This window comes from Rattus norvegicus, chromosome 7 (assembly GCF_036323735.1).
Source record: "Rattus norvegicus strain BN/NHsdMcwi chromosome 7, GRCr8, whole genome shotgun sequence".
NCBI lineage: Eukaryota > Metazoa > Chordata > Mammalia > Rodentia > Muridae > Rattus > Rattus norvegicus.
This window is the reverse complement of record NC_086025.1, coordinates 84455670-84527758: the sequence shown is the minus strand read 5'-3', so window position 1 is coordinate 84527758 and position 72089 is coordinate 84455670. Positions and strand designations below refer to the sequence as shown.

At 38.1% G+C, this 72089-nt stretch overlaps 1 long non-coding RNA gene across 5 annotated transcripts; it reads left to right on the top strand.

The window, feature by feature from the left end:
* Positions 1-33161: 33161 nt before the first annotated feature.
* Positions 33162-61026, top strand: LOC102548754 (uncharacterized). Of its 5 annotated transcripts, none has more exons than XR_005487110.2 (6): positions 33162-33263; positions 35892-36135; positions 47147-47316; positions 55845-55922; positions 57908-58109; positions 60744-61026. It is a non-coding gene; the product is annotated as an uncharacterized LOC102548754 (long non-coding RNA). The 5 variants fall into 5 exon arrangements; XR_005487108.2 differs by having other exon boundaries at positions 33175-33263; positions 57908-57996; XR_010053394.1 differs by lacking the exon at positions 47147-47316 and having other exon boundaries at positions 33162-33223; positions 57908-57996.
* Positions 61027-72089: the final 11063 nt, after the last annotated feature.

Below are 72089 nucleotides of genomic sequence, written 5' to 3'. Positions count from 1 at the left end.
ACTCTGATTTGTATAAAAATGAATAAAGAAAGACATGAGTGCAAGACATATTCAATGCCTGTGTAGGTTAACTTCAGAGACATAGGTTGAGTATTTTTGTGTATCTTTTTTTTTTTTTTTTCGGAGCTGGGGACCGAACCCAGGGCCTTGTGCTTGCTAGGCAAGCGCTCTACCACTGAGCTAAGTCCCCAGCCCATAGGTTGAGTATTTTTAAGGACCACTTTTCTTAGGGCATATATTCTAATTCTAACAAGGCCATGACAAAATGGTGACTATAAAACGACAATAATTCTAGCCATCTTCTATTTTGACTTATTTAAACTTCAAAACTGAAGTAAATCAATTAAAAACTTCAATTAGGAATTTAGTTATTACTTTTGGGAAAAAATTCTCCATAAAGGTTTGAAAAAACAGAATATTAGGGAAACACATGTACCTAAGGGTGAAAAGAATTTTCTGTCCCTTACAAAACTACATTTAATATATCATAAATTTCGCCAGGGCATTCAAGCTTTCAGGGATGACTGGAAAATACATGAGTAGGTTGTTTTGCTCTAGTTTTGCTCAGTGGGTGGGACATCGATGCTTACTAAAATTAAGAGATGATATGACATGGGTTCAGACAGGGAAAAATGCTTTAGGAGTTTGTGACAGAAATGACTTTCTAGAAGTCAAGCCAATACCTGTGAGGGTTCTACTGGTTATTTTTCCAGGCCTTTACTGTCACGTGGTAAAATATAGGGATAATACTGACAGCTCTGTCCTAAGTGCTATTTAGGTGGTTGCTTGAGTCTCATGACAGTTCAAAGAGCTTTGTTAGCTCCAGTTTATCAAAGTAGAGAAGTGTAAGGTTGAGGCATCTGTTCAAAGTAAATTCATCAGGGATACAGCACTTAGTGGTTGCCACTAAATTAGGCAAGAATACATTTACTTATTTAACAGTTCTTTAGTTGCTATGTAGTTTGCATTTTTTTTTTAAATTTTTGTATCTGGTATTATCCTCAGTGCTGGGAACCGTCTGGTATGAACAACTGAGATGTGGATTCTGCTGTCATGAGTCTGGAATCTACTTCTAGATATTAGAGCTAGTGCCATTGGGGTCTAATGGAGTAGCCATCTGCACGCTGCTTAGAATGCAACCTGACAGGTCACATGCACTGGTGTGACTTCTGTTTATGTCATTAAGTCCTATCAAATGATGGAAAACCACTGTTGATCTCAGAACTTAAAAATTCTCCCATGTAGCTCAAGAATTTTAAGGCAGAACATCCACATGAGAGCCGAGACTGTGATATAACGATCTATGTTTTTTTAGATCTTGGGAGACAAGACTGAAAAGTGGCTTTCAGAGGTATTATGTATTGTCAAGGCCAACTTTGAGATTAGATTGTGGTAGGTTTGAATTCTAATATTGCCTTTGGGCAAATTGCTTTAACTTTCAGAAAATAATAGGCACCATCTCAAAATTGTGGGGAAAGTTAAATAAGATGTTAGATGTATAGGACACACATGCTACCACACCAGTGAAGACAGCAGTGGTTTCTTACTGGGGATGATGATTATGACACGAACAATCAAGGATTATGGTTTATACTGAGTTAGCATACACATTCTTTCTTCCCCTCCTCTTCCCCTCCTCTTCCCCTCCTCTTCCCCTCTAAAAGCCAGTTGCCTGATATTGAACATTTCCATACTCTACAACTTTCTTTCAGTTAAAAAATTAAGGAACATTTACTATATTTTCATTTTTGTGTATGTGTATATGCCCCATGTGGATTGAGTACTGGCAGAATCTAGAAGAAGGTATCAGATCCCCTGGAGTTTGAGTTACAGACAGTTGAGAGCTGCTAAACACAGGTGCTCCTCTGAAAGAGGAGCAAGAATTCTTAACCACACACACTTTCTATGCCCCTCAAGTCTATTTTAAGACTCAGCAGATGTCCTATTTGATAAAGTGTTTATATCACATGAACCCACATTAGTTATACGTGGGCATGAAAGATAACCTGTAATTCCAGGGTTAAGAAGGCAGAGACAGAGCTTCCATGGAGATAGGATTAACTTTAGGGATAGAGGCTCCTAAGAGCAAAGTGGCTAGGTAGCTTGACTAGTTCTCTAAGCAAGCTCAAGGTTCAGCGTAGACATCCTATGTTGAAAAATCAGATGGCGAGCAATTAAGGCTTCCTAGTTTCAACTTTAAGCCTCTACATGCATGCACTTGAACTCACACACATAAGAACATGCATAGACAGAAAGATTATAAGGGATAGAAGATCAAGGAGTTTCCAATGAAATGGCATCTCATAGTAATATCAGAAGCCACACCCACAGAGTCTCATCAACTTGCAAACATACACATGTTAAAATATTTTATTTGTAGTGTACAAATAAGCATGTATTTATGATGTGTGGTGTGATATTTCTCCAGCTGTACTTTTTGTGTAATAACTGATTCAGAATATTATTCCTGTTGTCTTTGTACAAAGGCAATACAAAGGAGCAAGGCAACACACAGTTCTATTCAGCTATGATGTCTATGAACTACATCAATGACTAGCATGGCACAATAACCATAAAGGTACAGTACTAGCACACACACGTTGGCAGCAACCAACAGGCTTCTTATTGGACTTAAGACAAGAGGAAAACCATTCCTGGTACCTGGAACTTAGCTAACTCTTCAGGGCTGATAAAGACATGGTGGTTGGACGAGTACCTACAGTCACTGATTTACTAAACCAGCCATATTCCCTAACAAAAATCTGTAAATATTTGTTTCTATACCTGCAGATAAGTGTAGTCTTCATGACTCACCAAGGAAAATTTTTTGCAACGGAGATCATTACAGAAAGCCACAACCAATCAAAATGAAGAGTTATGGAATTCAGTCACAATGGATACCTCTGCAATACAGCCATGCACTGAAGGCTCAGGGAAGAAGTAGAAGAAGATGCAGAAAGACTGAAAAGGCTAAAAGATCACTGAATTTTCTGTGAGATTGTGCCTCCTAGTAATATCAGAATCCATATCCACAGATTATCAACAATATGACCACTGTCACAGGAACTCAAAAATGACGACAACAGTAGACATGCCATAGGTGACAGGGAAAGCCCACAAGGTCTCAGCCATACACAAAGAATTATAGGCAGCAGAGGAAAGGTAAGAGCATGAGATATTACGTTCCCCAGAGCAGACTACACTAACTGGTAGTTCAATTTTAAGGGTCAGCCCTGAAAACGTACGAATAACATTATGTGGACAGAACATCTTATACGTTGACATATACATGTATATACACATTAATATATTCATATAATATAATTGGTGAAAAAAGTAACCATGTGTTTGAAGATCATGAAGAGGAATATGGGAGGGGTCAGCGAGAGGCAAGGGAAGGAGAAATGTTGTAATTGTATTCTGATCTCAAAAATAAAATAAAAACACTTTTAAAAAAGCAGTATTATTTATATTCCTTGAGTGCATTGTGACCTAATCATGTTACATGTCCAAATAGTGAACTAAATGTTCTTAAGATTATAAATACCCCACAGGATTGAAATATTCCAGTGACCTGGGAATAGGTTAGAAGCAGCTGAAAGCAACAGTTTGAAAAACTCTGCTCTTCCAGGCTGTTTATTCTTCAGTCATTTCTCTGATCTAAATTAGTCTCTGCTTTATTTAAAAGGAAAGTGTTTTATTCCTGTTGCACCTAGATGCTTCGATTACTATCAGCTCACACACTAAGCTGAATTTAGCTGGTGACGTTTCATTCTTACAATTATTTGTTTGGATACCTGTTTGGGCATTTTCCCCAAACTTGACCAATATCAGTCAGCTCCTTCTTCTGTCCTGACATGTATTTGACTTTTTTCTTTACCTTCATTCCTTCCTTTGTTCCTCCCTCCATTCGTCATTCCTTCCTTCCTTTTTTCTTCCTCCTCCTCCTCCTCATTATTATTATTATTATTGTTGTTGTTGTTATATTTGTTGCAGGTTTTTACACTGAGTCCTTGCTTGAGATTATCCATTTCTCCAAAGATTAATGGTCTTGTTCAGTGGAGAAGGTTGTCTATAAACCAAGATCCGTATGACGGGTGTAATCTATACTTGTGGAATTCTGTTATTTCATGGCCTTCTTCAAGGATACAGCTAGAGATAAATTTATTATAATGTATACATACACTAGCATGCATTTAAAAAGTACATATAAGTTATGAACATTTTTCTCTGTGTACTTATTTAAAAACAGGGAGGCAAAATTTGTGATAAGAAGGAAGTAAGCAAGGAAAGAGTAAGGAAAGAAAACATTAAATTATGTTTAAGAAATGAACATAATAGGGACTGAAAAGATGCCTCAGATCTTCTAGATGACCAGAGTTTGAATCTTAAGCTGGGTGGCTCCAAACCACTTATAACTAGAGCTTCATGTCCTCTTACGGCCTCTAAAGATACCTACAGTGCTATGGTTTATATTCACACAAACACACCATGCACATAAAAGTTAAAGCTGATTGAACTTTTTAGCATAAAGTAAAACCAATAGGTATATTTGGTTCATATACTTGTGTTTGAATCTCAGTTGCCAAGGAAAAGCCTCAATAACAGAACAAAAAGGAAGTAATTAGCACAAAAAGTTGAGAATTTCCTGTTGGGAGTTTGCTAAAGGAGTGACACAAAGATCTTCATTACGTTGTAGAGTGAACACAGGTCTTTGAGCAAAGCCTAAAGTGGACTTTGTGCTTCAAAGATCCAGAATTATCATTAAGGCAGAGTTAGGAAATCAGAATTTTACCTTTAATATTAATTTTGTACATTTTTAAAGTAGTTAATTGGCCTAAACTTTTATACTATTGAATTCCATTGACTTTCATATAGTATTATAGGAAATATGCGTATATATATATATTATATATATATATATATAGTCAATTCTGTACAGGGTTTTTATCAGGTCACCCAAGTCTGATACCTGGCAGGTGATAAAGGGTTACAAGATACATTTTTAGGGTATAGAGATAAGATCATTTTAGAGGAAGCCATATGGACTGACAGGAAAAGGCCCCATAAAAATATTAATAATAACACAACAACTGTGTTTTGTGTATACATGTGTTCTAGAAAGATGCATGCAAATGTAAACAAAACACATTAATTTATTTTCTCTAAAGCATAAACAAACATTGCGTTGTTTGGCAGAATCTGCAAAATGCATATTGCTTCCTTTGGCTTTTTTCTTTGCTACAATAGAAGAATGTTTTGTGTTAAATCCATTGTTACTAGGAAATTAATCCCCAAATATGCCTGTGTGGTTTAAGAATCTGAATTTCATATGAAAAACTGCAACATTGGTGGAATACATCAGCTCTTAGAAATTAAAAAAAAAATTAAAGGACAAACGTTTCCCAAGTAATGTAATAGATGGCCTAGAAATTGCTGGAAGGGTCAGATACCTTTGCTTATTGGTCACAAAAGGATTACAGGAACATGAGTGTACAGGAAAGTTGTGAAGAGTCACACACTGGAGGGCTTTGCTATGGTTGATCTCTCACAGAGCTGTAAGAGGAAGAAAAATCGAGGCTCTCCAGTGATCTGCTGATATCTGGATAGACAAATCCTCCAAGACATTTCTTCCTTCATAGTGTAACTGGAGTAGCAGATAAAAAAAGCATTGTGTGTGACATAGTTGTTTTTTGAAAGCTCTAAACTCAGAGTCATTATGAAGTAAGATTGCTAACTTGGTCACCCTGCTGAAGATCACCGGAACTAGAGGACTACAGCAGTGTTGGAGAGGCATGGTTCTCAATGACAACAAAAATGAACATGGCATTCTCAGAACAAAGTTCTGGGCTTCCTTGGTCCTTCCAATGACTAGACCATGACCCTTTCCACATTAACTTTGGAGAGCTAGAAAAGTCCTCTTATAGCTCAAAGGGAGAGACTGTCCAGGGTTGATATGAAAGCATGAATAAATATGTGTCTGTGAGAAGGGAAAAGTCACAGCTATGGTCATATAATTCTCAACTATTACCTTAGGGAAGGTTTGGTGAAATGCTTACCTTCACTATGGAGTAGCAATACATTTGGCCTGATCTTAAAACCTGACAAGATTTACTTACTTCTAGGAACATCTTTGTGTCTTCCCAATGTTGAAGAGTGTGAGTTCTACTCCTTGTTGCTTCCCTATTTCTAGGAAAAGGCTCCTGCCATGTAGTTAGAGTGCAACAATGCACATGTAGTGTCCTAAGTGTGCTGTGAAAGCTCCTTGAGTGTTTGTTGCTGATGTGGGCATCACTTCCTTTTCCTCTGTGGCAAGGGTGGAGTGGATAACAAGTGTGGAAACTCTCCTGTCTGTGTGCTTTGTTTCACCTCTCAGATTTTCTCCTGCCCTCTCTAGAAAGAGCAGTAGGCAAGACAATCATCTCTTGTGCTACCATTACCCTCTTTATATATGGGCGCAGAGGCCCTTACATGGTGACCGAGGCTGCTGAAATCTGACTGAGGTAATGTAGCCAGGTAAAGTTCTTGTTGTTTACAGCCCTGCACTTCGCATCCCTAAATTGCAGAGATGAGAAATAGGAGATTTAAGAACACAGGGTCAGAAGGTGATGAACCTTAGAAATAATGCTGAGTTGAATTACAGGGCCCGAACCATTGGAAATTCTGCAACTAAATAAATAATCTGTTTTGAACCAAAAACTCTAGAGAGAAGTTTCTGAGGTTATGGTTACAGATATTTTTCAGACAAGAAACTCATTTCAGATATTGATGATCTGGAAAATAGGAAGGATGGCTCAAAACTGAAAATAAGCTGATACCCTGAGAAGAGGGACAGATATTTTTTGATTGGCCAGCCAGCTGTGATGACCTTGCTCTGTCTGCCTTTGAGCAGAAACAGTCATAGGAATGAATGAAACTCTAAAGAAATGCTGCCACGCTGAGATATATATTAACAGTGCCTTAATAGGGAGACAGAATTGCCATCATGTCACCAAAATATCCAACTGTAGGCACCAGATTTGTGTTGTTCAAGTATTTCCACACATGTCTTGGTATTGGCCCTGATTGGTATTTTATTTAGAATTAAAAAAATATTAATCATATGAGGCCTTCTTTCGGAGAGTCCTCTGTCATACCAGATTTAATTCTTCTCGCACTTCTTTTGTATGAGCATCTTACAAATGATGATTCTTAGTTCTCATGGCAATCTTAAAAATTAGTAATAGAACCTTTGACACTTCAGGCTGAACAAGCTTGGAAATCAAGTAGAAATAGTTTGTTACCTTGGAGGGAAGCCTTACTATTATTAATTCTATAAGGAAATGTTTAGGCGGAAAATAAAAGTAGAAACAAAATCTAGAAAATTGGGACAAGGAAAGTGGCAGAGCCTGAGGGTGCTTATCAAGCCTGGTCTGGAGTCGCGTAAAGGCAGAAAGGGAGGACCAACTTCATAAAGTTGTCCTCTGTCTTCTATGTGTCCTCTGACCACCATACAGATACCATGTAACCGATAACTCCACCCCACATTTCACTCACATAATACTAAATAAAATAACATAAAAGTCTCCCAAAGTTAAATCTAGACAGTCAGGGACTGAGGACATGGCTCTGTGGCTAAGAGCACTTGCTGTCCTTCCCCAGTTTAATTCCCAGCACCCACATCAGGAAACTTATTGCTGCTTTTACCTCAGCTCCAGGAGAGTCAATTATCTTCTGGCTTCTGTGAGCATTCAAACACATCTCTCTCTCTCTCTCTCTCTCTCTCTCTCTCTCTCTCTCTCTCTCTCTCTCACACACACACACACACACACACACAAATAAAAGTAACTTTTTAATCTAGAAATTCATTAAGATTGTATGGTTAAAATAAAACAAGCAAGCAATAAAAGCACCCTGATTATTATCTTTGAACTTTAGGAAGAATGAGCTTGAAACATCTTTAAAGAACAATAGGAGTCCCCTTCTGTTCTTGATGAAGTCATTGCCCAATCTCCATTTTATATTAGCTTTGTTGATCCTGTTCATTTATTTACATGTCTTTGACTAAAAAGCAAGAGCAGTCTCATAATTCAATATATTCTGTTGTGTGGCCACGTCTGATGCCAGAGGGTTAAAACCTGGACTTAACTTCTTGGAGAAGGAGAAATTGAATGCACTGGGCTGGCTTCCAGGGAGGGCTTTTTCCACTTTCTGAGGCCATGTGGGCCTTGTCCATCTTCTGGATTTTGGGTCCAAAGAAGTAAACATGGTTTGGAATAATTCATATGGAGCATGTTTGGTAAGTGACTGAAATGTACTCCAGATTCAAGAGACTTCTAAAGAACAGAACAGCAAGTCACTGCTGGCACCATCCCACAGCGAGGGGCAGACAGGGAGAAAATCTCCACTGTCATCCCCTCCTCTGAGCTGTGCCTTGGTGTGCTGGGGTCAATTAAGATTTCTGAATGTTGCCTAAAATGTTTAACTTCAAGGCCCAGATGTGGTTTTCTCTAATTCATCAATTTTAATGCTGGTACATGAAAATGTATATATTTACAGAGGATATGATGTTTCAATATGTGCGTATCACAAGCTGTTTAAACAGGGTTAAATGTATCTATTCAAACTTTATCATTTTATGGTTTTAAAAAAATTAAAAATTCTTTATTCTACCTTTAAGACATATATAGCAATATATGTCCAAGGTCTATTACACACATAGGATTTTGTCAGTGTAGTGTATCTATGCTTGATACTTGTCATGTGAAGTGGTTACATTTGGAAAACAGGCAAATACTCTCAATAAGTCTGAGGAATGCTTTTTATATGTTTTTCATCATTTGTTATCATGCGTGACTTTACTTACATGTCTTTAGAATAAAAATGTCACCCTTTTACCTGACCCCTTCGTGTAGTTGTATTTAGGGTGCTATAGGACTTCATTGCCTATATCTGATTAAAGCGATCTGCTTGTTCAGCAGACATACAATTTCTCTAGTGCCATTTTCTGAAAGCTACTTTCTCTGACACACTACTCACAGTCTCCTACAACTGGAATGTTACTTGGCTATAAAGTGAATGAAAGCTAGTTATGACATTATGGACAGAAATGGAACATCTGTGACAACATGGACAGAAATGGAGGCTATGATGTCTAAGCCAGAAGCAGAAAGGCAACTTTCACATGATTTCATTGATGTTTAATTTTAAAACTGTTGAACACATAAAAGGTATTAACAAATTGGTACGTCTCAAAGGTGGAGGTTTTGGGTGAATGAGAATGAGGAAGAAGACTGGTCAATGGGTACTAAGTTACTTTTGTATAAGACTGAGAAGGTCTGGAAGCACACCATAGCATCAGTAATAGTGTAAGTCCTTGGAGCCTTCTCTTGAGCTGCATCCCAATTTGGGCAGGTCACTGAACCTTTTGTCCCACAGTGTCTTTTCTAGTTTTGTCCCTGCAGTTCTTTTAGACAGGAATAATTCTGGATCAGAGTTTTTGACTGTGAATGGCAACCCAATCCCTTCTCTTGATGTCCTGTCTTTCTACTGGAGATGGACTCTACAAGATCCCTCTCCCTATGGTTGGACATTTCATCTAAGGTACTTTGAGTCCTGATCATCTCTCACCTCCCAAGTCTCTGGTACATTCTAGCATGGCTGTCCTCTGAGATGACCAACAAGCAGCTGAAAGAGTCAGATGCAGATACTTATATCCGACCAATGGACAGAAGCCAGGGATCCCTATGGTTGACTTAGGAAAAGGGTAGAAGAAGCTGATGAGGAGGGCAACCCCATAGGAAGACAAGCAATCTCAAATAACCCTGACCCCAAGATCTCTCAGACACTGGGCTACCAACAAGGCAGTATACACCAGCTGATACGAGGCACCAACACATCTACAGCAGAGGTCTTGGCCTCAATGAGAGAAGATGAACCTAACCCACAAGAGACTTGAGGCCTCAGGGAGTGGAGATCTGATGGGATGGAGGTGGGGGTGGGGACATCCTCTTGGATTCGGGGTGAGGAGGTGCGAGGTGTGGAACAGTCAGGAGATTGATGGAGGGGGATAAAGCTGGAATGTAAAAAAAAGATGAAAGAATAATAATAAAATAAGAAAAAAGACTGAGAAGTCCTAATGTAATATTTTGCATGGACAGCTATAGATGCCCGCTAAATATTATACACCTAAAAAAGCTGGAAGAAAGGATATTACATTTTTCACTATAAAAGACTGATAAATGCTTCAAGAGATATACTTGATAATTTTGAAAATTACATAATATTCACATGAATGCAAATGTCACAAGGATCACCCATTAACATGAACAATTGTGTTTTATGTTAGTTTCTAAAGGAGAAGCAATGATGCCTTTAATAATTAGCTCACTCATAATTCCATCCAGCTTCAGAAACTCTGCCCAACACTTCTACTCCATGTTTGACCCTGACTCTGAATCCCAAACCCAGACATACTTGGGATCTCAAGTGAATTAGTAAGAACACGCTAACTTAGCTCAAATAATTCTTAGGTAATGGTAACCTTGTTTCTAAAACATTCTGTAAAACTTGTATGAACTAAAAATTTAATTACCTACCAGTTTTTCTTTGCTTCCATTAAAACCTCGGATGTTTGCTTTGTTCATTATGAAATCTAAACTTACTTACCAGTATTTAGAAATCCCAACTCTAAACACAAAAGAATAATGAGGTATGCAGGTGATTGCATCATAAAAATTTTTGATTCAAACTCATCTATGTGAGTGGATAAGTTCTTACATGGAGAAAAGTTTCTGTAGAGTTTTACAGAGTAACATGTTAGACTCTAATCACCCAAGCCTTCTGGCAACTGAGGAAAAAGCATTACTTTAGCAAATACTTTAAACAGAATATGAGGTTTAACTTTAAGACAGCAGTTTTAAGTATGTTCCTTAAATTTTCATTTTCATTCCTATTCTACCTTGTTTTAGGCACCAGAATATCTTGTTTTGCTCTGAAACAAAATAGATGGCACGATGTCTTTCCCTCAGGCAGTGGCCTTGCCAAAACACCCACACTAAAGCTGCCTGTGGGTCTCAGAGCCTTTTGAAGATCTTGAAGTCAGCTCTGCCACATTGAGTAACATGCAGTATGTCCTTAAAGATCTATCAGCTCATCTCTCCTCTGACTTCAGAGGTGAAAGCAGACACAATCTGTACCAGGGATACCAGAAGGCATTTCTTCCCAGCCCTGGTCAGTAAGGAGCCCATGAACCCTACATTCAAAACCCGCCAAGAGTGATACAGGTAGAACACAAGTCTATATATTTTGATGTCGTTATGTTTGTGTTACAAAGTAGAGAACTTCCCACAAGAAACGGGGCTCAGTGTTGTGAGTTGAGTGTTGGGAATTGCAGCCCTGGTATGTCTTATCATGAAGGATGAATCTCTTTAGTGTTCAGTTCTCCCATGTGTAAAGCAAACATAGTTCTAAGTCCAGTCAAATGAGAGATGAGTAAAACATTCCAAGGTCCAGGAGCAGAGAAAGCATTGCTTCATACTAAAAATATGAGGTGGCACAAACCTACAAAACTTACTAATGTCTCCCCAGATACCCAACATGCTGCATGCTGTTCAACTGAGGTAAAAAGTCAGATTAAATTATAACAATGGGCACACTCATTCCTCATCTCACATATTCAATTTTCTAGCTTTCTTTGGTAACTTTTAATTATCCCTTTTGTTTGACTTCTAATTTACCTAAAATGTAATAAACATACATGCTAACAGAATATTTTCATGTTATGGTATATTATGGGATAGCTATCATTTTGCTTCTTCTCCTTTTGAAGTCTGATAAAACATTCTACTGTAGTTACCAACTAAAGGCATAGCCTTTTTGAACTCTGTGCTGTCTTTGTTAAAAATAAAGCAGAAATCCTAGACCAACAACAGAAGTCAACATTTCTACTTCCCTTTACTTTACAATATTTTTCTTTCATTTTGGAGATTATAATTACCAGATTTATCCCTTCCTTTCATCCCTCCAAAGCCTCCCATATAACTTTCCTCGATATCTTTAAAATTCATGGCTTCTGCTTTCATTGTCTCTGTCTCTGTCTCTGTCTCTGTCTCTCTCTGTGTGTGTGTGTGTGTGTGTGTGTGTGTGTGTGTGCATGTGCATATATGTACAACTTCATAAATACAAGCTGCTCAGACTTTATAATGTTACTTTATGGATATTTTCATGCCCGGCTGCTTAGGATTTGATAACCAAGTGGTATACTCTTCCCTAAAGAAGACTTTTCCTCTTGTTTAGCATTCCTTGGTTGCCTGTATTTCTTTTTGTAGGATTGAGACCTCTTGGGCTTTTCCTGTCCACTTTAGCATGTCTGTTGCTGATATCCTTGTTTAGGTCATGTTCAGTCATTCATGTTTGTAGGACTTCATGGGTGTAGCTTCGGACGTTACTAGGAGACAGTCTCACAGCAAACTATGTGATCTTCTGGCTCGTTACAGTCATTCTGTGCCACCTTAAGCGAAGTTCTCTGATCCTTAGATGCAATAGTATATTGTAGATTTATCCATTGGTACCTAGCTGCATAACTTTGCAATTTGATTGACTGTGGTTGTCTGTAGTGGTCCTAGTCTGTTGTAAAGACAAGTTTCCATGATGAGTAATCTCCCTCCTCAAATACATTGGTGATTGTTTTGTATTAGTTTGGATACCTGGTTCTGAATCTCATATATGGCTTCAAACACATACTAACACGTGTAAAAGGAAACACGATTGACTCTAAACAGAAGAGCAGCCTCTGATTGGTTTTCTTTGTTGTATTCTGTGATAGCTGCTGACTAGATCACATGCCTATTCTGCATTAATCTATAGGGCCTGTGAAACCATAGGAAGTGACTTTTATATTCCTTAAAGCTGTGTATCTTAGCAACAACTCTGCATCTTTCCACAGTATGTCCAGTAATTAGGAACCAATGCACAATAGTCACTTAACTGCTATATCTGAAATTGGCCAGTTGAGGGGGTCAGTAATAATTGTATAATATTCAGCAGCAGCAGCAACAACAACAACAATAATAATCAGAAGTAATCATGGTCATTGTAGAAGAGTTATAAACCATGTTAATAGTAAAAAAGTTCCAAAGCAAAGAAAAATAATTAATGAGAACAAAAATATAACAAACTAGTACTAAAATATTTAATGTATTTTAAGGCAAAATCTGCTCTTTTGCTGGCCTCATGATTATGAAATATATTACCTTTTTTTGATTATACATAGAAAAGACTGGCTGATGAATTTACTGAATTATGTTGATGGGATGCGTTAACAGCACTAGTGACTAATGACTTCTTGTTATGAGTCATTATTTTGTTTTATTTACTAACAAACTTCAGTTCCTGATCAATCATAGAATGAAATAAGGTTATTTAAATTTATAGATGTGAGCCTCAGTATTAAACATGGTTAATAACTTAAAATTTAGATAGCTCCTAATGCTAGCTCTAGGATTTCACTGGTTCCAAATTGATTTTGTTTTTTTTCACTGCCTGACTACCTCACACTGTTTCATTTGTCTCTGTATGTAAAGCTTAACTATATGATGTTATTAGGATCAGCAATCTTCAGATTTTATTGTTATTTTGAATATTTAATGTGTATAATAAGGCATTGAGATAATGTGATTTTAATTATAAAGTGTGTGTATGTGTTTCTTGTGTATATTTCTGTGCACCACATATTTCCTGGTTCCTAAATAGGTCAAAAGAAGGTGTTGCATCCCTGAACTTGGAGGTATAAATGACTGTGAGCCATCTTATAAGTACTAGGAATCAAAGCCATGTCCTCTGGGAGAGTGACAAATGCTCTTAGCCACTGATTCATCTTTATAGCCCTCACAAGCTAATATTTCATATGTACCTTTATAAGACTGAAGGCCATTTTATATAATATTTTTATTGGACTTACTTTGACTGTAATCTTTCACCTCAAGTCAAGTGTAAAATTTTCCATTTGTGGTCCCACATTGGTTCTTAGGAATATTTGGATTTGGGAGGTTCAGGATTTTGAAATTATGGATCGTTGGCTTGAATTTATTCATACATTTGCATAGATGAATGTATGTCTCTATATGTACACATGTATAGATATAAATGATGAAATTAATACATAATATGTGGCCCTTTCAATGAGAAATATCCATCATAGACTAAGTTTCTTGATCACTTGTCCTCAGTTGATGGAAATTTCCAGAGGTTATGGAATCTCTAGGGGGTAATGCCTTACTGGGGTTGGGTTTCAGGACTTATAGCTTGCCCTAACTCCGGCTCTACTTTCTATGTGAAATAAATGTGATCAGATGGCCTCCTACTGCCATTCCATGGCTTCCCTGCCATCTATAGCTCTCATCCTTCTGGAACTATAAACCAAAATAAACCCTTTCTTCCCTTAGGTTGCATTTGGATATGGTGTTTTTATTACAGCAACTGAAAAGTATCTAATGCATTCAGATGCTTCTCATTGTTCATTAAAGAAAAGTTAACTACAGTAGATAGTATACAAAGTATTGTATACATAGCTCTGCTTCAGAAGGCACAGCTAAGAAAGAGCAAAATAGAGTCTGCACATAAAGATTCAGATATTCATTGCAGTTCATTTCCCAATCGAAGCTTAAAATGCTCATACAATCGGACAAACTCAATTACCATCAGAACTTAAAGTCAATTCTATTCATAATTCTGCCTAAGCATTGAGGAATCCACATGAAATCTGATAAAAAAAATCACAACATTAGAATTATTTTAGATAGCTGGGAATTATGAGCAGGCCCCTCTCACTCTTTCTCCTTGAGTTGAGCTTAGCCACTTTGTCGCAGCATTGTTGGACAACCACAGGCTTCCCAGGGAAGAGACTGCCAGCACAAGGTAGGCAAATGATCACATGCTTCCTTATCAAGAAGCACAGGCTATACCCTAGTTTCTCCACTCCACTAGCCAGAGGAATCTTCATTCTTTTTCTCCTAGGAGGAGATGGGGAGAGGTAAAGGCAAATGGAGTATTATTCTAAACAATTAACAACAGCAAAAACAAACTTTACAGATTTTCTACTCCACATTCTTATTGGGAATAAAATCACCTTCCCCAATAAGAAATGAATTGAACTTACTTGTTGTACTTATACCAGACTCAGAAATTCACAGTGGTGCCTCTCATTGGAAAAGTGTTTGTAGAATGACTGATGGAAGTTTCCCAGGGCTAAACACCCAGTGCTCCAAAGCTATCCATCTTTTATACTTTCCACCTCAGAGAAGCACATCCATCAGAGCCACATTTTCTTCATCTCTAGTGCTCAGAGACACTGTTGGTCTGGTAGTCATATGTTAAACACGAACATGTTTATAATGGTAAGCAACCACCGGTCAATACATATGTGCTTCTATTAAGGACAAAAGGGTATCCTAAAAACATAAGTCTACTGTTAAACTAGGCTCAGCCAACATATTTTAAATTCCGATTTTATAAAAAGCTTGGTATTACTTTTACTTAGCCATTTTTAAAGGCTGGATGCTGTGTTTTGATGTCTGTACCCTTAGTAAGTGAACTCATTGAATATCTCATTCAGTGTTCCCTGTTTTTAAGGAGAATGGGATTCAAACTGGCATCTTCTAACTTGGCCTAGTTCGTAGTCACATTTAGCTATCATGCTGTGACTTTACTGGATGAACCTTATAGAAAGAAAAGGCACATTGTAAAAAAAAAAAACCCTTGAGAAACCTTTACAACTTGGGAGCATATTTCCTGAATAGGAAGCACTATGTAAAAATATTTGTTCCCATCATGACATGTCTGAAATCCCATCCGAACAATTTTATTACTTCCAGGGGTGAAAAAAACTACGATTATCTTTATTCTGGAGAACCTTTTAGTACAGTAGGCTAAAGGGGTGATAATAATCACTGTAACCTTGCTACAAAGTCGATCATAAAGAATACATCTCTTGGCAAGATCTTCATAATTATGTAAAATGCCTGTTTTCAAGGGAATTCTTAAATCACCTAAGATATTTCTTATACTCTCTGAGAAAATTTCCCCTTTATGGTTTGAACCTTTAGAGTTGAGAACTGTTGTTATACTATTTCTGCCTTCACTATAATATTATCTCATAGACTACTTTTATAGATTGTGACCCTCTAAAATAGGTGTTGAATTAAATTTAAAATAAAAGACTCTATTTATGAGACAAATTTAGAACCAAGGAAACAATGAATATATATATATAACAGTAAACTAGCTGAAATCTGGACTAATACAGTCCAAATTGACTTATCAAACTGGAAAGGATGTGACTACAATAAATGAAATGATTCATTCAAGATAAAATATTCAACGAATGAAAATTATGAGAGTTCGGGGAATTAACTATGACTGTTTTTCTTCTATGGTCTCCGTCTGAAGCCATCTCAGTTTTGTATTTGGGGTAGGAAGTGCATTTATCATGGAACTGTTGATAGCTTGAACAATGGGGACGTGGGATGGTGATGTCAGTCCCTCCCATTGGGAATGAGATTGCTTCATGAAAGCTGAAGTGAAAAATACTGAATGTTGGAAGAGAAGAGCCAAAGAAAAAACCAACAGCATTGTTCCTCAGGTTTCATGAGGTAAAACGGCTTTGATAAAACTGGGGACAATTTGTACTCTCCATGCTTGAAGCAAATTCATGCGAAAGCAGGCGACTCTCAAGATTCTGAGTGCGCTCTGAGATGAGTCATTCATTTATATTCTCAGGACTCCTGCTTCCTCAATGGTGATAACATAGAGATATATATTACAGCATTCATTTCCTACAGAGCTATCAGTGGGAAGCTCCCATATGTAGCAGTTTTTGATAGATCATCATGGGCACCTCGGTAGTGCAGGAAAATTATAAGCCCTATCTGGAAAACTCATTTTTAAATGATAGATTAGACTTCTCTTCAGTTGGATGACTAATTATCTCTTAAGTATTTTTGTAGCTATAATGACTCTATACATAATCATCGTTTCATAAATGTTTACAGGGTATTTATAATAACTTTGTATTTCTTAATTGATTCACTTGTGGTAATTCCTACAAATTACCATAATACCAACCTAAATTCAATTATTAGATTTAAAAAAGTAGTTCAAGGAGTATGTGTATATTAGAGTAGAAATAGACACTAAAATGTATTTTACTGTATCAAAACATATACATTATCATTTTAATGACTTGTAAGTGTTCAATTAAACTTTCTGTGGTGTTAATTGCATTCACAAGATTGTGTAGTCTGTTAAGTAATATTCCTTCATCACCTCTCTCCTAAGGCCTTGATTATTTTAAATTTACTTCCTATTTCTAGTAATTCATCTATTGCAGATATTTAATATAAGTAGAAGTAGGCAATATCTGACCTTTCAAATCTAGCTTACTTCATTCAGTATGCCTTTTTTCAATAATTATTCCTGTTGTTGAACATGTGAAAACTACCTCTCATGTTTTTACCACACTCTCTTACAAAGAATAATTGTATACCTTCATTTGCCTGTGAAAGCAACCATGAGGTATGGCTATTCATAACGAAGTCATTTAAAGGATTAAGAAAGCAAGGAGCTGAGAAATAAGTGGCCCGATTAGATTAATTGCTCCCAGACTTGCAATGACTGATTTCAGTTCATAATTCTCCAAGCCATTACTCCTTCAGCTTCACGATCCCATTCCAACAATTACGTCTGAATGGTGGATGTGAGTTTCCTTGATATTTTTTCCTTTGCTTTGTACATGTATTCATCCTATATTAATTTCCTCTTAGCTCTTCAGTCTACTATCAAGATTTGGAACTATCAAGTGACCAGTGCAGATAATCACATGCTATTCATTTAGGAAAGGTTTAGCTAAGAAAGAGATTGGCACAGAGTTCACTCATTTATCTTTAGAAAATCTCCATGCAATTCAAAGCTCAAAGACTTTGAATCATCTCAACTGGTGCCACAGTATAGTTTTAAAACATATTTTAAAGGACATTGAGGGACATTTAATATAACTTACGGTCCCATCTATGTCAAATACAGCAAAATGATCTGCAGGAACAAATGTTTTATGATTCTGTCGTGAAGAAAAAAATAAATGTAATACACACTCATTTATATGACTGAACCATTTGCTTTGAACTTTTCAGAGGGAGATAAATCTGGTTGATTTTGGAAATCCCATAAGACATTGCTTACTTAAAAATGACATTTAGCTAGCACCTTCTGGTAACATCTCCACATTCCCCTATAATTATTATAATTTGGAAATGTGCCAAACATAAAAAGTCAAAGCAAAACAAACTGAAACTAAGATTGGCAAAACCTATTGCCAACCCTCCTTAGTGTGATTGTGAGTTAGAAGGTTAATATAATGGATTTTCAAAGGTAATTGATTATTTCGTTTGAAATATGCCCAATGAAAAGTAAGAATCACGTTGTCTCATATCTAATTGTCTACTCCCTAACACCTGACTCATGTCACTTAGCAGAAAGCCTCCTGAGTTAATGTCGGTAGTTACATTCAACTATTCAACTGTTTCTAACTCCTTAAAAACCAGTATGTCTGAATGGTGGGTGTGAGTTTCCTGGGTGGAGCTATGGTGCAGTAAGCAAGTGTCTCTAACTGTAAATAAGTAACTAACTGCTTCATAGGAACACAGAGAAAGAGAAGAAAAAGGGATGAGTCTACGTTCCACAGTTTACACGTTCTGTTGTCTAAAAGGCTAAAGGGGCAATGGAACTCTTAAGTTTCTTCAAATCACCAGTAGTTCTTGCTTTTGTCTCTTAAGAGAATTTATTTATTTATTTATTTATTTATTTAATCATTTTATTTGTTTACATTTCAAATGATATCCCCCTTCCTGGTTACCCCTCCACAAACCCCCGTCTCATTTTCCCTCTTCTCTTCCCCTTTGCCTCCAAGACAGTGCTCCTCTGCTGATTCACCCACACCACCTCACCTCTCTAGCATTCTCCTATTCTGGGGCATCAAGCCTCCACAGGACAAAGGGTCTCCCCTCCCATTGATGTCCGATAAGGCAATCCTCTGCTACATATGTATTTGGAGTCATGGATATCTCCATGTATACTCTTTGGTTGGTGGTTTAGTCTCTGGGAACTCTGGGCATTATGTTTAGTTGATATTGTTCTTTCTATGGCATTGCAAATATTTTCAACTCCTTCAGTCCTTCCCCTAGTTCTTCCACTGGGGACCCTGGGCTCAGTCCTATGGTTGGCGGTGAGCATATGCATCTATATTGGTCATGTGCTGGTCATATTGGCTGTTCCCAATATGCAGGGAACAGTCACACCAACTCCTGTCAGTGTTACTTGGCATCAGCAATAGTGTCAGGGTTTGGTGTCTGTAGATGGGATGGATCCCTAGGAGGAATGGTCTCTGGATGGCCTTTCCTTCAGTCTCTGCTCCACTTTTTTGTCCCTGTCTTTCCTTTGGACAGGGACATCTTAAGAGAATTTAAGAAGAGACTTATAAAAGAGAACATATAGAAATTAAGTCGTAAGTTAAAACAGAAGAGGGTTAAGTAAGATTTTTCAAAACAAAACAAAACCACCTAAAATGTGTTACTTCCTTGTAGATAACAGTATGGCTAGAACCATTTGGAGAGAGTCATTTAGGGATGCAGAGACTAGCTCTGTGTACTTTCCCAAGTGTCGGAGGATGGCATAAAGGGCAAAGAACACATCGCTGTGGCAAGCAAAGTGAAAACCAGGGGATGAAACAGTGGTAGATTAGATAAAAACACATGAGTAAGCACACAATGGAATTCTCAATTGAGAAAAAGACACAAAGATGTGTTTAAACATGTTCTACTCTGAAGAAAAAATGAAGTTATCAAAATAGTGACAATAAAGAAATCTCAACCAAATAAAAGTTTGGGGAATAGAAATAAATCTTAATTATGGAGTTTGACAAGTTCTACTTGGGGATAAAAGGAAAGAAAAGAAGTCATATCAAAATAACATTAGAAAAGTTCTTTATAACATATCTCGATAAAGGAAAATTGCTGTAATAAGTGGAATAACGTATACAGAAAGGAAGAAATGTTATCTTATTTTAAACATTTTCTATATAGTACTAATACCTCAGAGACATAAAATAATGACAATATAAAATTTGTGTGCATTAGAAGTGAAACAACCCCCTCTGTCCCAAAAACAAAATAAGGTATTTTATTTATCATAGAAGGAGAGGTTCTTTTTTTTTTCAATTATATTTGGTTAGGAATACAAATCATATTAGTAATCTAAGCTAAAATTTTATTTGATTCTGCAGTTTAGGTGATTAACAAAAAGCTAGGTTTTAAAACCAAAAGTCTAAGAATTTGAAAAAATGAATGCACACTAAATTAGCTGAAAGTTAACACCCTGGATAATTATATTTAGTGCTATAAACAATTCAGGATTTTTGAAAGCTTTCTAATACCAGTAACAATTCAACAAAATGTTGATCCTAAAACTCTAGGCCATATACGAAAGGTTGAGAGAGGGTGTGATGTGGAAGGAGCAATAGAACTATGGACAGGGGTTGCCTAGAAATACGTTCATATCTGATTTTTACCATTCAGGAAATATACATTACATCTAAAGTAATTAGGAACAAAGAAATGTAAAGGAAAGATATACATGTATATATACATATAAATATGTATGTTTATATACACAGGACAAATAGGAAACTGTTACAGTTTGTAGAAAGATAGAAGTTCAGAGGGGGGAAAAAGAAATGTGAAATGTTGTGTCTGAATGGGGAGACCGTTGTCTCCTTTTCCTTAAACTTTGATGCTTTCTAATGAGAATCCATTACAATTATCGTCACAAAAGTCAACAAACATTGCTGACCATGTAATCAAAGGAGAATTTCAGGCACAGAAGGGAATATTCTTGGTGGAGGACATACGTTGGGTATAGCTTGACCTGTGAGGTACTTGCTCCAGAGATGTCCTGTCCAGAGTGGGGAAAGCTTAGAAAGGCAGAAGCTAGCTCCATACAGCCCATGGACCACAGAGAGTTCAGAAGTCTTGGTTGATAGGTCACATTGAAGATTTTGGTTTTGATTCTCAAAAACACCTTATAAATAAGAAGGCCAAATAAAATGTAAGTGAATTTTTTGTTTTGAAAAATGATATTCTGCACTGGGAGGTGTTGCACTCCTGTTATCTTGCAGTTAGGAAGTGGGGAAGGAGGATCATGTGTTCTGGGCTTCGTACAATCCAAAATGATGCATCAGCACAAATGAGCAAACAAACAAACAGAAGGCTGGCAGCTCACCTCCGTACTCCAGTCAGAAATGCCTAGGTTCGTTTTAGTAAGAATGCCAGGTGTCTCTCAACTTTGTAGATGTGATTGACGTTACTTTAAAATCAGACGGCGGAGTGTTAAATAACAACTCCAGAAAATACATGGGCTTAATTCGTGTGTGTTTGATCATGCGTGTGGTTAAAGGGAGAAAGAGGACAGATGAGATCAAATATTTAAAGGATAAAGCATGGACTGCGTATAAAATATTACGTAGTAAATATCTTCCTTTTCTACAGAACTTTTAATTCTTCCTAACCACTTTTATTTCCTGTCCCTGTAGTCTCCATGCTATGATTTCCCTTCTTTGCTCCTCCTCTCTGAGGAGAAATGGGACTCTGCCTTAGAGTTCTACAGACTCCGTGCGGATAGCCAGATCACATGGAAGAGTTTGATTTTAGCAACAACCTGTTATGTAAATAAATAAAACAGTGGGTTGGCCTAGATGAACAGGCTAAGATAGAATAATGAAGATGATTCACAGTCCTCAAGTCTTTTCAACATCTTGCTTTCACTCCAGTACATTTAAGGTTCTAGGGTGCTATTTTTAGAGGTAAAGTGTTTTTGAGATCATAGGGGATCTCTTTCTATATACTCTTTGGGGTTTCCTTTCCTCATCTCTTGTCCCAAAATAGAAAAGTAAATTGCATGTCCGTAGATAAATAGTAGCCCAGTTCCACCAAGGTCTGCTCCTAACACTGCCAGCATGGGCATGCAGTACCCAGGCACAATTAGTTATCTCTACATCAACAAAACTTAGCTCCAGAGGAGAAAGATCTGGAAAACTTTCCTTTTCAATCCCCTCATATGTTTTCTTTTAGTTTAATGTGTTTGTCTGGATACTTTGACACCATGGTGATGGGCATCATAGAAATAAATAGAAATAGACAGAAAAGAACTGAAATTAAAAAGAAAACTTGGGAGACTAGGAATGGTACATCTATCTGAACATTTCTTATTTTCCGTTAGAACTCAGTGAGGGTGGATTTAAAAAGGACTCGGTGTCGGACATGTTGGTGAATAATTATTCTAAGAGTGCTCTTTTGCTGACACTGGACTATTGGAGCTCATTAGTATGCTGAGAGTTATTTAATTCTAAAAAATAATGCTCTGCCTGCTGCCTGATGCATATTCCTCGCATCCCAGCTTAACTCAGCATTAAGCTCATACTCACGTGTTAGGGTGACATGGTCAGAAGGGAAGGATCTGAGATAGAAAGACTAGCGTTTGGATTCTGTCACCATCTCCTATAGCTTATGCTATTAATCATTTATAAGGCTCAATTTTTCTTCTCTAATATGTTCTTATTACTGCCTACCTCAAATACTTGCGGCAGAAATAAATGCCAAATGAAAGTTTCCACCATGATGCCCAGTATGCAGATATTACACCATGATGCCCAGTATGCAGATGTTTAAAAATGTTTGCCTCATTTCTCACTGTTCTCAAAATGTAAATCATTTGGTTTTGTTTAATGAAATAAATGTCTGAGAAAAAGAAATGAGACAGTCAGACTTTGTGCCTGTTGAATTTTACAAATGTTAGAATCTCATTACTCTGTCTCCTGTCCCACCAAGACATAAATGAAGGCCAAGGTCAGTCTCTATGCTTGAAAGTTCAGGATAGGAATCTTCTCATTCCTATCAAGGGAGCGTGGATACATCTGCATGAAAACGCCTAATTAAAACCAACAGAATATGATAGGTTAGTTTGAAAGAGGACAGTATTCAAAGCTCAGAAATAAAAGAGACATATAATGCTATCCAATAAAACAAAATCAAGCAAAAATGCTTGGAGAGGGTTCAGCAAAAGAGTTCCAGCTATCATTTGAGGTTGGGGTTAGACATGCATTTCACGTCCATGTTAAACACGAGCTCCAGACGGTATGTATGATTTGCTCCTATGATTATAGAAGAATCCAATAAAATGTTAATTCTTTTCTCATTACTCTGCCTCAAGGTAGCATTGAATCCCCACACATTGGTAAATAATGGATTTGTCCCTTCTTTTTTATTAGCCTACTGATACTTGTACTGGTCACTTCAATGAAAGAAGACTTGGAGGATTTCATAATGAAGGGCTAGAAGCCCTTGATTGTCCAATGTGCTTGCTGTCTTTCTCTGCCCCACATCTCTCTTTCTGATACAATTTACCCAAGAGTACAAGGAGTATGTTTTTTTTCTGATCTTATTACAAAAACCTTACATTTGAATTAATAAATTATACATTTCTTAGAAAAGAATGAAAATGAGAAATTGCAATTACTTATTTTCTGAGTTCTTATAAACACTATGTTTATTTTCAGGGTACTAAAGACCAACTTAGAATGTAGCAATGCACACAAGTAATTTTTACTGTTCTAGCCATTCGTGCTAGCATCTCTTGAGCATCATATATCACTAGATATCTTAATCTTTTTGTTGGGAAAGCAAACAAATTTTAATTCTCTGTTTTAACTTTGCACATAAACCTAAATCCTCAGATATCATGTCCTCTTATTCCTAATCAAAACAAAGTTCTCAGAGTAATTGGTGGGAACAACATGCAGGCTAATGGAATGTTGGAAAAGTTTGTTCTGTAAGCTTGGGCTGGTGCCGTTAGCCCCAGGGTAGAAGTTGCCTATTCCAGAATGAGAAGGCATGCAGCCATACAGATTCCTGGTACTGTCCAAAACCAGACTGAATGCATAATGACAACAGTTTGCATCTTTGGATGAGCTTAAGCTGCTTTCTAAACATTTGGAAAATTCCCTGGGTTGAGAAAGAAGAATCCAATTTGAGAGAACTCCATCAATCAGTTGGTCGATATATATGTGATGAGTGCCTATACTGTGATTTGTGTATAGCTCTCAGGGGCATGGAGGCCGTCAAACAACAAGAAAAAGTTAAGTCCCCACTCAAAGGAACTTAAGAAACTAATTGAGAAACCAGAACCAACATCCAGAAAAAAATAGAAAATAGCTAAATGCTAATGGGTAGCTGCTGACTTTGAGTACAATAGAACTTCTTAGGAGAGAAAGAATGAGTGCAGAAGGAGTTGGGAAGGGTTTCTTAGAAGAGCCATAAGCTGTAGTTTTAAAAAGAAAAATGGAAGATGAGGTAACTTACAGGTCAAGTAAGCACTCTGCACAGCACTTGTGCTATTGTGCACATAAGCAGAGGGACTAGTGCCATTCACAGGAGGACACAGTAGAAATAAAGGTGGAAAAGACAGGGAGAGCCAAATTGATTGGATTGGATGCTGCAAGAGAGAGAGCATTACTGAAAATTTGAGTAGAGGAATAGCCCAATATGAGCTAGACTTAACAATCAAGCATCTCTGTAGGGAATGAAGATATCTTGATGTTGGGCAAGTACTTCTTGAAATGATGAGGAGATGGCTGTTTCTAAGATTAAGGGGCTACTATGAAGGGGTAAAGACCTATATATCCCTACTTGGTTATCAAATTCCTGTTTTTGGAGGCCAAAAGACATCATGAGCATGACTACTACATTTTTTAATAGTATGGGCTTAGTTTGGTGCCTGGCCCTGAATTTCCTATATGTTTGACTCTAGTTATATAAGTTATCTTTGCTTAACACTAGGCCCATCACTAGTTGTGGGCCTAAAGATGATCCTTCATGCTATCTTTACTGTATAATTAATTTCATCTGGTGTCATCAGACCTTACAGATAGAGTGAGATAATATTTCATGATTACATTGTTTCCTGACAATGGGGATTTAAAAACGGAATTATTATTTGTCACTTGACCTTAAATTAATCCAACTGGGAGAATTTTTTATCGATGAATCTGATCTTATCACTTGAACTACAAAATACAAGACCAAAGGTTTGAGCTGGAGGAAACTAAATGATTCAATTATAGAGATTCTCTCACTGACTTGGAGCCTTGAGTTCTACAGATTCAAGAACATGAGATGGGAAAAAGACCCTGAGATAGGGCTAGGATTCAAAGTAAGCATTGATTGTCATTGAAGGAAAGCATAGTTATTCTGACTTCCAGAATGCATACTTTTATCTCATTTTAAATTAGTATATATTAAGTTCACTACACCATCATGGGTTTCACTACATCTTCATTGTCATATATGTACATAATAAAGTTTGATAATGCCACTGCTATCTTTTGTCCCCTTCATTCATGATGATCTCTTTTACTTCCCTACTTTCTTCTTCCTTCTATTTTTTATTTTGTGACGGAATAAGTTTTATTAGGATTGCTTACAGGAACATGGTGAGTGGTTATTTGCAAGGACATGGGGAACTTATTTATGACTGCAACACTGGTAAAATGTCTTTCGTGCCCCTTTCATCCATTAATTGTAGATAAATCCTCAAGAGAATTGGGGCTTCATAACTCTCTTCTCCATACCATGATGAAATGTTGATAGAACCAATCATGTGAGGGTCTCTGTAGGTGATCACATCTGCTGTGAATTCATAACTGGGATGACTTTGGCACTTCCAGAACACAGTGCTCTTCAAGCTCCACATCCTTCTTCGGGTTCTTTACATTCTTTCAAGACTGTCTTCTCTGTTGTCCCCTTATCCTTGGGGCAAAATATCATAAAGATGTCTCATGTGGTATTGAATAGTCATTATGTCTAGCATGTAGGTGATATAGCATCCAGGGCCCATGGGTGAGTAAAACTGTCAACATGTTTACCAGACTAGTGCTTTAAGCCACTGCTTATACTATAAATTGTTACTCAGCAAAGGTACACCAATACACTAGAGAACATAGATGATGAAATATGTCAGTTATATTGAGAAAATTAAATATGAACAACATTAAATGAAATATAAAATATTGAATGCAAATAAAGTATAATATAGTGAATGACTAATGTACTGCTTGCCATGCAGAAAATGCACAATATCCACACAAGGCTTCTATAAGAGCATTGGGCTAGAGGAGAATTTTTATTCCAAGAATACTTTCTTACAGGGAGAAATGTGCATGAGGAGATTAGGTATCCATACTTTGGGCTGGTTTACTCTCCTTCATCAATAGCAATCTGTCATTGACTTCCTCTTTCACGCCTTTGGTGCACGGTTGTTCAGACATTAAACTTTCCAGGGGATCACAAACTCTGAGTATGCTTTTCCCTGGGAGGTCAAGATTCATATAAATCTTGCCACACTTGATTTTGAGTAATCTGGGCAAGCCACACTATTTATCTTTCATATATATATGTATATATATATATATATCTTTCATAAGATATATATATCTTTCATAAGATATATATCTTTCATATCTATATCTTTTATATATATATATACATATATATATATATATCTTTTTTTTTTTTTTTGGTTCTTTTTTTCGGAGCTGGGGACCGAACCCAGCGCCTTGCGCTTCCTAGGTAAGCGCTCTACCACTGAGCTAAATCCCCAGCCTAATGCTATCAAGTGCTTTGTACATTCAGAAACCAATTTACATGCCTATCTAGATCATCCCAATTTGCCAGAGTCTCCTATCTCATAAATATTACTTCAAACAATGGGTCACAGCAAAGCTGGTTCTGAATTAAGTTCTTCCTCAACACCACTATGAAAATAATGTAGTAAACCAAGTGTCAAATGCTACTTCTTTTTATTCCCAGTGCTCAGCATCTAATTCTTCCTCTGTTGTATTCTAGTCCCTAATAATCACGGACACCAGCCAGATATAACCAACTTGCACATCTAAGTCAACCGTCTAGAGGTAGATTTCTACCATCTTAACTCCAGTTGTACAGCTTTTGTGTCAGGGAAAGATGAATATTTCAATTGCTCAGTTTTTTCACTTACATTCCACATGAAATCTTCTCCCATCAACCCTATGGAAAACAAGCTCTTAATCCAGGCTCTCAGAGCTTTCGCATTTCTTGCTTAAATCCCTTCCCCAATGACAGCTGCTCAGATGCAGAGAATTTCCTGAACAGCATAGTTTCTTACCCTGGACTATCTTGATGTCTCTCTCTCTCTGCATGCTGCATTATGTATTTGTCTCTTCCTCTGTATTAAAGGTTCGTCCCGAGGATTATCTTCTGTCACTTGTGCCATTCCTCCTCTCTTTGATTCTTTCCATGGGTTTCAAAATTTTGGGTGCAAGGAAGGGCCTTTCAGCACAGACCTAATTTATACTCCCCAGTTTTCTTTCTCTGCACTTGGTTAGCTATTTGAAAAGCAAGCTAACACCTTCATCTCATCCTCTGTTTTCTCTCCTTTCCCTGCTAAATCAGAGGCTAATGTGGAGATCAATATCTATATGCTTTTTCCCTACTGTAATTCCTCCCCTGTGCAGAATTCTTTCCCAGCTGAAAGTTCAGCCTTAATTGCATATTTTATCAGCCTTAGCAAGGAATAGACAACTGCTACCATAGTATCTTATACTGACTCTGTCTTATAAGTACAAATCTCAGGGACTGAAATGGTTTCTAGAGCACCAGTACTTTTTCAGACATTTTCATACTCATGGGTAGACCCTACTCACTAAGGAGTCATGTACATAGGGTGCAGAGGTCACTTTGTGACTCTTTCCAAGGACACTAAAGTTTGAGATATCCCAGCTTCTACTTTAGGACTTAGTCACAGTGCAGAGTCTTGCCCCTACAGCAAGTAGGCACACTTTCCCACACTACAGGAAGAATCGTAGCCATATTGGTCTTTCTCCTATCTGTGATCCACCCTTAAACAGATGTGCATATCTTGTCATCCATTGAGAGTGCCACGCAATAGCTTCTCTTCTGTCTTCTTTTTGGTTCTGTTGGGCTCTTTTTATCCTCAGTGACATTGTGTTATGTGACTTTTTCTGGTGAGGCATAGGGAAACAAATTCATCCTAGATAGGCGATAATGAAAGAATAAACAATGGAGTCTTGACTAGCGTATTAAGTTGATGAGTTTGCTGGGATCACTCACTTGAGGGTAAGAAGTTCAAAGGCAGCTGCATCAGCACAAGTTAGCCATGTGTGATGACAGAGGAAGCGGCATCTCTCAGGCTCCTTGTCTTGCTTCTGGGTAGTTCCAGCATTGAGTTTCCTTTCTCTCAGTAACTGTTTACTTTTTAAGGAACCTTGGAGAAATCTTGTAAATTATTACGTTCTTAGCTTCCTGGATTGGTTTTGTGAGTTTTCTTGAATCTCCTAACTTTATTACCATTCCAAGACTTGTGAGCCTATTGCCTACCTCAGAAAGATAATGTACACAACAAACAACTAAACTTGGTTAAGTTCTACAGGATCACCTATTCAAAACAAAAGAGTACCGGCCTGATTCCATTAAAATACCACAATCATCATCCTAATGCATCCAGGATCAGCAGGAATCAATGGCAATGTATTAATATAGGATACTAACTCATGGTGTTAACAATCTTATATTCCAAGGGACATCTCAGGGGATAATATCCATATACTGAGAACTGAAAGTGATAAATATTAACTGTCACAATGCTCACATTATGTATAGCCATTATTTCTACCTGGGGAAAGTGTCCATTTGACGTAGTTGGTGGAGATTTCTGTCTCTGACTAGTTTTTTGTCTTCATCTTCCTCCAAGAATAGAGTGAGCAGACAACAAAAGGTACAAATGGGAGGTACTTTGTCAACTCTGGATTCACAAACTTTAGATGGGGAAAACAACTCAATCAGATTGCCATGCTGGATTTAAATGAAACAAGTTTGAATTTGAGTAACAGTAGGATGCTATCAGAAAGTCCTAACAACTCCTGGAAGTGTGACAGCTTGAAAGGATTGGGGTACTTTTTGTTCCCCGGCAAGAGTAGATCTTATGGAGAAGCAAGGCTGTAGGTTAGCAGTGGCAGATTCCAAAAACCGAAGAAAGATCTCTAAAGACATAGGTTTGAGAGGCTGCAAACATCTTCAGGGATGATTTTCTTATATATTCCAGCTGAGAAAGAAATCTTGAAGGCTGAGGAAGGAGTGAGTCCTTCTTCCTGCAGCCGCTGGAGCTCCACTGTGCTCACTGCTGGCTGCAGGGAGCTTCTGTTAGTTTGTTTACCTGTTATCACTCCCCCACCTCCAGTCTAGGAAGGCAGTGTTCCTTATCTAATGAGCAATGCAGCTGGAAGCCAGACCCTTAAGTCTTCAGGCTTCATCCTCTGAGGAGATGAGTCCCTGGAGTCTGGGATCCCTGCCAGAGCTGGGAGCTGAGTGCTGGGAGCTGAGCTCAGAATTCTTCCTTCTCTTCTGTTAGTTTCAGCAGCAGCTCTGGTGTTGCAACCTCAGAAGGGATGACTTTATGGAGCGGCCATGGTGCCAGCTGAACCCTAATTGGCTAAGTGCAGTATTCAAATAAGGTGAGGAATCAATCAGAAAGAAATGTCAAATGGGTTGGTACAGGAGAGAAACCTTCAACTGGTCAAATACTGCCGGAAGTTCACAATCCAGTTCCACTCTCTGTCTTTATAGAGCTTGGGAGACTCATGTAAAACTTTCTGCTTGTTCCTTTGCAGCAGGCAACCTGCTGCTTTTTGTTTTTTTGCGTGGGCCATGGAGAGGACTACTGTTAGCACCATGGCTATCTGCAGCCTCCCTTTTGCAGCTCTTTTGCTTGTTAGGCTCGAGGCTGCTGGCTGTCAGAAAGCTCTGTATGAAGAGGCAGGTATCCCCAACACATTCAGCGATAGTGAGTACATTCTGGGTCAGCTATTCAGTGCACGACTGATACTCAGGCTAGACCTCCAAAGTATTCCATTAGGAGACCAAGGAAACAAAGTCACCAATAACAATATTTAGATGCAAATGCAATAACACCCACTCAGGCTTGATGCTACGGGTTCACACAGACAGAGCACAGAGGCTATATCCCTTGGCACAGCTTCACCTGGAGTCAGAAAACCAAGCGTTGCCTGGAACCAGAATGCAGCTGAAGTGAATATAAGCTACTTTGATTGTCTTGGAGGGGAAAGCATTTCAGGCAGAGAGGACATTAGTGACTATTGGCATTAATGACTATTGTTAGTCATTAATGCCAATAGTTGGCATTAGTGACTATTGTAATTTAGAAAAATTGTGTACCAAATAGCTAGTGTTTCAAGGGGCAATTATGAGTGGAGATGTGAAAAAGTTTGTATTTATCTTTATTATATTTTAAGTCTATTTCAGACAAATTAAGATTTTGTGTTTTCCTTAAAACAGCTAGCAGTATGGTGATAGTGCATAATAGTTTAGAGAAAAAAGAAAATAAAAGCAGGAATACCAGTTAGGGTGACCCTGCAGTAACCCAGGCAAAAAGAGTGCGTTGATGTAATAGCATTATGGTGCTAATGGAGAAAAAGAGACTGGCTCAACGAATTACTTAGAATCTGAACAACATGGAGCTAGAAATTGGTCAGTTGTGGGTGTAGAAGGCATGGGAACATTAACATGAAGTCTATATTTGTGAGCTGCTTTTCTATGTAGATAACGTTGCTATATACCGAGGCGGATAATACAGAAAAAAGGAAGATAATGAAACAACCCTGCTGATTTTGAAGACACCGAGACAAACAGAAATGTCCATGAAACAATGTTAAGTCGGAATATCCTAGAGTCAGGTCTATGCATTCAGGGCTCCAACACAAATTTCCTTTTCTTTATTCTGCATCAATGACCTTCTCCCCACCTCACCACCCCCCCCCCCTCAGTTTCCCAGCAATAAAACAGTATTCAGGTTTTGTTTTTGGTTTTTTTTTTTTTTTTCAGGTAGCCACCCTTCTCTGACCCTTCATTTTTGGAGGAAGTTGATGCTACTCTAAATCTCTAGGAGTGAGGCTGAGTAAAACTGAATAAATATATGTACCCCTCCCCCAAGAAGACTGGCCCACTGCCTACCACTCATCTCTGGCCTCTATATACATTCAACAACATATTTGCTCCCCAGCATACAAACATAAACAATAATAATATATATTTCAATTTTAACAAAAACTATGAAACCCCTAGTTTAAAGTAAATAGCAATTTATTACTTGCAGTAATAGCAGCAGTCAGAGTCTCATCCTAGGGTGACTTTAAGATTTTTTGTATAGCATATATTATAACTCAGTGGTTGGATTACATAGGTGGAACCCTAAATTTGGGGAAACCAAACCTTCTATTATGGGTAATAAGCTCAGCTGCCTCTGCTGAGGAAGTGGGGAGGAATATTATATTTTTTAAGCTAACAGGTATGGGTGACCTTTCTATTCAGAAAACAAGTATGTCTATTCTTTAGGTAAATGTTGGTTTCAGATAAGAAGTTACTACGTAATTCACAAGCTATGAAGAGCACATGGAGCCTACACAGAGAGGGTGCTCTAAGCACCCTCCGCATTTAGACATGGGGGAGAACATGCAGAGTTACACAACATTCAGGAAGTAAACCATGATGTTCGAAGCCTTTGAAAGGTAGATAGAGAAGAGTCTATTGGGAAAGCCGAGAAGAGACAGCCAGCAAGGAAGGAGGAAAACCAGAAACCAGTGGAATGTTACATAAGGAAAGAAAGTCAGCACTACCTAGGCTAACCAAGGTGCTTTGGCAATAAAGACGGGGCGGGAAGGGGGAGAGGGAGAGGCTAAGCTCTTGAAGCAAGGTCCAAAATGGTTTGAGTTGAGAAAGGAGGAAGCAGGGGCAGCAAGAGCACACATTTTGTTCAAACAAGAAGGCCGGTGGAGATGTGGGCACAGTAGTGGGAAGGATGGCAAAATGGAGTTTTGGTTCTTCACGGGGTTTCCTGCCTTTTTGTGAAAGAGCACTCCCAGGTGCTCTGTGCACAGAAGGCTCTCAGTGTCTTGTATGTGACTGAACCGGGGGCACTCATAAAGACAAGCATATGGTCCTGACTCTGCCGCATTCTGGTGCAGAGTACTATGAGGAGGAATGAAGAACCCATTCTCCATCATTTGGATAGGGGACAGATTGTAGAGAGTGTGAGCTGTGGAGTCAAACTGACTTGTACGCAAATACAGACTCCAGAATCTCCTGCTGGCTGTGGGATTCTTAGCCTGACCCTAAATTTCTTCAGCTTTAAACAGAGCTAGTGATAAATATATTCAGGGGTTGTTAAGAGCATGCAAAGTTCCTAGCTGAGGGCTTGCTACATTAACAATAATTATTTTTAAAAGACGAGGCCCCATTTAAATCACTTTGAGGGCAAGAACTAAGACCTCGGCAGAATCCCTTATATTAGTTCATGTGGAGGCAGCTGTGGTAGTTGGGGAATTGAGATGTAACTCTTGAACTGCCCTCTTCCCTAAACAGTGTAGAGGGAAGGAAAAAAAGTCTGACCAGTGGCCTCTGACATGTAATTACCACCCCTGGCATCCTTGCGAGCCAGTTTTTGCTGTGAATGATTTTAGATTTCATGTTCAAAATAAAATAATTAACATCCTAAGCTCGTTCGAGAAACAGTACTTTTACTTACCTTTGATAAATCACTCTTCGTTCAGAAAAGACAGTTGTGACTATAGCCCCGGAAACTTAAGAGTCTTGTGTGGTACTGAGGTGTTACATTCGCAAAACCAATTTGTTTCTCTTCCAGAAGTGGGTCTGTGTCGTTTCTGTCTCTGACCCGCAGAAAAGAGCGACACCACGACCTTCTTCTCAAAGCAGTTTATTCAGAAATCTTTCTTTCTGCATGCAAGCAGCAATCTCTCTTTTCTTCTCTCCCTCTCTCTCTCAGCCGCCCCCCCACTCCCTTATCTCCTCCCTCAACTCCGCCTCCTCAGTCCAGACTGCGTAATCTCAGTTCATAGGTCCACGTCACATGGCCTAATCTTGTGTCATGGTGCGCCTGCGCAGCTCTCACAATGGATGTGGCTAGTTTCAGGTGTGTGAGGAAGTCAGGTGCTAGTCATGAGACTTAGCTGCAGTCCTGGGCGCCATCTTGGGACTGCCGCCACACCCGCTCCCCACAGGTCCGTGGACTGGGATCCAAAGGACAATTCAGAGCTTCATGTGGGCCCCATTTCTATTTTTACTATTTAACATATAAACGTAACTATATTACACTGGAGTCAAATGCATTGTTAAAGGGCCATTTATGATATATCGTTGCAAGGGGCACTGTGAATCCTTCAGAGAACTGATGTGCATCCACAGCTTGTGTCAGGAACACAACTTTCGATTATGGTACTTGCTTAGCAGCTAATTAAACTAAGAGGGAAATAGGAGGCTCTAAAAGTGAGTGTGCAGGCTTCTAGTTAGATGGGTGCTACTGCACTAGCAAAGTTGGCTTCAGCGGTCTGCAGCTTGAAACGTCTTAATCTCATTGTTATAATTAATTTTGTAAATCAAAAGGTCTGTGCTGGGCTAGATGCACTAACTGTTGGTTTTGCTTAACGTAACAGTGGTCTCACTGTCTTTGTGATTAAATCATACTTTGGTGTGATATTTTTTCCCTGAGATGAATTATTAATTTACTTATGTCACCCACTTTGTCCAAATATGATTTAGATTTTAAAAGTTCAACATAACACTCTTGCCAAGTATAATTTAAAAATCCCTTCTTTCTGCCTTGTAAGTTTGTAGTATGGGAGAAATAGAATTCACGTGGTCTTACGTTGTACTGAACTATTTGTGGGTGTTCTCTTACTCATCAGTCTAACTGTATCATTCCTTCTGGCGATTATTTCATTAGAGAGAAAGTATGTGTTAGATATTAGCAGTCCTGGTCTCTTCAAAACCTGACTGTTGCCTCAGAAAATATGTAGTTTTGAGCTGGTTTCTTAGACTTTGAACTATGAGACAAAGGTTATTGTTTAATTCCTATTTAAGGGGAATTTTATGGGTAACTTAAGAACACCAAGGGATGTGGAGAGGGGTTGGGAGGGCAGCTGGATGAACATCGAACCTAATACTTTCGTCTCCTTCATTTTCTGGCTCAGTGCAGTGGCATGAAGAGGCAGTGAGCATCACTTCATGAAGAGAGAGTCACTGGTGCCTTTGGGTTCCAAATCCAGGCAAACATTGCTAAACTAAAGATACACTTGAAATGTATAAGGTTATCTTACAATTACAGAGCAGTGTCTGAGAACATACATCACTGAGAAATATTGTCGGGTTTTTTTTTTTTAAACTCTATCATTGTGTATTTAGCAACACTGAGTTTTTCTGTTCCTTATTTTGGATGGTTACTGTCACTTAGAATCAGGCTGTTGTGTAGAAAGACACAATCAACAAAGTGTTTAATAAACCAATAGACAATGCAATTAAATAAGGGTGATGTCTTTATTGGGTTTTTAAAAATCCCATTAACATGATTGAAGTTTTAAATAATTGTCTTAAAACTTAGTTCATTTCCTAATTACCAAGACTATTTTTTTTTTTTTACAAAACTGAAATGCCCTTAAGGCTCGTCAGAACCCATACTGCAAAGATCTTTTAAGAATTATGAAAATGGTGAAGGGAGCTGCCCCAGATTCCAGGATGACTCTTTCCCAGTGACTGAGGTTGATATCATCTTCCTTAGAAACCTAAAACTTCAACATTTAAATTACTCATGATAGCTGCACTATTTGAGAAGAACTTAACTTTAAATATAGCAAATAAGTGGCAGGAAGTTAAATACCAGAAGATATTTAAATGACAACACGAATGGAAGTGTGCATTATTCAGCACCAAGACAAGCTGATATGCCGATCAGACAGGTCACTGCCCCTAGGTGATAGCCCTTTCAAACTCACACAGAGTTAGTTCCTAATAATGAAGCCAGCTTTGGGAAAGCAATTTGCATCATGGATTGGGAAAAGGTGCCCAGACTCTGCTCTCTGAATAAGCTCTGTGTGGTGGCTTGATCCCCTGCACTGTGCATGTGCTGATTAACCATGCTGCCCCCATATTTGCATATTCAAAGTTGGCTTTTTCTGGGAATTGCTCTGACTATGGAGATGACAAAGATATATCCCATTTGATTCCAAAAGTATGATCCTTCTTCCTCCACTGTAGCAGTAGAAACAGCAGGGAGTTGTATCTTCTTCACTTGCCTCTCACCCCTGAACTGCCCTCCCTTTGCTGAGAGTAGAGACCTTCATCAAGATGAATAGCCCCTCCTGCAGCTAGGTATGTTGGCACTGCTAAACAGAGATGGGGGCCTGGGAGCTGTAATTTTCATAGTTTGCCCCTTACCCTGTTGCAATCTGTTTCCAGACAGCCCATAGTGTTGGGTAGCCCCTTTCAGATCAAACTGAGAGAGTACTTTCTGTGTCTTTGTACTTGTGGGATACCTCCCTCCCATTGTGACATTTGCTAGAAAGAGTAAGACAGTTGCTGGCAGTATCTTCTTAAATTTTTAAGTTGCATAACTTTAGTCACAGAGTTCTTTTCTTCTGGCAGACATTTTAGCAGTTAAGAACTTTGCTGTAACCTCTTGTCCTTTGTAAATTGGAGTATCACGGTGCGTGAATATAGCACCCCAAACAGCAGTAGTTGCAGAGATCTCCAAAGGAAACTTCTAGGCTATGACCAGCCTGGTGTCTTTGGAACTTGCTCTCTCTGTTCCACTGACTTCAGCAATTATGTGAATTGCAAATCCCCTAAAGCTAATATGAGAGGTGAATCACTTTTCTCTCTTCTTCTCTCCCACAGGGATGATGAAGTGTTTGTTAACTGCCAAAATTATGAAGTCCAGAAACTTTGGGAAGCTTTTCTGGACTGAGAATGTATGTGATATTACTTCTCCTTAATTTTAATATTGATTGGAAAAATAAGAACAGCACATCAACAAGAGCTTCTATTTCTGCACACTGATTTCCATTGGCAAAGAAATTAATGTTTTTTCTTCATCTTCATACAATAACTCTGGGAAGTTAGTTTATTCCTTCATTTACCAGTAAGTATTCACCGTTAAGCTAAAAACAAGGTTTATAAATATCATGTTTATGGCATTTATATAATGTAATTTGAAAGAAATGTGCTCATCATACAGTAAGAAAAAAATATCCTGTACTCTTGGGGAAAGGATATAAGGGAAGAGAACAGACTTTTCAGTTTTGAATTTGGGAACACAGGCTCTCCTTGGATGGTTTCTTTTTTCTTACTGAGCTGAATTGTAACAAGATTCATCAGATGTGAGGAACAAACAGAATTATATTATGATGGGATTTCTTCCTTTTATGGCAGTAATTTTAATTAGTTCAAACCAGAAAAGAAAGAATAGAATAAAAATGTATAACCAAATATAAAATGATAAACTCACTGTAATAAATCTGCAACTTTGAGCAGATTCTAAGCTTTCCTTAGAAACCTGCTCCATTCCAATGGAGTACTTATGTTTGGATTGTCACAGAAGTGAAATTCCTAAGCAAGACATATGCATAAAGGTATCTAAATTCATTTTAATTTGTAATTTCATTTTCTGAGAATTCCTGAGACTAATTTGTAATAAACAGAATATTATCAGCTTATATCTCTGAAGTCTAAGATGGTTAGGATCTGGGGGATGATCTCTTACAAGGGCCTTCTTGTCATTTTATGGATGAAGACGGAAGGGAAACAAGAAGAGACCATCCTTAGTTTTATAAAGGTACAAACACCACCAGTGAAGGTAGAATGTTCATGAAAGTCCCCATTGTAGTAATGCCATTACAAAAGGAACTAAATGTCAGCATGAGTCATGGATGAGACAAATACTCCATCCAAAGCAAAATGAAAGGCTGGGTGATAAATAAGACCATTGTAGAAGTGTGGGCACATGTTGTGTATTTAGAACAGCTACAAAGAACATATAACATATTGACATGTGTGTGTGTGTGTGTGTGTGTGTGTGTGTGTGTGTGTGAGAGAGAGAGAGAGAGAGAGAGAGAGAGAGAGAGAGAGATCAAGTTTTGAAATATTAGGTGTTATAAGTCTGGCATAGTACAATTAAATTCAAGTTTTCAAGTTTCAGTGCCACTTTTGCCTGTGGATGAATACAAGATTATTAATCGCTTCAGTTCTTCAATCTGTAAAAATATCTACCTTGAATGCTCATTGCAATCATTATTGACTTACAATTGAAGAAGACAGTTTCTTCATTAGATATTAATCTTAGAGTGCTTTATTATAATTTAGCATCATTAATTTATCTAACCTATTTTCACAGAGTAATTGGCTGAGCTCCTCTGAGACTAATAATGTGCATAAAATCACTAGTGGGGATTGCTTTTACAAAGCACAATTTTTAAAACAGAGTGATATGCAAACTTAGGCATGAAGACAGTTAGCAAAGCCAACTGAGGGAGAATCTTTAATCAGGATCTTCAGCTCACTATTAAAAGTCCATAGAACATCAGAGACAACAGTACATCTCTGCCCAATGAAGAACAGGTGACCATAGAAGGAGGATTCAGGACTTTGAATGGTACTTTATGAAGGGCTAGGCTACAGGGGACTGGTCCAATTCATCCTGTTTTCTTCCGTAAGGTTCTCATTTTTCCTCAAGGAAGCTGCATCACTGTTTTTGGATCTGCCATATTCTTTTTATTTTTTCTGATAGAATTTTTGCTGGAATCAATGGAGTCATACTCTGTCAGCGTTTTCTGCTCAAGAAAGTAGAGCCTGAAGCCATCTTCATGTTGTATTCCGTTCCTCTAGTTTTCCATCGTCCCTTGGCTTTCCCCTAGTGATACAGCTTAGAATGTTGGCCTGTTAGCCACAAAGCTGAAGTGACGTAATAGAGGGGAAGTTATTCACCCCTCTGATTTTTGTTTCTTCAGTCCTAATGTGATATTATGAGCCCTTCAAGATTCCCCTGAGAACTGAATGGGTTAATGTTTGTGTAAGTCTTTGGAGTGTAGCAAACCCTTGGACAGTTAACTGAATCTTCATCTTCAATGTCTTTCAAAATACAGTCAATTTTTTTCCAGTCATGATTCTGTTTATGTTCTTTTTTGTTATTTCTTCTTAATATCATCATTTAAAAAACAACCCATATTAAACAGTATTAATATGTCCACGCTGAGGTAGTTTTGCTGAAAACCTTTCCTGTATCCTTATAACTTTGTTTTTCATCCCAATCATGATGGTTTTTTAAGAGCATATTTTCAAGGTCATAAATATTTCATATAGAAACTTACCAATTAATTTTTATCATAACCTTTCATATAAATTAGGAACTGGTACATTTCCCTGTAGTTTGAAGTGAAAAGCACTGAACTGTCAAAGTTTGCAGTGGTACATTATTCCACTATGACAAATGCTCATTTGAAAGTGGGGCTGCTCACTTAGACTTCATATATTTGTCAGTTATTGTCTTTGAAATAGACACTTTATATAATCCTATCTTTATTTAAAATCATATTGCTTTTAGGCAGCCTCTGTATTTTTTCTCATTAAAACGTTTTTGAGTTATATGAGGAAGTCTTAATTGTGTTTTGTAGACACACGCCAGTTTCAGTTTTACATAAATTAAGTAAATAACCTGTACTGCATTTACTGCCACCAACAATATTTTTATGAGTGAATTGGAAAGTTCCAAAAGATCAAATTTGTCTTTGCTTATATTGGCATAATCTGGAAGAAGATGTAGGAAGAATTGGTAAAGTGACATTCCAAAGCTATTTTAAGCAATGTCGCCAAGAGTGGAACAACACTGCCAACCTGGACTGCACCAACATAGGATTATGTGACTCATGGTGTTCCTACTACTTAAAAATTTAACCACTGGTTACAGTTCACATGTAACCGATTTCCAATTTGACTTAAAAATATCAACCAATCTTATAATTGATCATTTTAGGTAATTAAGATCTGCAGTCTCCAAAGCAATCTATCATGTCTTCTTAAGAGAGTTGTTGGAGGTAGACATGGTTTGTGGTTTGCCAGAGGGTCTCTAGAACCTTCCCAATCAGATTTTACTAAGGCCGTTCCATAGTTATCTGTATTGCTCATGGGAACTCAATAACAACAGCTAATTATGATATTAGAATTTCTTGGCTTAAAATATGTCAACTGAATAAATTTTACTTTTAGCCCTTGAGAGAATTTCAGACCATTAAATGCCCTAGTGAAAGCCTTCACAAGGATACTTTTACTTGGCTGCTTATCTTTCCTGTAGTACAAACAAAAATTATTTTATACACTAAAATAAAAAGTTAAATGACACAACTGAATCTTATTTTCCACTAACATACCAATAGCTTAACCATCATCTCCTACTGGCTTTCCAGCTCAGTCAGTACCAATTCTTGTCAGATGGAGAAGCAAGTGGCAAACTGACACTGACCAAATGCCAGGACTCGAAGGAAGAGATCGTTCACAAGAGAGTCACGCTGATGTAATATACCTAGTCACTTAGCTTCTCACACAGCTTTTTCGTTCCATTTTGGTAATCTTGGTCAAAGAATAGAAAAACATCAACTTCTAAAGCTATGGCTGAATGACAACAAGGGTCACCAAATGCTGTTATCACCTGATTCAAGTCTAAGTACAGATCAAATACAAGAAAAGCCTAGCACAACAAGGTTGCTTTATGAAACGTAGTGGTGAGAGTGTGTTGATCTCTGCAAGAGAAAGACATGGTGTGTGTTGCCCTTACTGTTTCAGAAACGGAAACTTACCTGGTTGATAAATATTGCTGCTTAGTACAAAGAATAAAACATTTGGAAGGAGAAAGATCTGGGTTCAGATCTCAACTTCTACCTTTCAGAATTATTATGAGGGCTGAATGTCTCAATGGTATTCACAAATATAAACAGCTACTGGTATTATTACTTCATTAGTCTAGAGTAGCCTTTGATAACCCCAAGAAAATTATGTAATAATATTAACATCCATGTAATACCCAAATATATTCTGTATACCTGCTTTTAAATTAGAGTTCTCTCTCATCTGAGGCTTCTAGCTTCAAATCTTCACATGTAGAAAATGTGAAGGAATGACAGAGGTTAGAAAGGGAAAAGGGACAATGAGAGGGGAGGCTAATGAGGGTCATATCTTGATGGCAACCGATGATTGTCTAATTGGACTTAAAACCCAATCAATAAGAGAAAAAAAATGCCTGATCCTGGAAACCAAGCCAATTTCCCAGGACTAATGGTGGTAATGGATCTTAGAGAAGAATCTCAAGCTGCTACTTGACTAAACCAGAGTAATTCTTCCATTCCAAATACTTATCCTTATCCGCACAGCCAGTGGATCTGTCACCCCCTCATCAATGAAACTTATTTCTCTTTGCAGTAGACAGAGACCATTATAGAAAAAAAAACCTGGTCAAAACAGAGAAAACAGCTGATGGTTGGGTGCCCAGGTCCAGCAGATGCATCTACAGGACAATTCTCATAGCTAAGGACCTGGGAAATTGCAGACTAGGAGAAGAATGATTATTAGAACCAGAGGAGCAGCGAATCTGCGGTGAGAATGCATTCCCTTGAAATACATGACAGTAAAGCTTCACCCAGTATCTCAACGGCATGGCTGCTTATATAAAATCTAAGGAATTGATGTCCTAACATGAGAGGGGAAACATCATGGAATCTCACCCCTAAACAAAGAACTATAGGCACCTAAAGAAAGAAGGCTAGCACAGAACTAGTCTTCCCTAAGAGTGAGCACCATAATTTGTTATTCAATAAGCCATTGATCAGGTCAGAAATCCTATACATGCTAGTAACACTAAGTGGACTAAATGATATTTATTTATTTATGTGTGTAACAATAACAAAGGGAAAGAATGAGACAATGAAAAAAAGAATTCTAGGCTTCCAGGATCAAGCATGTGTTTTCTCCTATTGGGCCATAAACCCAACTAGACCTGAGAAAGAAAATGAGATGGAGCAAGGGTGGGGAGACTTGGGGGGAGATGGAGGGAGGAAATAGAAGGGGGAATGTTGTAATTATGTTTTAAATTCAAATAACAAAGTTAACCAATAGTAGAATACCCTGGGGTTTTAAGCCTGTGATCCCAAACAACTGCTTCAGAGAGTGGAAACGTTTGTGTTTCCTTTATCTGGTACTCTTATTCTTTTTACTGTTTGAGTGTCTATTTCCTTACACCTCTGAACATTTTTATGGAAAGTACTTGTAAGAAGAAGGAGGAAGGTATAATACAGGTTACAAAGAGAAAATTCTGGAACTATTACCAACTGTAAAAGCCCATACTTTGCGGTCTGTTTTCTAATCCGACAGATTACTTAACAAAGTTGTGTGTGAAAACTGATTTGTGATCCACTCTCACACTTATTTAACAATATTGAAAGATTTTTTTCTAAGACAACAGAGATCAATGTCAATAGGTCTCAGCGTATCATCTCAGGTAATGGAATTTAGTACAAAAGTACATCTTCTCATAAGCAACTTGTATTTTAAATCACTGTTAATGGCAATCTGGTTTTATAATATGTTTACAGGACTGATTTTAAATATTCTGTGCTCTTCTGACTTTCAGACTATACAACGCACGACAGGAAAACACTTCAGCACCTACAATTAATTGTTTCATTCCCTATTCTGTGATGCCTTGCTATTAAGGCTCATTTTATAAGTTCTACTTGGACACTATGTTAACCCTCAGGCCACAAAGTATTGGCAAGCATTTGATTTCGTTTTTCCCATTGGCATAGCTGCCTTTCAAGAAACACTCCCTCCCTTTCTTTTGTTTGAATTGGCTACAGTATTTCTTGCTTAAGGGATTTACCAGAATATGGCTATACCTGGGACTGAGTTAAAATCAGAGTAGAGGGCTGGGAATGGGAAGGTTATAAACTGACCACGGAGTGGATAGCGTCATTCTTCCAGCTCTTCAGAAAAACACATGCATTCTATGAGCCCTGACTTACAGAGGTGGAAAAATGAACAGAACATATGGTAAAGTGAAAAATTAATATTAATAAATGGAAAACCTGTTTCCCCAACAGACATTTTATTTTAATATTGTTCTCTACTGGAATGATTTATTTGACTCTCTAATCTACTTGAAATGAGCAATAGGCTAAAAATTTTGTGTGTATGTGTATATAATACACACACACATATAATGCTTAGAGCAGAAGCAAAAAAGAAACAAAAATGAAAAAAGATTAAAAAGACTAGACTCTATATATCTAAAAAGAATATAGATTTAAATTTTTGTCCAAAGAACAGCTGCACTGTTTGTTAAACAGAATATTATTTTTCTGTGTTTTTAGTGTCAGGTTAAGTATATATATATATATATATATATATATATATATATATATATATATATAATGCTTAGAAATACAAAGCATTGTTACTTATTCATGCCTGTCTAGGCATTTCTCTTACATTTAAGCAGTCTGGAGAGGAAAAGCAAAACAGACTCCAGCTAAGGGAAAATAAGAGCTGTTGTGAAAGAATCAAAGCTCTCTCTGCGAAGCACATGACTTTGAAACTCAACAACAAATATCCACACTAGACCAATGTGTGCTTTCGGTTCTCTAACAAGGTCACGTAATAGAATGAAGTTGAGTAGAAACTCAAGAAACAATGGTCTAGTCGCTGACGAGGGCTAAATGTGAACCTTCACTGAACTGACCCTCCACTACTCTCTCCACATCTCCCCTCACTGTTTAATCCCAATAAGATTTCAAATATGGTAGGCAGTTGTCTATTCACAGAACTTCCCCCTTGATATTGGGTTTTCTTTTTTAGAATCTATTGGCCAGTTACTGAAATTGATGGATTGACATGGCAATAAAAGTACAAGAGGAAACAGGCGTTGGCGATCTCTCGTCAAAGATAGTTGTTTCATAAACAATGTCTGTAAGCTTACTCAATCCCTGACTGATTGATTCAACAAGGTTGGTGTTTTGTACCTACTGTGCTATGTCAGCAGCACTTTAACTAAGCACCAAACCCTGGGAGTCCCCAAGTCTCAATCAGAAGCCTTGTGAGGTCAAATTTATTTCCATAATAATCCTGTCATTGATGCTCCACGTTCATTCTCATTTCCCCACAAGTATGTCATGGAGTTTTCCAGTGTCTCAGAAGCCTAAATGGAATTATTTTTCTGAGGGTTTCTGGTATGTGTGTTTGTGATGAAAATTTTCTGTGTTTTAATTTAGAATACAATAAACAGATATTGTCAGATAGAACCTGCATAGTCACGTTCTCCTTGGGACCTTCAATAATTTGAAACACTTTCTGGAACCTAGCACTCTGAGGACACCTGTGTTAGGCCACATAGTAGTTAAAATTGAGCAATATCTGTAAGGGATTGCTGTTGTCTAGGTGCCTTTGTCTGTTTTCCAGTTTGGTAATGGAACCTAGGATAGCCCAGAGTCTGTCCTTTCTAGTCTAATCATCTAATTAGTTCACTAATGTTTGCTTGATACATCAATAGATTAAAAATCTGTTTAAGTTCCATGGATCTACATAGTCCTAAGTGTCACATGAATGATCCTCATTTCTCAGCAACTATGTACATAAAAGAAGGATCTTATGCTTGCATTTAGGAGAATATGCTCCTTGACAGTGGTGATACGAACAATTAGAGGTTATGGATTAATAATCTTTTGCATTTAGCGTATGCTGTCCTGCAAGTAAGAAGTTGACTTAACATATACAGAATGTGATTTACTAATGAAACTTAAAATCTAATATTACCGAAAGAAATAAAAATAAAATTCTTAAAAAGTAAAGTTCTGGGAGCTGGAGAGTGGACTCAGTGGTTAAGATCACACTGGCTGCTCTTCCAGAGATTCAGGGTTCAATTCCCAGTACCCACAGGGCAGCTCACAACCATGTGTAACTACAGTTCCAGTGGATTGCTTGCCCTCTTCCAGCCTCTGTGTTCACCAGCCACGCACGTGGTGCACATACATACATTCATGCAAAATAACCACATACATAAAATAAGTATTTTATTTTTAAGTAGAATTACATTTTATGTTGATAAGTATTTGTATATTTTATAAATGGGACTTCAATCTTTCTTTTTGGTATTCTGTCATGTATTTTTGTCAGCAACTGTTTATGAGAACCCTAGAGTACATTTAAGACATTTGAAAACATGCATGAAGAAAGCCCAATTTCTGTGCTCAGAAAGTTCACAATTTACAAAAAAAAATGTGTGGTGGCTAGTAAGACGCATAGGAAGACCAGCTTCACTTGAGAAACTTGTTCAATAAATATCTAAGGTGGAGAAGAAGCTGATGATATCTCTTTCAGTACAGAGAACACCATACACTTAAGCGCTTGTTCTGCTCAAGGAATAGCATGAGGTTATACGGCTAGCTTACCTGTATTGTGGTTGGTGATGGGTAAGAAAAATGGAATTTGATCGTGAAGGGATTTACATGCTATTTTAGATAATCTGAATTTCAATTACCCTTTCACAAACATTATATACTAAAAGGTCTGTGTGGGCCAGGGAAGCACTATGATTATTGGGTATTCTGTAAGCGACTCCTTTTATTTATTTCCTAATTTTGAAGTGCAAAGCTTTCTTAGTTTTTATTACAAGACAGAAATATATAAACATTTAAGTAAACCTCGTGATTTTCCAATAATAAAATCTAATTTGTTAGCAACTTAAATTAACACTGCTAAGCTTCCCTGAGGCCTGAAGTTGCTGGTTCTTAAGCAGTGATAACATGATGGGGTTTCATTTTATGAAAGCCAATATGGAGACTGTGGAGAAACAGACAAAAAGAACATCTTCAGTAGAAATGCTAGCCACAAGGATGGTGGGCAGAATTGCACCGTCAGTAAGAGACAGCACTTGAAAAAAATTATTCAACCCTATATGAAACAGTTATTCTAGAAGCATTTTCTATGACACACACCATGATTTTTTTTTCAGGAGTGAACACATCTACAGTAATACTCCTGCACCATAGGTTAGAATTCATTTTGGGGTAGAGATTAGAAAGATTGTAAAAGCCAGAGGATAAAGGAGTTTGCTGCGAGATTGTGTCTCTCAGGCATATTAGAAGTGACACTAATGAAATCTCACCAACATGACTGCCTAAACAGTAGTTGAACAAGGACAATAGATATGCTAACATCAACAAGGGGAAACACATGAGGCTTCAATCCCTCCCCAAGAACTATCGGCAACTAAAGGATGCTGAGAAAACTATTATTTCTCGAGGACACACAAATTGGTTGCTAAATATAAAATGATCAACCTTGAACACACGTATATAAGTAACATTATATGAACCGAGCAGGTTGTATTTATATATTTGGGAATATACATATATATATATATGTACATAGTGATATAATTAATACATAAACACACACACACACACATATATATATATACACACACACATATATATATATATATATATATATATATATATATATATATATATATAATACAATTAATGAGAAAAGAGGCCATGAATTTGAAAGATAGAAAAAAGAGATGTATTTGAAGGGCTTGGAGGAAGGAAGGGATGAGAAAATGATTTAATTATACTACAACCTCAAAAAAAAGAAATAATATTTTAATAGAATGAAGAAAGACAAGTTTTGTTATTCGTAGGAAATAAAGAACATCTCAAGGAAGATGCCTGACAGCAGAGAGCCATCTCTGTTAAGGACAGCAGCACTATTGATCTCACTGCTCAGGATCCCTAAGAAGCAGAAGGCAGAAGCTAGCATGAAGATATTACCAAATCAAGCTTGTTAGACTATTTGTTTTCCAGATTTAAACCCGGATATTGGCAGATGACTCTATCTGTACCACATACGTGATGGCCATCTTCCCACAGAGGAAAGCGTTTAAAACAAAAGTACTTTTGAGCTCTGTGCAGAGTTAATAATGCAAATAGGGCTTTGGCAAGGTTTTCCTCAGAAAGCTGCCCAAATTCCCCCCTCATTTCTTCCTGTCTTACTGGTTTGGGTAAATAAAATATTTATGATTTGGTAATAAAATCTCCCAAATACTAAGCCCTTTCATATGTCCACAAGGTGTGGGAAACTTCAGAGGAGCTGAAAATAGTGGGACTTAGCTGATGTCCCTGAGTGGAACTGGACCACTCTAGAGTTCCTGCTTGATGTCTCCAGGACTTAAGGACATATGTGGTCTTTTTGGTTTTCACTTTAGGAAAAAAATCATCAAGCTGTGTCCACTCAAGGGAACTCTACTTGTTGGAAATCATTTGATAGGTTTTTGTTCAAATTCATAACGTTTGGATTCTGTTGACTACAGTCATCATCAACTTAGCTGTATTGATTTATTAGATTGGGAGCAGCTATGAACTGAATTTGCCTTCACTAATCTTTGGCATTGCTGTTCACACCTGACCTAGTCACAGCTCTTTTTCAGCTGAACCCAATTGTACTTAATTAACTGTGGGACACCCCCCCCCCCTGCTTCATGCCTCTCTGGATGCCAGCCTGCTTCAGCAGTTTAGGCTGTCAGATCAAGATTTCCCTGCTCTGATTTTTCTACGGTGTAAAGTGGGAGATTCACAGTAGCCATGACATGCAATTTCTAACGATTTTCTGAGAATGTTCACATGAGGTAACTTTAAAATAGTGTCCTGAAAACAGAAAAATTTGACCATTATTGCTATCGTCATTGTTGGTGTTGGTCATGATGATTTTACTGTAATGCAGCCATGTTTAAAAGCAGATCTTAGCTAGCATAGACATGAAGTCTGACAGAACCAATGTGCCTAGCCCGCTGCTACCAAAAAACTAACAGAGACAGTCGTTAGTCACCCTAGCAATGTATGTTGCCTTCTTTCTCCTATGTAACTAAAAAATCAGAATAAACACATTTGCTAATTAATACTTTGCTAACTTAAAGAAAATCTAGCCATTTCATAAAGAAATGAACAATGCAAATCTCGACTTTTGCTTTGTTTTGTTTTGTTTTCATTTCTGTTTTTTCAATCTGGAAGCAAGTTACTGGATGGTTTAACTTATTTGTACCAATTCATGTCTAGTGACATATCGGAATGCTTGGTCCAAGGACTCCAGATGCCATTTGAGAGATAAATGATACCCCCGACTCCAGAAGAATCAATAATTTCATGTGTTTGAACATTTAACTTTGGGACCTCTTTGTTTATTCTGACCTTCATAGGAACAAGTTGACATACGGATGCTTGATCAGGTATTTAAAGCAAATATAAATTACAGGGCCCTTACATGTGCAATATCCATAAACGTACTAACTCTTGCCTTCAAGATTCTTATAGTAAAATATCCCATAAAGGTTATTCAGAATGTATTTTAAACTTTAACACTTCAGCCTTAGTTCTTGAAATGATTTGAGGAAGTATCACAGAATGTGTTGTGCAACTCTGCGGTGACATAAGCAGATGTTTTACATATTTGCGTAACTCTATTATATATTTGTATAACTGTAGAGTTAAATGGAATTACTGTGTATGAAGTTTCAAAATATTTATGTAATTTCTGGTTTTATTACTCTCTATGTTCTTCCGTCCCTCCCTTGGTCCGTCCCTCCTTCTCTCTATCCCTGCCTCCCTCCAGTCTCTCCCCCTTTCTGTCTGTCTTGCTTTATAAAAGATGGACATTTGTAAAACAAAATCCCTGGATTTTTTTTTTTTTGGCATTGAGGACATTCTCCATAGTGTAACATCTAAGATGGAGACATAGGAATAACAGTAAGCACTTAAAGTTCTTTTATAACACATTAAGGTTTCTTAATTTTCTTATGAAAAGTGTTATATTCTTTCATTTCTTCCAGCTTCTCCAAGATCCTACCCACCTCCCTACCTGCCCACTTATATGTGGTTTCTCTTTTTCAAAAAAAAAACAAAAAACAAAAACAAAAGCCAGAAAACTAAATCAAAATAAAACAAAAAAAAAACACCAATAAAATAAAGTAATCCAAGCTTTTGAATTTATTTTGATAATAAATGTGCCAAGTCAAGAAATAGAATATACATTCTATTTAGAGGGACATACACGATCATTTTAGCTTTATTGAGTTGGTGATACTATTGTTCATAAAGAAGAGCCCCTTTCTTCAGTTTTGTCTCATTCCTCAGTTTGACTTTGTAACAATCCAGTCCATATATAATTATTAAACTTTATTATGTTCATCACGTTTCCATGTGCTATGGAAATCAAACATGTAACTCACAGACTACATGGTAATTACTGATCATCTACTAAGGGATAAACACAGCTAGAAACTTCTTTAAAGCCCCTGTAACTCTCTCTTTAGGCAGCTGAAGGGTGATGGGAACAAATCCCATGATTGGAGAAGAGAGTCGTCAGCCACAGAGATCTGTCTCTCCAAGGTCTGTCACATTAGGAAACATCCATTGAATACTTTTGGTGACAAACATTAAAAAAAAAACATCAGAAGTACAATCAAATCAAGAGCAATTAAGAGTGGTATTGAGGACCAGACATGTTCACTGGAGAGAATTTTCAATGATGTCCTTAAATTTGAATTCTATTTATATCTCAAATTCTCTTCAAGTTCATAAATTTAATAACTTCTTTTCAATTAAAAATGTCAATGTAGGTTATTTGACACCATTCAAAAGGGAGCAAACCCGAAAAAATAATGTTTATTATCTTAATACTCAGCCATGGTTCTTCTGGAATGTTTTTTCTTATATTTCTATGATTTGACTCCCAAACCAAACATGTGTGGCAAGTATGAAATAATACGAAACAGTTTGTCCAACAGAAGCTTCTCAGAAGAAAGGCAGCCAAAAGAACAGCATGATCAATATGTGTGAGGTGAACAAGGGGTCCTAGAGCCACAGAATTTCACCCCATGGCCATAGCAACCTGAGAGACAGGACAGAGTCATCTAAGTGCCACCCAGAATCTCATGTACTGAGATGAGAAGGAAGCAGGTGTAGTAGAGTGGTGGATTGCAGGGGGAGCTATGGGAAAATAACAGTCTGCTTTAGCTCCTGCATTCCCCTGGAACTCTGCGTGAGGAAGAGCTGTCCAAAAGTATTTGTAAGCTTAATTATGGCTGTGTCCAGTTTCTATTTGTCAGGGTTCTCCAGAGAAACATAACCAATAGGGTGTGTTTGTGCACATCGATGAACAGACACACCTATACGTATCTGTATGTGCATATAAGTAAGTGGGGGAGGAAGAGCAATAGATTGATTTTGAGGAATTGGCAGTTGTGACTCCAGCTGAGCAGGCTGACAGAGAGAGACCTGAGGGAGAATCGATGATGAGGAAGTCTGGAGTTTGAATGCATGCAGCACTGAGGCAGAAGCTCCACAACCCCGTCCCCACCCCCACTGAGGCATCTCAGCCTTTTTCGTGCAACATCTTCATCCTCCTGGAGGATGCCCACCTAAATTCTGGAAGATCACTGTTTCAATGCAAATCGATTAAAATTGATATCGACCTCATTTTAAACAGCATGCCTGTAGAGCCCATTTAAGGGTAACAGATGACCAAAATATCTATATTGTGTGCCCTTTCCAAATTAAAACCCAAAATTGTCCTTACGTCTTTAGAATCTTCAAACGAATGTTTTTTATAAAGTGGCCAGGCATTATTCTAGGTTCCTAAAGAACTGCAATGTGCAAGAGAAAATGATTTTTTTTAATTTTAGGTATTCTCCTGTGGTAAGCAGCCTTACATATTATTAGTAAAGCGTATTTCTGTTTGTGTAAAGTCTAATAAAGGAGACAGGAAGGTCATGTTAAAGAGTTCACAAGCATGTTTTAGGCCCTCTGACTCATCATTCATTGAGGCTGGTTTGCATTCCAGCTCAGAGACAATGGAATTGTTGTTAATGGATTGTTAACTCAAGAGAATGTTACCAAATTCTATTCTTTCTTCATGTGTACATGCATGTAGATATCAGCATGCATGCAAACCTCATGAACTTTTTTCATGAGCATTTATAAAACTCACTCCCTCCTGTAATTCGGCAATCTGAATGAATCCACCCGGATAAAGGTTAAAACTATAGTGGTCTCCACGAAAACTTTCTAGAAGAGGAAACTAGGATATCATCTAGTTGATGTAGTTTTCTTCCTTATATTGCTAGTTTTGGACAACATATTAATAATCACCTCAAAGAATATTCTCCCTTCAAAACTGAAGTTCTAAGTTACAAAAGCCCTATGGGAAACAAATTCATTTCAGAGGAGTAAGCACAATTCAAACTAGTGAGAAGAATCTTGAGTGGGGGGGACAGACATTTGGGGTCCTTTCACTTGTTGAGTGGATTGCTCTGTCCTCAACTAATCTAACACTGGCATTGATGATGGACGTTTACTTTTCAATTAGAAAAGAAGACTTTCTTTTATGTAAGAAATTATAATTCTTTTCTATTTGGGAAGTCTCCCTCTTCTTTTCCTCTTGGGAAGTCAGTATACTATAACACTTTTTCAGTGTCAATGGAGACAGACCAAGCCACTGTAAAATCATTCTAATGTTGAAATGGCCATTCAGAAAGAAGCATTTTTGCTTACATGACCATTAAGTTAGTGTTTATTATAAATGACAGGATGTGTATGTCTGTGGGTATATAGACATTACATTGGGAGATGGAAAGAAATTTGAGTTTTCATCAAATACCACAAAAAGGGATTTGCTTTGTTTGAATATCCAAATGTTGAAAAGTGACTGTAGAAATGGAAAGTTGAGGACCCCAATAATCAATTCTTTTTCCAAGACCACTACCTTCGTCTAACACTGGGTTATGGAGAGAAAGTTTGCATCAGCTACACTGGACTTTGAGTATTTCTAAATCCATCCTTTGCTTTTTTATGAAGGTCTTCTTCCAAGAAAACAACACATCTACACCATGTCTTGAATGAAGAAGGAGGAAGGGGAGGAAAGGGAGGAAAGGGAGGAAGAGGATGAAGCAGACTATTGTTATTGACTATTGAATAAGACAAAGGATTTGTCTTATTGATACACATGTGTTATTGAGCCTTTAAAATTAACTGAGCGCTGCATTCTACTGTTCTAATGATTTCTTTATAGGGTGTAGTTATAGGACAAAATTTTACTCCATTGACAATTACACATTTCTAGACATAGACTCAGACCTTTCTAAGTGAAAGCAAAATATTTTGTTCATTTTTAAGCTTCTCACTTTTCCTGGCATGTAAGCCATCTTGACGAACAAAAGACATTTCTATTTTTCTACTCTCTTCATGTCCTACGTAGTGGCCAACCTAGAAACTAGATGAGTAGCGGTTAACCCGTAGCCTCTGTGTATGAACTTTGCACTCTCATGGCTGCCTTTACATGGCAGCGTTGTGAATCTGAGAATGTTTCCTTAAATCAGGTATGAGTTGTATACTGTTTATACTTTACTTTCTCTATCTGCAAAATGAAAATGAATCATGAGAGATTTGAAGCATTCTTTGCCGTGTGAAACATGAAATCGGATTGTGTGTCTGATGTGCTCCATGTGGTGTCTGACCCTTATTAACTTGTTCGGTAAATGGTGAATCATTCTGTGTTAGTGCATAAAAATCTCTAGTCTTATGTGCCCAGGCAACTCTGCCCTACAACCTTCCAAAACCTTTTACAAATATTATAGGATTGCTTCATGTAGTGGCTTAGACCTATAATCTGCACATTCATAAAGTAGAGGTTAAGGATTATCACAAGCTTGAGGTTAGCCTAATCTACACAGTAAATTTTAAGTTCCATCAATGTGTAAAGATCCTGTTTAAATATATCTATCTACCTACCTACCTGTCATCTATCTACCTATTTGTTATCATCTACCTCTATCTATCATCTAGCTTTCCATCCATCACTATCTATCTATCTATCTATCTATCTATCTATCTATCTATCTATCTATCATCTTTCTATCGATCTGTCATCTATGTATCTATCTGCCATCTCTCTATCATCTATCCATCTATATCTGTCATCTATCATCATCTAGTATCTAATCTATCTATAGCTATTGAATCTGTCAAAAGAGCTACAATTATTGTTTATAATGAATGCAATCAATGTCTGAAAGAAATTAGTCCAGGCTTTAGGAAACTAAGGAGGCTATAAAAGTTAATCATCTTCTCAACATAATCTAAGGGACCAGCCATTAGGATCATGCTGTACACTAGAAAAGCTGGAACATATTTTTCCCCAACTGATAGCTTTTTTTCCCCCCTGAATTTATATGCAAGGTTGCCTCTGAGATCACATTATTTTAATGGTTGTCATTATTATTATCCATTTAAATACAGAGGAATTTAGTTTGAAGAGAAACTATAACCTTCCTTTATTTTAATTCACATTTTGTACAGGAAAACCATGACTTGCAGGTTCAAAGGAGAAAGCCTTTAAAAGGGCTTGTAAACGACCTCATAGGCTTCTTGGACATCAAATAGCTCAGCAAAACAGCATTATGATGATTTAAATGTAAATGAATTAAAAACATATGGCTCACATTCCCTGGGAAATACACATGGGTTTGGAAATTAAGGGAGAACTGCCTGACAAAATGCACAGCACTTGGCTTAGCACAAAAATGTTTGAATAATGGGTTCAATTTTTTGCCAAATCCCGAAGGCCACAGGTTTGTCCTATGGATATTTTCACCAAACCGGTGGGTTTTGAGGTTGGTTGGCTTTGAGAATTGTGTTAACCTGTCAAAGCCAGCTCCTGCCACCTCCCACTCCAGCACCCCTCCCCTCACGTTATGTTGGGTGTGTGGTCACCAAAGAATACTGCATTCCAGGCCAACTGAAATAAGTGGAAAAGGGACGAGCTGCTTGGATTTCCCCCTCAACCTTCCTTTTTCTTTTTTCCTTCCCCTCTCCTTCCTCTTTTTATCTTGACCACTTTTATGCTTTATTTCTTATTTCTATTTCTTTCTCCCACCCGCCAAGATCTTGTTTATTCTGTTCAGAAGAAGAATTATCAGCAGAAGCTCTCATCAGCAAGCTTATCGTCACAAAAGCCTGTGAGTGTTAGGGGAATGAATTTTCCATTTCCTAATAAACTTTTCTTCTTTAATATTAGCCATCACAGATGGGAACTGCGAAAGCCTTTCTGTAAATGGCTTAGCTTTCACCACGTCATAAGAGGAAATCCTGGCTCTTGGGATGCTGTGTTTTAAGCATCTCAGAACCTCTGAAAAGTAACATCACTTAATTCAGCTTATTTGGAAAAGCAATTTATTGTTATTAACATCGATTCTATGTATAATTAATTAATTCCTTTCCAACAAGTTGGCACACAGACTATCAGAGATGTGAGGCTAGTTCGTTGCTGTTCAGCATTGACGGAGTCATAGTAACACAAGTGTTATAGTAACAAGATCTGGTGTGTGTGTGTGTGTGTGTGTGTGTGTGTGTGTGTGTGTGTGTTACAGAATATACTGCCTCTTGATAAGCAGCTACAGAATGGATAGTTAAATCCATCCGCATGGATTTGCTTCCCATATGGAACTAATTGCCTCTGGAATAGTTAAAGCCAAAAGATCTCTACAATTTCAAAAGCTTCTCTTATCTTTCTCAGCGTATGGCTGTTGACAGGAGGGAAACACATCTATCCTCATTTATTCTATTGGTCTCATCAAGTGCAGACGTGTTGATGGGGGACTGTTACAGAACCAGATGGTCCAAGTTGGTCTTTTATGTTTCAGGCATTCCCTCTCCCTGATTTTACAAGTCCAGACAAAAGCTGTCCCATGCTTGCAGTGATCTTCTAGAATTTGTCCAGCCTCCTGCTGGTCCTGAACAGGGCACTGAGAACCCAAACAGCAGGTTTCTGTGTCCTTTACCCCTGTATCACAAGAACACATGCTTTAAAAATAAATCTGTTAGAGTGCTGCTAGTGTCTCACAGGAAGAAGTCTGTCTAGCTTTAGGACTCTGGGAAGTCCAAGTTTTCTCCTCAGATTGCTACAGTACTGTTGTCTTTCCAATTGCTCAAGCTCTGTGAACTTAAAATCTCCCTTCACCTTTTTCTTCTCCTAACATTTTTATCTAAACTAATAAAGAACATAATGACATAGGGACAATTAATCTTCTAGTTACCTCTGCCATTCTCATGATGTTGATTGTTATTATCTTATTTAATATTTCTGCAACATACAGCTGCACCAGGAACAAGTACTCTAGGTATATGAAGTTAAGGACTCCTCTCCACCACCTTAGCAAGTTTCACTATCGTCACATGGCACTGGGAATGAAAATGAGGCAAAGCTAGACCTGAAAGATGCTACAAGTCAAGAGCGCATGCGCTAGATGTGGAAAACCAACCATGTAGCAATTCTTCAGTGCAAGAAGACCTCCCTTCCTCTCACCTGCTTTCCAGACGATATTTCTTCTTTCTTCTTCCAAGAATAGGTGGGAAAATGTTCAGAAGGAACCCCACCTACAAAAGTTTGAAATATTGGAAATGGAAAATGCTAACAAGGGAGAGAAGGATCCCCGGGAAAGACCTTTTAGTTATGTGGAAAATGTCTTGTATTTCCTGTGACCTAGCTTCTTCATCTTTTCAGTGAGATTCTAGAGTGCCTTCATCCTAAAGTCTTTGTAATGGTTGACACACAATTGTTGGAGCTCTGTTTACCTCTATGTCTAATGTTCACTGCAGTCAAATATATATATATATATATATATATATATATATATATATATATATATTCACGAATCCAACCAAATCTGCATTTCTCATCTTGGTTGCTATCTTTAGTAAATTTCAGTACAGTAGTACTCAGAGTGAAAATTCTGGGAACTGGTCTTTCATTTCTCTCATCTCCAAGAATAATCAGTTTTTAAAATTTCAGAATATCTTGTTCCTGGATACTACCTTGTCTGAGCTCATTTAGATGATAGCTATCAATAACTTTACTCATGAATAACTCATAAAATATTTTCTACGAGTAGTTCCTAATTTCTAGAAAATAAATTTCAACTCAGTGTTGTGTGCAGTATTTCCGTTTGCTTTTCCTAAATATACTGTGCACATGGTTCCTTGCCTCTGGGACAATGACCATAATTTGTACTTTATCTGATAGATCTTTCTGAGAGAAGATTACATGGTCTAAATCCTGGATCCTTAATCTCTTCAACCCTCTAACCTGAGATAATTGAACAGAGCTGAGAGCAAAGCTTTTGCAAGAAAACAGTGGCTGAGTGCATCTAGCCCACTTAGTCTGGTGTTTGACTTCTCAGAGTGACCTTGGATAATTTATTTAACATCCCTGTTTTTGATTTCTACTTTTATAAGAAATTAATAGTACCGGTAGCACTAAGATATGAGAACTGAATCACCCAGTAATTGTAAAGTGGTCCATGGTGTTACCTACAACCCTCATCTTTTCTTTTCTTAGCATTTCTCTAGTCCCCTTATAAAATCCTGCAACGACCACTTGTAAATGAGAAAATTTGGTGAATCTGTTGCAGTGTATTTCATATATTGTGAAAATAACATTATGTTAGAACAGCATTTTTGAGGCAGAGGCCAAATGCCGTCACCATTTGAAATCATCTTCATGGACTCCTCCCTACTAGGGACTGGCCTGTTGCTATCTTCATCTCTGTAGATGTTAACTAGATTTCTAGGGGGGCATGTGACAGTGTGGTTCAAGAATTACCTGCATACGTGTCTATGTTCAACTCGAGGTTATAACTCAGGAGTTTCTTCTATGTACAGTTTTTTTTTTTAATTCCATTTTAACCTCCACTTCCTTTCCTAGTCTGTCTCCAGCGGCCTTGTCTGAGCCTGACCACGAGTAAGCATGCCAGAGAAGTTGACTGAATGCATTCTGAATTGGGTAATGAGCCATTGTCCCACCTTTGCGGGCTGCCTTTACAAACACCTAAGGTTTAATTTGGGACTGTGGCTGCATTGGATGAGCTTCAGAGACCAGAATGTTGTCACAGCAGCAGGGACCCCACAAACTTGGCTCCTAGAACATTTTGACAAGAAAAATGTCAGCATTTCAAGATACCTGAGTGTTTGTTCCCTGCTTTCTCAAACACAGTCTGGCTTTCATGTGGTCTTACACTTGCTTATTGATACACAGTATTTTTTCTTGTTGGGCCAAATGTGGCAACATATTATTTATTTGACACTGCAATAATCTATTCAATTGGATGGAAAAGAACATATTAGTCAAATGAAATTGATGTCTGGTAGCCATGCACACTCACCCAAATAATCTTCCCTTGGATCCTGTTCACAGCTGCTTCTCCAGCTGCTTGACACCCAGCCACATTTGCACACAGGGATTTATTTTCCCTGGCCCTGTTGGGATGCTAAAACCAACTTTCCGATTCAGCCTCCGCCTCAGCCTTTAACGGCTGGACAATAGTAACACTGTGTGATGATTCCCCAGGACAGACTAAGAGGGATGACTGTTTTAATAGCACTTTATGACTCCTCAAGATGGACTGGAAACATCACCACAAGTAGCAAAAGGTATTCGCCAAGGAGTGAGGATGCCTGGGTAGTCAGAATCCGAGCTGGAATCAAAACCATGGGCAGCAGCAGGATTGAGGTTCTCCAGCATAAATTCCAGGAACTGGACAGGAAGCTTGAGGACATGGCCATAGGGGCTTTCAGAAATGTGCTAATTGTGCAATATTCGACTGGTGAGGGAGACATGATAAAATCTTCAGAAAACTGAAAGACAAAACACAAGCTACTGGCTTGGTGAGATAGAGATCCTCACGAACGGTAGAAAGGAAGGAAGGCAACATTCAGTAGCTAGTCTTTCATTATTCTCTCTTCTCTTCTCTTCTCTTCTCTTCTCTTCTCTTCTCTTCTCTTCTCTTCTCTGTTCTCTCTCTCTCTCTCTCTCTCTCTCTCTCTCTCTCCTTCCTCTCTTTCTTCCTCCCTCTTTGCCTGCCTCCCTCGCTCTGTCTTTCGTCCTGCCTCTTCCTCTCTCTCCCTCTGTCCTTTCTTTTCTCTCTCTTCCTCTTCCTTTCTCTCTTCTCTCCCTTTCTCCTCTCTTTTTCTCTCTCCCTCTCCATCCCCCTCTCCTCTACCCACCCCCCTTTTCTTCTCTCTGTCTCACTCTCTCTCCTTTTACTCTTGCTCTTGGAGCAGGAAAACACAGTGTCTCTGTAGAAGCTTCCTATCCTATAGGAGCAAACAGACACTACATTGCAGTATCTGTGTTTAGGATCAATATTTAAAAGATTGGCTCATACAACTAGAAATTCACTGATTCAATTTAGCTTTCAAATTAGATGATCAGAAAGGTTAGCTGTAGTTCTGTGTTCTAAGACTGAACTATGAGCAGCATCTGAAATCCATTTCTAAAATAGTCGAGAAATGAAGCAAGATCCTGGTAGAAAAATTCTCACCTACTAGGAGCCAAAAGCGAACCAAACACCAAACCAAAACAACCCCTCCCCCTCAAAAATACTATCCATTAGTCTATAGTGAGGCACCAATGAGAACCATTTTCAACCTGTATTTTGTAGCAATATTAATACAAATGATGTCTCACGTAGTCTGGTCAAGTCTGTGGGGATGTCTCAGCTAATGTGTGAAGAGTTCTGTTTTTCCAGGGCAGGCTGCCAAAAGTTGTGTATTCATGAAAACTCGAAGGGCCTCCTGGAAGAGACATGAAAAACTTACCACACTTCCCAGAACCAAGCCCTGAATGAGGACAAAGGCTGCCTTAAGCCGTGGAGCTTGTAACCTTATATCAGAAGGAATTCATTTGGGAAAAAAATTTTAAATATGCCAATGAAATTACACATATCATATGCCATATACTAAAAACAGTCAATTGGTTGTTTCTTTCAGAGTTCTGTTAGAAAGGTTCCTGAGGCTCTATGAAGACCCTGTGGGGGAAGAGTGCAGAAGCCACCGTCCCATACCTGCCATCTAATGTGGTAACTGAGTTTCCCATTGCCACAGCTGGGGAATGAGAAGCACTTATAGATGTATGATTACATGTTGCTATTCAAATGGGATCTGCTCTGTCTGGGAGACCAACTAGGATGTTGTAAGAGCAAGTATCAGTAAATTTAGCCATGAATAAAGTTTAATATAAAAGTGTCATTCAAAATAGAAAGAGATTTTCTTCATGTCACAAAATGGTGAGAAGAAAAGCATAGACAAAGCGAAAGCTCCTGTTTGCTGTTCACGGCTATACCTTAATCTCTGGTCTTCCTAGCTTCATTTGGGAGAATGTTACTATAAGGCTCCCTACCCGGATGCCTCTTGTCTGAATCAGAATGCCCAGTTCTTCCACACAGCTTAAAAAATGGGCTCTCAATAGGCTCTTGAAGCATTTTATGTGTAAAGAAAAGTTAGAATTTGTCAAAGAAGCATTATGGAAATAAATTTAAATACAGTCTTTTATGTGTCTTACTCTATTTTAGATGTAGAAGGAAAAGATAATTTTCTTTGACTTATGTTAGAGTGCTAAAATCAAAAGAAGAGGTTAAAACCTATATATATGAAGCATTCCAATTTTATATAAAATAATGTAACATCTAGGAAAATAATTATTTTAGTATTTGGAATATAAAATACCATTAATATACAAACTACGAATTAGTATAGTTATGTACAGTGTGTTTGTAATTGTGCAATTTGAGTAGTACAGTACAGAAATGTATAAAGCCTTAAGGAAAAACATTCTTTCAGATTCTAATAAGAAAGTACAAAAATTGAAAAGCAAGTTTTATTCAGATTTATAGGAATCTTTTCTGGAGAAAGCATACTGGCCATGATTTTAGCAAAGGGAGGGCCTAGGAGTCACCAGGAAGCAAAGTAAGAGGGGGGAAGTCTAAAGGTAAAAGAAGAGAGGCCACACATTGAAGTTAGCCATGACAGCAGAGGTAGGAACAATGACTGAGGTGGTAGAGCAGAGGCTATCCCTGACAGTGGGACCTCACATTGATAAAGTCCAACAACATATCCTCTTCCTCTGTTTAAGATTTCCTGGGACCCCTACCCTGCTTACATCGAAAACCATTACAACTACACTAGATGGTCTTCTAAAATAATTGCCATTGTGTATGGCTTCTTAATTTAGATTTGTAAAGTGAGCTGAGGTTAGAACTTCTGACTATCACTCGCATTGGCAGTTGAAGGCTGTGGAGATACTGATGATGAGAAGGGACCATGTTGTGTGACAGAGTGTTCCCATCACTGTAGAACATTACATGGGAAAGCTCTGATCTAGACCCCAGGAGGAAAAATCCTGGTTTATAGAACCAGCTTCATAAAAATAAAATGAAATAGTCTGCACTAATTGTGAGGAGATATTTACCGCCTTCCTGTTAGTTTGCTCACAACTCTTACTCAAGTCTCAATGCTGGATATGGAACAAATGCTGGCTGCGGACTTGCTTCTGCTTTTGTTTGATGAGCTAGATGGCTATATAAGACAATGTAGGGGTTTGTGGCATTTTTGGGTTTTTCTTTGTTTTTTGAGGGTGGAGTATTATTGGTTTTTTCTTCCAGCCAGAAGTCATTAAATGCAGAAGGAATCTTGGCCTGGGTGGATTATTATTATTATTATTATTATTATTATTATTATTATTATTACCACTTCTCCTAGTACTACCACTACTACTGCTATTATTTCCAGTCTTCAAAACTGCTCTTCAAGGGCAAGATTTCCATTTTTTTTAGCCAATGAGCACATTGAAATATTAAGAAAATAAGGACACATAATCAGGAAGGGACAAAGCAGTGATAAGATGTGCTATCCAGGCACCAATTAGACTGCTATTTCTGCATATTTTCTGGGTAGGAGGGGACTGCACAGAGAATGTTAGACTTTAAGTGGTAGGTGTAATGAGGTCGGGTAGGACCCAAGAAGATCGCTCAGCAGGTAAAGGCACTTGCTCCTCAGGCTGGTGATCTGAGTTCCATATTCTCCACTCACATGGTGGAAGGGAAAACTAATTCCCTTGAGTTGTCCTCTGACCACCAAACATGTAGTGTGATATGCGAGCTTGCGCACCTACAAGGACACACAGCACTATAACTGAACAAGATTCTAAAGGCTATGCAGACAGTGTCCTAATTTTCTTCCTGGTGACATTCCCATTTGGGTTTGTGAACAGGACAAAAATTCTGCTGACTTGTTTAAGAATGAAAGTAATTTTCCATCTGCACACGACCAGTTCTAGACATCTTGTCATTTTTGCCACTTGGGGGAGAGCCTTTCTGAAGAGTTCTATAAATTCATAAAGCCTTCACTGGCCCTAAACTTTTAAAGTCATTCACAGCAATTCTTCAACATTTGTAACTCAAAAGACCAGTGTACTGTTCAGTACAATTCAACACGAGACAGGAAGTTTGCTATTCGCTGTTCCAAAGAACAAAATCAGATTCTCTGCTAGTTAGAGGTCTTCTAGCTTCTAATCTTTCCTCCCAGTGAGGCCCACCAATTTTCCTGTGACAATGATGCACACGTCTTGACACAAAGCACTTCCTGGTCAGAGAAGGGCTTGTTAGCTTCAGGTTCAGTCACTTTATTCTCATCTCCTCACTCACTTCATTTCTAGTTGAGTGGCAACTCTTGGGTACAAAGCTTGTCAATATGTCAGAGAAGTCTCTTTTGCTCTTCATACACAAAGTTCTGAATTCACTGTGGCTTTGCTCTGATTTCTCCATTTCAGATGCTGTTAATGAAGAGGAATAGACAGAGGAGGAGAAACATCTATGCTCACGTTTATATTGAACATAAGAATCTCAGAATCTCTGCACTAGATTTGAATAGCTCATCTGACCCACCAAGTTGTCATAAGTTTGCTCCTGACAGTGACTAAAGTCATTCTGCTTTGTAATACTCTAGAGCTGTTAATGACCCAAAGTCATTGTTTTGGACTATGTATTCCTACCCTTTAATGGTTTTGTTTATTCTTGTTGGTTTTAATTAAATAAAGAAAAATTTATCCCAAACTCACGACTCTGCTAGAAAATTTGCTGGAAACCCCACCCTTTCCCTTATCTTCTCAAAATTACACAACCACTTGAGACATTGTTTCAGTTTTGAAGGACAGAGTTTACTTCATTCTGATTACTTTTCCTTGTTTCTATTTCTTCCTGTCTTTTGAAAACTCATAAAGCCCAAGGATGGCACTAGTCTCCTCTAGGACACCAGGAGACACTTGTGTCTATATAAGTGTCATTAAAGAACCAAAATCATGAAGATAAGATTTTTCCTAACTGCTCTAGGCTAGTCGGAACTTGGGACATGTGTTTACAAAAGCAAAGAAACAAAGTCTTTCATCTTCTCTCACTTGCCACAATCAAAAATCAAATTTCAAGCATTAAAAAGTACTAATTGTCACAGTAGCTGTAACTTTTAATTTGTCCCATTGGTCATTATTTTTATACATTTTAATACAACAAAAATGAAATCTTTAAGCAAAGCTTTATGGCTCATCTGATTACAAAAGACCTTGCAAGTGCTATTTAAGAATGATTTCCTTTATTGCAACATCTTCATACATTATCAATCAATTCAAGCAGAAAAATATTTTAAACATTAGGATATAATCCTTCTGTGGTGTGTTTTCAAGAATGGTGAAATATATTTTTTCTTGATGTATATATGTCAAACTGACTCATTTTCTCAAAAATGTACTTCTTAATAGCAACAGTTCTTCATAATACAGTAACATCCTTAAACACATTGAATATTTTCTTCTTTGTGCCTTAAATGATTTCTGAAAGTAATCATTTGAACCAAATCACTTGGTTTTAGACAGTAATGCTCCTGTAAAGTTATTCTCTATATTTAAATTTTTCCACATTTACCATGCACTGCATATATCCCTAGTATTTTGGACCTTTTAAAAAGTCTCTGTTTTTATTTATGAACATTTGTTCATAATATTGTAATTAGAAGCATACCCACTGGATCTTTTCTTTGAAAACGTTTTCCTTGTTTATTCAATCTTCCAACATAGGGAAACTTTTTGCTACCTCATTCACTTTAAACTCGGCAATCTATAAGACTCCATTTTCAGTGCGATCTATATTGATTATTCAACAAAAAGCATTTGAGTTTCTTTGATTCATCAAAGAAGCATATGTACTTCTATAGCTGCCACTGAAAAGTTTATTTTTTAATCTGCAGAGCGTTACTTCTTTGATTGTGTGTAGTCCTAAGGAAAGATTAGTATAAAGAAATTTGCAGGTTTCTAAAGGTCATTTTGATACATGCTTTTCAAGGCCACTTCTAACTTTAGTGGCATAAAACTGATGTATTGTTTGTTTTTCTTCTCGATCTTGGGGTTACCCACACCTCACCGTTTCTACAGCTGGAGCCAAGATTCTCAAGCTCTAGGCTTAAATTGGGACAATCAGCTTTGATTTACAAACTTGCTTTTCCAAGTTTAGAACATCACCTTCCTTCCTTCCTTCCTTCCTTCCTTCCTTCCTTCCTTTCTTCCTTCCTTCTTTCTTTTTCCTTTCTTCTTTCCTTCCTTTCTTCCTTTCTTTTTATTTCTCCCCTTTCTCTATTTATTCATTTACTTAATATATTCCTTCATTTATTTTTCTTCCAACTGCACAGAGCTACTGCACTCCATCCATGCCTTGTTAATATTATCCTGTCTATTTCTATTGTCTTTAATTCATTTTCACCCCATCTCGTCCATTTGATCTATCAAATTCGTGCAGAGCTCTCTAATGCATTTCCTTTGAGTGCTACTCTCTTGTTTTGCTCAAAGCCCCATGTTAGAAGTTCCCATTCCAAATCCTTGAGCCAAATCCCTGTACATACTGTGGTGCACAGACTGTATAACTACTAAGACCAATATTTACAGGATGGTTTTGGTGTCTTTCTTCTAACAGACACTTAGCTGTGTGCTTTGGCTGTGTAATCTGATCTAACTGTGGCAACAACTAGGTAGTGGATATGCCTGGGTGTGTCATTCAAGCAATGATATTGCAAATCAGGGGGCCTTGAATAGTTCATACAAAGTTAATAGTCACAGACGTAAGATGTAGCCTTATGACGTAACTGAAGCCCTATGCTCTCAACCAGTATCCATGATGTTTTCTGTTCCATTTCATTTTATCATGTATGACTTAGGGATTCTTCTGCTCTCCTTTGTTTCTTGCTTTTTCTCAAACTGTTGTACTGTAATGCTTTTCTTTTTGCATAGTAAACTGGTATTTATTTTTAAATCCTTACTTACTCTTGAAATTTTGTCTAGATGCTTTGTCATAAAGTACTTGTATCCAGTTGAAATTTCTGTTGATTGGTTTTCTTTATTGTATCCTAAACTTTTCCTTGTCCTATGTACTATTGATGCTTTTTCTGAATATTTGTGTGTTCTTAAGTTCCAGTAATTCCTTAACCATGTTGCTATGACAACTGTCACCTTTCAATGTCTTGCATTAGTAAGAGGGGAATATTTCATGATTCTATTGTTTAAGAAATTCAGGAAGTTTAGTTGATCAGATTAGTTGACATACCTGTGCTGATCAATTCAGCCACAGTGACAAATCCAGTTGTTCACTCAAGTGGTGCCATGGATTTGTTGTGCAATTTAAATAGTCACACACACACACACACACAAACATACACACATACAGAGAGAGACAGAGAGAGAGAGAGAGAGAGACAGAGAGAGACAGAGAGAGAGAGACAGAGAGAGAAAGAGAGAGAGATTCAGACAGACAGACACAGAGACAGAGAGAGGAGGGAGGGAGGGACAGAAGAGAGGAAGGACAGAAGGAGGGAAGAAGGGCAAGCCAGCACTAGAGAAAGGGTAAATAAACAAACCTAAAATATATGATTTCTATCTCCTTTTTTTAAATTGAAGCAATAGTTATTCCTCGAGAATTCATCATTGATTCTGAGAATAAGCTCCTGCTTTGAAGAAAAAACACCCATAAACTAGCTTTGCCATGTTATGATGGTATCAGTGCTGTCATTTTTCTTTTTGTTTTTGTTTTTGTTTTGTGAATTCCTCTTGAGAAAGCAAGCTCAGCATCCCGGATCAAGGCAATTGATCAGGCATTTGCAATGGCTCAATAGCATCCTTGACAATAAGCCTCAGCCATCTCTGTGCCATGGCTCCATCCTTCCTCATTGTAAATGATGAAGTGCTTCACATTTACTACAGAACATACGACAAGCTTTCACGGTTTTTTTCTTTTTGTTTTAATTATTTGAAGTTGCTCCTTGGAGGCTTCGTAATCTTCTCCTCCCATCCCATCAAAAATCTCTCTAGTTCTTGGAGACAAGCATTCTTGGGTTTGGATTCCAGATGTCCCAACATCCTAAGAATACAGTAAGACAGATGTGGATTGAGGAGTGCAGAACACATGGAGTCCTTTACTTCTCATCCTTTAGCAATGTTCTAGTCTTCCTTAGAGCCTGAGTATGCATTGAATTTTAACACAGTAGCCGTAGGCTTATGGCTTCTGCTGAACTTGTGGTCTAGAGCCCCAGGCTTCTAATTTTCCCCCAGGAAGTACAGCACAGTCATGGATCTTTCATCCTCTCCTTATGTAATTAATTTCTGTTTGAAACTATGTGCAAGGCTTCCCCTTGTGCATTTGTGCCTTTTATCATGTTGGTCTGCAGAAGTGCATGATGGGACAACAGAAGAAAAAAGAAAAAAAAAACCCACAAGATTCTTGGCTGCTCTGGAAGCTGAAGATCTGGAATGGCTCTGGTGAATTACAATGAGAGTTACATTCAATAACCCCAAGCCCTGTGGATATTAAAAACATAAAAACAAGCAGAATGGAGAGAAATCCGGCAAAACCGCTGGCTGGTGAGAGCTGCAATTTACATTTAGTAAAACTAAATGGGAAGATGGGGAGGGAAACCCTAAATCCACAGGACCAGAATCTCTGGCCAGGACTCTATTTTTCACTCTCCAGAAGCCTTTTTGCCTTTATTACACTTAAGAGAGGGGGCATACCTTACAAATGCTAATCATCCTGGGCATCCCCCATTCGCTGGGCTAATTAGCACTTTTTCAGTGGCTTTTGCAGTAGCACATAAATTACATCTTCTCTCTAAGCACTCAAGAACCTGAAGAACTTCCGGCTCCTTAAACTCTCAGAGCAAGTGTCTCCTAACAAGCTTCTCCCACTGGAGGTAGGGGGAAATGACCAGGTCATGAATAAGAGGAGCATTTCCCCCAACAGGCACATGAATCTTTGTAGCTATTGTGTCATAGTTTGCCCCATCACATTTCTGCCTTCTATGAATGATTTGCTTTGTGGACAGCAGCAGATGCTTGTGCACCTGTAGCATGTCATTATGGTTGCCATGGCAACTGTATAGGCTAGGTGACTGGGACTGTAGAAATTTACTTCCTAACTCTTCTGGAGACAAGAGGCCCAAGATCAAGGTGGAGGTAGTACTTGTTTCTTGTGAAACCTGTCTGTGGGCCCGTGAGTGGCAGACTTCTGTTTTCTTCATATTGTTCATCTATTTTATGCTGTCTCTCTCTTTTCTCGATTTTCTCTCCGTAAAAGTACCCCAGTTTTGATGGAGTAGATCACACCCTGGTGATCTCACTTTTCCTTGAAGAGCCTCTGTTGATTCGTGTTGTAGTCACTGTGATAAAATATTTGAAAAAAGGAAGAAAGAACTTATTCTGTCTCATCGACTCAGTGGACATGGGCCAACATAGTGAGGAAAGTCTGATGGGGCTGGAGCAGCTTGTATCTGTAAAGACGTTTAAGGCAGTTGAGTATGTCATTGTCAGGAAGTAGTAAGATTGGTCCAGAACTGGTGCCAGGTTATAACTCAAAAGAACGATTCATCAGCGACCCACTTTCTCCAGCTAAGCCCCATCCCCTAATGGTCACACAATTTCCCTCCAACTGGGAACCAAGTGTTCAAACTCATGAGCCTATTAAGAACAGTTCATATTCAACCTCAAGCAGATGCTGTATCCAAATATAGTCACATTGTGAAGTGTTGGGTGCTTGAATGTTCCAAGAATATAACTGAGTTCAAAAATAGGACCTTCCTTCCGTCAGATTCAGATCTCTGGACTTAGGCATACTCTGCAAGTGTAGGCTGCTAGTTTCACTGCTCTGGAGTACATATCTGCACGGACACAGCAGCAAGGTGGAGAAGGCCACATCACAACTGAATGGCAAAGATGCATGTCATGGAAAGCTCACAAATGTTAGGGCAACTTCCCTCTGATCTCACTCATTCAGACTGAAGGAAAAAGGAAGACTTTATGCACAGGGGTGGGTGATGCTGCTTCCTTGTGTTTCTAAGTGAGACAATGTTTGTGGTAAGATGAGGGGTCTGGCACTTCCCAAGCAATGAGAGAGCAGCTAGATTCCTCTGGAGGGATCCATGTCTACCTCATCCCCTTGCTCAACCAAGTCATCTCATTGCTGGCTTTTAGAGTAGTTCTCCTTCAAATCGCTTGTGAATTCCATCTCAGGTTCTGCTTTGTGGGGAGACAGAGTTGAGGGTCATATTTGGAATCATAGCCTTTGTTTAAATATTAAACTATGGTAGTACAGAATCTGTTTAATTGAGGAAATGTTTACTGAGAACAATACAGAAGACTAAGGTTCTTCCTGTGAAAAGCTTCTTGAGGTTTGTTAGGCCCTAGTCTAGTTGCTTTGTATTTCTGCATAACAGAATGCCAAAGTCAATAGACACTCATTGAACAGTGCTTCATTGTGAAAGGACTGTAAGTGCAGCCCCACTCAACAGAAAGCAACTTTATTATTTTGGTGGAGAATAGCAGACAGGCACAGAACTCTTTATCATCCACATTCATCTACAGAAAGCACAGAAAGGTGATGTGAAAGCATGGAGGGGATGGTTTCGCAGGAGATCAGGTACAGATTGGAGGCAATATCTTGAAGCTGCATGAAAGGAAAATATGATAAAGAAGAGAAATCAATATCATCGCTAGTGAGCTACAGAATACTATCCAGATTCAAAAACAATCCAGACCATTTCCTTTAATATTTGCAAAGCATCTCTGACAAAGGCATTATGAAAAGGACATTAGAAGAGAAAGGTTTTGATGTACCAGATGTCTACATCTTTCTAGATCTATACCCATCCTTCAGTTTAGGATGTTGCAGAAAGGGGCGATATGATTAACTCATGTGACATTGTATGCCATTGACAATAGTGTGCTTGCTAAGTAGGTGCAATGGGAAATAATGCTTAGAAAAAGAAAAGGTGGATCAAATTATAGAAGGCTAGAGAACCTATGCTATGAAATGGGATTTCGCTCTTGTCAGGTTCAAGAGAAAACAGGGACAAATGGCTATCTGTGGTGCCTAAGTGTGGGTTCCAAAGCACATGTGGCATCTCTCAGCATAGCAAGTGCCTGTTGCAGAGGTTACAGTGACCATGCTGGCATCTCAGCCCCTCTCAGCTCTTCTTACTCAGTCCCCTATCATAAACTTCTCCAGCTCATGGGCTTTCCATCTCCTTCTTCTTGTTCCTGGATAATCCTTCATTTCAGTCATGTGCCCTCTTTGCCTTTGGTTTTCTTGGCTCTTTGTTCTCTTGGATTCTCTATTGTGCTCCCCTATCCCCAACACACACACTATTTCTTGTTCCTCTCTCTTCTCTTCCTTTCTTGCTTTCTCCTTCTCTCCTTTCATGGCCTGGTTCAGTCTACTAGCCATGGTTAGTTAAGAACTTTCTCTCCCTGGTCTGAAGAGTTCTAGAGGCCTCTGTCTCTTTTCTCCCTCATACCTACAATAAAAACCTCCAAAGGATATCTTGGAATGGTCATGTTCCCAAATTTGGTGCTGAAACCTCCGCTTTATACAGTACTATAAACCATGTGAAGTGGCCACAAGGGACTTAGAAGGAAAGTTGAGTATCAGTGTGCCTTTTGTCTGTCAAGGGAATATGTGTACATTTTCCCGATTGTTCTTTTCTGCTTAACTTAGATATGGATCAGGCACTAGTGATTCTTAGTTTTGTCATTTTTTTCCTAAGGATTCTTGATTTCCCACAACCTAAATATTAAAATCCTTTTATTTGATTTCATTTCATTTGTGTCTTTCTTTCTCCTCATGTGTTTTGAGAGTGTGTGTGTGTGTGTGTGTGTGTACTCCTCCTTGCTCCATCTCTAATTCCTGGCCTCTTTTTTTCAATAATTGCCATTATTACATATGTGTATATGCATATTTACTCCTGAACATAACCATATTTACTTTTGCTCAATCTGTATGCTATTGCTTACATATATGTTTTCAGAGCTAACCACTTGGTATTGAGTAATGGATTGGTGCACTCTTCCCAGAGAAAGACTGATTCTCCTGCTCTCAGCATTCCTTAGTTACCTATACTTCTGCTTATGTTCGATGCAAATATAGAACTTAGACATAGTGTGTTTTCGTCATCATGGTGACATACCTATTGTTATTGTCCAAGTTCAGCTCATGTGTAGGCATTCATATCGGTGAGATGTTGTGGTGGCATCTGACATTACAGGAAATGCTCTCAGGGAAAGCTCGCTGATCGCCTGGCTCTGACCAGCTTTCTGGGTCCCTCTTCCACCTGAGGTTTTGAGTCAGCAGTTGTTTGTTGATGTGCCCTTTCAGACTGGTCTCTACAACTCTGCACTTTGATTGGTTATGGTGTTCTATAATCATCTCTGTCTGTTACAAAGAGAAGTTTCCTTGATGAGGAGTGAAGACTATACTTTTAAAATTTCATCCTGGACAAGTTCTCTAAATCATCCTAAAATCTCATTCTTTTTTATTTTCTTGATGATTCTAACCATTTCAGGCAGATATTTTCTGAGCTAATACCTCTCCATCACTGTTAAAGAAGAAAATACTAAGCAATCAGTTCTTTAACTTTGTCTTGTCCACTCATTATTTGGAAACTAGGTGAAAAAAATTTTAAATATAATGACAATGCTTCAAATATACTCATCTTTTCCCTCCCCCACCTCTCTCATTTCTCCATATTTGTGTCATGTTCACTTTTGAACTATTTGTAGCCTCTCTCCCTTTCTTCTGAGGAGGTTCTGGCATTAGGACACAGGTACTGTCATGTGTCACATGTCCTAGGGTTCACAGAACCAGTAGCATAGCAACCATTTATTATTTCATTTTTATTTATTATTTAGTTTGTTATTTTTGAGGTAGGACCTTACTGTGTAGCACAGGCTAGCTTTGAACTCATGAAGTCCTCCTGCCTCTGCCTCCAGAGTGCTGAGAGTACAAGCAAATGTTATCATGCCTAACTTGTCATCATTTACTTTGAATTTTCATTTTGCTTCTTGAAGAGTCATTATGATAGGTTCCATAGCTTAAGACTACCACACTTCCAGGTCCTTTATGTAGCAAATATATTTGACTATTAACACAAGTAAACTAAAAACTTCCCAAAGCTTAGTGGCCACCATATGTGTAATGACTTGCTCTTTCAGCACAGAAGGTCATCAGGTTAGCCATGGCCATAAGAATAGGCTTCTAGTTTTCTTGGCTGGAAAAGCCAAAGAGATTATGGTGGGGCTGCAAGACTTCATATTGCTGGGATGGGCAACAGTCCAAGTGGCTTTCGATTCCCTTTGTTTGTCTCACTTGTTTGGCTAACCAGCTGATATCTCTGTCGCGCAGTAAATCTGGAAAACTACAGATTGCTGACGTTTTCCACTGCTTTCTTCATGAGGAGACAGAAAGCAGACTGAAGAGTCTGCACTATTCCTTTCCATACGATAGAGCAACTGTCTCTGCTTGATCTCGAGATCACCCTTCACATTTCCCACCTACTCATGTCCCCCCTGAACTGTTGTCTCATATCTCACTCAGTCTTGAGAGAGAAAAATAACAAAGATAATCATATGGAGAACTTTGTCTACTGATCTAGAGAGTCCGTTTAAGGCTACAGAAGCAAGCAGAAACAGTACATGTGAATCAATTGCGGATTAGAAATCACAGGAAAGATTGGCTTTTTGTGTATTTGCCTGCTTTACAAATAACTCAGTTGTAAGAATACGGTTTTGCGGGCTGAAACAACTCCACTTTGGGTGTATTAACCGTTTTTTTTAACTCATCTGCAGCTAGTATATTTTGGATTCAGCAAGAAAAATTCTAATTCTATTGCAGGTTTTTAAAAGTGTCCACAGAGCATTATTAGTATTTCTGTTTTATTGAAACTGCTTAACCTGGATTCAATAATTAGGGTTGCATGATGAAGTGCAAGCCACTCGTTGAAATTCTAACTTCAGGTAAGCCACATATATACCTTAGATATGTCCCAAGAATTCCATGGGCAATACACATACTAGAAGGTCATTTACCTTTTATCTGGCATTCAGGTTTACCTTAGTATTCCTTAGTTTTATTTGCTAAATATGGTGACCATATATACTGGGGGAATTCATCATTTTGAGTAATTTTTTCTTTTCAATACATTCAGTTCTATAAACATATATACTTAGCTGTTTACTATGTATTTGTATAAATAATTAGATAAAAATTCCTTCAGCTTGCACATTACAATTTGTGATTTTGATGATAAATAAACTATAATTAAAGATCCTTCTGGAGTACATTGGACTTGTCTGTTTATTTCCTGTGATTCCCATGAGGCTGCAAAAGGAAAAGGAGATGGACCATGCTCGGTCTGTGCTGCACTGCATTGGAAACAGGTTGAGCAGAATGAGGAGTCTTGGAATAAATGTAAATACAATGTTAGGCTAACACGGCAACAAGTGTGCAAAGTTTCCGTGTGCATGTGCATGCATGTATGGTGTATGTATTAGAGAGAGAGAGCATGTGTGAGACTGGATGTGTGACTGTGTATGTTTGTGCATGTGAGTGCATGTGAGCGAGTGAATGTGTGTGCACATGTACATGGAGATAGATGGAGATGGAATACTAATGTATTACAAGCAGCTTTGCACTGGGATTTGGCAATGCCAGTGTTAGTTAGCGTCTTGGCTTTTCCATCCTTATAATAGAGGAGCCTTCTATTGGTGGGTGGTCAAAAACAATCTCAGTCTATATCTAAGAATACTCTAATGAGTATTTCTCAGGTAGATAGTATACCCCTTTTTTTGTAAAATAGATACCATGAATAGAAAACCTGTCAGTGAAAATTCTTCATGTTCTTCATATGCTCTCTTCATCTTTCTATCACTAAATCTTCATTTTAGGAATTTAACCCATAATATAGTTGTTTAGATAGCGGTGACAACAGTTCCTTGTAAGAATCTTGTCATTGTCCCTACAAGGAAGTAACATCTCTTTGAAGCTATGCTGCCTTCAAATGATAAAATATGAGTTATATGACAGACATTTGTGATTCTTTTCCAGAAAAATGCTATGGACTTCTATTATGGAGCCCCTGTTTCTCGAAACGACATTGTGCTGCAAGCACGTGTCGCCAGTCTGCGGAGATGCTCAAGTGGAAGTGCACTTGTGTCTCAGACCCACTACCCAATCTGAACTCAGAGAAACAGCTCACACTTGCAATCTCACTCTCCACCCAAACTGCACAACTCCATAAGGCCAACTCCAGGTGCAAAGTAAGTGATTATCATACTTAATGTACTAACATGTCCTACAGATACAGTTCTGGGTGTCGTGGGAACTTTCTTGGCCCAATTGCTGCTGGCCCATGACTTATGGTGCTGAAATTTCAGTGGCCACCAAAAGTCAAATCAAGTCAGTGGCTCAAGAGGACTGTCTCATGTTGGTGAAGATTTGAAGACAAAAGGTGTAAACTCCTGGTCGAGAGGTGAGCAATGTAGAACCAGGTTTTATTTAAAGAAATTATATAACGATGGATGCACTGCTGACAGGGAGAGAGAGTCTTAAGAAGGGACACAGGTATTGAGCTTCCTTGTCTACAGGCTCTAAAGAACTATGGCAGAACCTTTAAGACGTCTGAGATAGTTTCTATTGGACTGGCTCGTTCCCTGCACTGTCATGTACAGAACAATAGAGGACCCACACGATCCATGAATGTGCTGCTTACCCAGACAGGGAAATGATCATTCTCTGTTCATGTTCGGGCCAATAGTTAA